This window comes from Pinus tabuliformis, chromosome 3_2 (assembly GCF_031772625.1).
Source record: "Pinus tabuliformis cultivar Carrire ecotype Pingquan chromosome 3_2, CPIR1, whole genome shotgun sequence".
Classification (NCBI taxonomy): domain Eukaryota; kingdom Viridiplantae; phylum Streptophyta; class Pinopsida; order Pinales; family Pinaceae; genus Pinus; species Pinus tabuliformis.
Window position 1 is genome coordinate 48,372,957 of NC_142302.1, and position 72,089 is coordinate 48,445,045.

The following is a 72,089-nucleotide window of genomic DNA, read 5'->3' on the forward strand; positions in this document are numbered from 1 at the left end:
TCGCGGAATGACACTGCCATTTGTAATTTCTCACCCATCGCACCCCACAGAAGGGAATTTTGCAATGCAACGCACCCTCACAGTGTATTTAGGTGAGATGCAACGCACCTAGCCAGTGGAGCAGTTGCAATGATCCTGTTTTGACCAATTTTGAGTAGTTTTTCATGGAGAACTTCTGGGAGAAGCTGTAATCTGTTGACCTTGTTCCTTTAGGGGTTAGAACAACACCTTTAGGGACTTAGGAGCCCTTGGTTTATGGACATTTCATGCTTGGGGTTGTAGGGCACAAAAATGTCTATAACACAAGTGCGTTGCATCTCACCTAAGTACACTGTGTGGGTGCGTTGCATTTCAAAAAGCCCTTTTATGGGGTGTGATGGGTGAGAAATGACAAATGGCAGTGTCATTCTACGAGGTGGAGAGGCAATGGAAGCTTCCAGAAACTTCTCTTCTGACACTTGCCTCTCTGAATTCGACCAAGGATGAGTAAGAGATCATCAATCTCCAAGTGGAAGCAAGAACTATCAGAGGGAAGACACTAATCAAAGCATAAGCTGACTCATCTCCCTTACAAATATATATATATGGATCCCTCATCCCAGAGATCCAGAGGCTGGAATTTGCATATTGTAAGGAATTGATGTTGGTTTCTTGAGACAAACATCAGATTGTTGGGTGATCTAAGCTTTGTATGAGGTGAAGAGGGGCTTCCTTGCTGAGAGGTTGATGCTGGGTCAGAACAACTGGTTGTAACTCCTCTTGGCTTTTTCTTGTTTATCAATAAAATCTATTCAAGTTTTCCTCCATACTCTTGTGTCATTTATGTTTGTTGCATTTGTATGGTCAATTTACATCTGATCCTAGATTGTTTATGATTATAGATCCATGTCTTTGTATAGTGCTATGCTACTTTGATCTTACAGGTACTCTGTGAAGCTGGGCGTGCAAGGGAACAAGTAACGAAAGACTATCAAAGAAGAGGGGAATCAAAGCAGGAGATTAGCGCAAGAGAGAGGTTGGTCTTATTTGTTCCTCTCTATCTATACTTTATAAAGGAAAAATGAAAGTAGCTTTACTTTGTTTGTTTCTAAGGTAGCTATCACACCTTAGTGGGATAAGCAGTTTTGAGTAGACACTTTTCCCTGTAACAATGTATTTAGCTATAGGATCCCAGAATACATGATCAGCTTGATGATTCTTGTAACTTTCTGGTTGTGCAAACTGATCTTCAATAACAGTGTATTCTTCCTCAATCACGAAAGAGATAGGAAGTGACACCCTCTCCTTGTGTTCTGACATAGAAACCTTTTGAAAAGAATGATCATGACCATGAAGGCTATATGATTGAATTTGACCTTGTAAACCTTCAATGTCTTTCTCATTGTCCTTAGCAACTTCATCCAAAAATTTCATCTTATCTTCTGTCTTGCACTGAAATGATTTTAGATAAGAAGACAAGGACAAAGAAAAATCTTCATCTATTTCTTCATTAATATGATCATTATTCCATTGTTTGAAACCTTGAATTGAAGGAAAGCTTGTCACCAAATCTGATCTATCTGTCCATTCCTCCAAAAACATAAACCAAAAGTCTTCAAATGACCTAATGGATTTGGCAGGAAAGCTTTCAATCCACCGTTTACATTTCCCTTGAAATGAATAATAGAACAACATAATGCAAACATCCTCATGTTTAACTCTAATAAGCTCGGTAAAATCACAAAAATCTGATATATGCTTCAAAGTTAAACTCAAATCTTCTCCATTGAATTTTGACCATTCCTTAGAAAATATGCATCCTTGGGAAAATGATTTGGGAAACCATGAATTCCTGAAAAATTTGTGCATGCATACCTTGAAATAAGAATGGTAGCATCTGGGTCCTTCATAACTCCAGTGGAATCACCATGAATCTATGAATTTCGAATTCTTCAACAATGGAGTTGCTAAGGTAGATTGCAACCTAGAAATATTTCTGAGCTCCTGCTACCTTTAGAAGTTCAGCTTCTTGATTTCGGGAATGATTAATCTTCAGACTCCCGACAGATGCACCAAAATGTTATCACCAAAATAGGACCCCGATAGGCTACTGATCAGACTATCTCGGTGTAACTATTTCAAACCAATCTTTTAGCTAAGGCTTAGCCTCCTCAGCCTGAGAGGGCTCTCTCAAAGGGTTAATGATTTAGATTAAAGATATGAATAGATGGCTAACTCTATGGTTTGTAATTGTATATGTTTATAGGTTGAAAGATGAAGGTTGGCTACCATTGGGCTATGGAGTCAAAGTATGTTTCAGTACCACATCAAGATCAGCTTAACATGAAGTCAGGGCATAGAGAGTTTTTATGAATCAACAAAACAAAGATACAATGCAAGGAAACATAGTTTATAAATACATGAAGGAAGTTAGAGCATGATTGATGAGTTATAAGTAACATGTATTCATACCACTGCAGGTAAGTGAAAGAGGAAAGCCATGAGACAATATGACATTAAAAACTCTCTTTGAATCCTGAATAGTGAAGCCAAAGCATTCTACCTAGCATGGAAGTCAAGGCATTATAGAGTTCAAGTGCGGAAATGAAAATACAAAACAGTGAAACATAGTTAGTTTATCTATGAAGGAAGTCAGAGCATCATTGATGAGTTTTGATTATCATAACTAAACACCATTGCAATGTAAGTATTGGAAGATTCCATCATAACAAGAACATACAATAACTCTTCATGAATCTTGAGTTGTCTAAGTATAAATCTGCATTAGGTTAAAAATATACACAGTATGCACATAGAGCAGCAACTGAGCCAAAAAGTCTCCAACCCTTTGCTAATTCGACCTCTTTCTCTATATAAAGCATTTAAAATTATGATTCCATCATCCCTCATCAAGATAATTCTAATTTTCCATCAGTGACACCTATTCTAACCATAAAACAAATAATTAATTAGAACTAGCTGTTAACTAGGAGTGCTAGTGACCTAATACAACTAGGAGTGTAACTCCTTATTATGATTACAACAACCTTATCTAAGCATTTAAAGCATTCTTTGACAGTTGAAACCTCATGAAGTCGAATTTGATGAAGCCTCCCACGTGGTCACCCAACTGCTAATGACAAACCCTAGAAATTAGGGAACATGTTTCCCTGTTTTTAGGTTTAGATCCTTGAAAATTGGCACGTGGGACAGAGCCCTTATCTCCTAATCCATGAAACATTTTACAACACTGAAGGAGGTTTTTGTAGCCCATGTTTTCTAGAATAAAAACCTCTCCTAGTTTTTAAAAAAATTCCTCCAGCTGTTCAAAAACTGTCCTTGAAAAACACATGTCAAACAGGAAAAATCCGTTTTCTGAAATTATGGTCTCAATGAAAGCTTAGTATCTCCCAACTGAAAAAAATTATGAATAAAGTGAAATATTTTATTGTAGCTATAGATCTTATGAAGAGAAACCTCCCTCAGAATTCCAAAATACGTCTTCCTGTAACCAGAAACTGATCTTGAAAAAGACTGCTAAAACCAGAAGACAAAGCTTGACTTTCGGCAGTTTTGTAGCACAAGTTTAACCATAAATTCCTCCCACCTAAGAACGAATTTGAAGGAAATTAAAGAGGTTTTTTTATTTCAGAATGTTAGGAAGAAAAGCCTCTTTCAGTTTGCAAAATTGAGTTCTCATATGCTCAGGAAAGCTTTTGGAAGTTCACTATTAAAAACAGTTTTTCTGCTGAAACAGGCTGCTTCAGGGGTTTCGTAGCGTGCTACGAAAACACTGATTTCGTAGCGCAAAACAGGATTTTTACACTATCTGCACTACAAAAACGTGGATTCGTAGCTATTTTCAAAATTTCTCCAAAATTATGTGAGATATGACTTCTAAACACATGGTGAGGCTTCTAGGACATGGAATGAGGCTGTCAAAATTTATTTGAAGATGGACATGAGACTCTAACCCTATGACTTAGACTCTAAAACATAAAAATGACTTCATCATGACTTGAATATGACTGATACAAGAATTGAGAAACCATGTAAGTTGTCCAAATTTTTTAAGGAAGTTTTACAGTGATAACAGGTCCACTAGTTTCAGGATAGCTGAGAGATGGGTCTCTTCCTATATAAGGAAAGCCTTCTGGAGGAAATTCATATCCTTTCTCATCATCCACGTGGGTAGTATGGGTAGTGAAAACTTCCGAATGACCCGAAGAAGAGGTTGGAATTTCACCTTCTAACTCCATAGATGGAAACAATTGGTGACGAGGAACCCGAGATGTACAAGGAGATAACTCCAAAGGAATACCAGGTCGATTGTACAGACCGTAAGGATGCTGAGGATATATCACAACAATATCGAACAATGGATTCGATGAATAGACAACAATCCTCTATGGACTCTCAAGAGTCTGCAGACTATCAAGGGTCTGAATAGGATTATCAGAGGTATCTGGATCAGATTCTTGAGATGACTAGGAATTTGATGGAGGCAGATGAGAAGACAAAGGTTGGATGCTCGGAATAATTCCAAGTTCAAAAAATTGATCCTAAAGTGACTGAGGAAGTTCCGGATGAACTCCTTGGGAGGACCCTTTAGTATCAGACAATGAAGGGGAACTATGAGATGAACTCAATGGTTCAACCATGATTGCTTCCTCTCAAATGAAAAAAAGGAAAAGAGATTCATTTAGGACTTTTAACAGTCTTGAAATTAACAGGGAATTTCTCAATATTGGTCCAAGAAGCAACTGCTTAGGTTCGTCATGTTTATTATGGGCAGTTATTTTTAGAAACAACAACTTTGTTGTTTCATCTTTTAAGAGTCGAGAAAAGGACTAAAAAGTTACTCTAGTCACTTTCAATGATTTACAGAGCTTGAAAGGACAAGTTGCTCGATAATTTTTTCAAATTTAGAGAGTCAGAAGAGATCGAAATGACTGATGAAGTGAATCTAGGTAAAATGAGTACCAAGTAACCATGAACTGCAATATAAACCTCAACAAATCAATTTACCGAGGACTTGATGTACATGTGGGAAATCTCCCCAAATGTTGTGTTCAGTGTATTATGTTTATAGGGTGGCAGAATCGGCTTCCTATGGATAAAGGTTTGCAACCTATGGGGGTCTCCCTTTATATACGTCATGGTATGGGCAGCACAAGTCCATGCTAGCATTGTCTAATGCCGAAGCGAACAACATCTGTTAAGTTTTAAAGATCTCTAACCTAGACCACTAAATATGAACTTTAATGTTTCAAATGCCCCTTAGATTAATTGATAGATTTTTAAGTTGATCTTGGAATTATGTTTCAATTTCAAGGCCTTAATGATATTACGTGTTCCTAAAATGCAAACTAGATGATGAAGTGAAATCTTTCAATTCGATGAAAGCTATCTATGTAGGGAAGAAGATCACTCAAATCATGCATCAAACAAAATGGAAAATTTCATCAATGACAATTTTCAAATGCTAAATTTAAAATATGAAATCTAATATTTCATACAAAATGTAATGCCAAAACAAACCTTAAAGAAAAATTTCCTTAAGATATAATGATGATTTTTTATGTTTTTCAAAATGCAACTAATGTAATCTAGTGCAAAATTAAAAGAAAATGATTGCCAACAAATATGAAAATCTTTTTCACGTCAATGATTTGAACGCAACTCAAAATGATTCGAAAACTATCAAAATAATTAACACTTTCACTTTCAATTTTCGAAACACAAAACTCAAAGAAAACACTTCTTTAGATTCAAATGAGACAATCAATTTGTAATCTATTGTTTGTCAAAGAGAACTTATGCAACTTCCACAATATCTACTAATGAAAACAACTTAAGACACAAGAACCAAAAGTGATCTGCAAAGGATTTTTGAACATGCAAAGACTCTTTAACACATGTAATTGATCTCTGATGACTTATGAAAAGACCAACGAGTGGACGAAGGTTGACCTAGAAGACCTACAAACCCTAAAATGCTAATAAAACTTTAAGCACACTCAAATAAAGTTAAAAGATGATTGCAATCAGACAATAATAGACTCAATGAAGATCACACTGGTAAATCACTAGGAGAAGGTAAACAAAACTAAAAATAAGAGAAAAATACTAAATTTATTAATCCTCTATAATCATCGCACCTGTTAAGAGGAAAGTAGAGATAGTCACTACTGTAAGCCACAAACTCATGATATCATCACGATTGTTAGGGTCAAAACTGCAATGGTCAAAGGAAACAAAATATAAACTCAAAATCTTCAAGAATAGCTCAAATTAACAACCTTTAGACATCTACCAAAAAGTGACACTCAGTATAGACAAGAAAAGAAGTCTAAAATGAATGGTTGATCCAACTCGTCAAAAGACAAGGTGAAGAAAAGGAATAAAAGGGTCGTAGGTTCCCTAATGGAGGTGCCATTTTATTGACAAGGTTAATCCTCTCTATGGACAGAGATGATCCCTCTAGCCCAATGAGTGGGTCTAGCAACTGAAGTGACAATCAACCAGACATCTTCCTAAGTTATAATTGAAAAGTAGAACGAAAGAGATGACCTACCTCATTCTGATTCTATTCTGATTTCTTTTGTTGAGGGCCCTGAACCACTTATGTCACGAACTTGTTCCTACTTCTTTCAGCACTTATGTAACTGCACAAGTGATCAAGAGACAACAAATAATGCCAAAACCAATAGCAAATCCAATAAAAACCTACTTAATTGGTCAAGGAATGCCAAGCTAATACATACATGAACATATATGTTTTGGGAAGATGAACCAGAATTTGTATATTATTTAAGGAATAAAGGGAAGCTTACAACCATAGCCTTGATGTTGAAAGGCTCTCCTTGTGTGGTAATCCAAGTCTAATCCAAGAAACTCTCCAAACACTCCTTCTCCAAGTCTAATGAATAGCCTCTAAGCACAAGCTCAACATAGGGGTGAAAATAGACATAGACCAACCATTTGGGAATGGGAGAGGAGGAATTTATAGGCAGGGAGAGGGATTTAGGACTCCTCCAAAGATAGGATTAGGCCCACATCTCAAGGAGGTAGCTTATAGGGATAAGGAAAATATGTCAAGTTAGGATGATTTGACCTCATCTATGCAAAACCACCTCTAGCTCGCCGCTCTGGAAGCTTCTAGATCATGAAGATTCTCATCCTCTTTGGGAAAATTACCTTTTTGGGATCATCATGGGTATGATAGGGAAAAAAGTGATTCCATCACATGTTAAACACTATGCAACAGGTGATCATCACAGTTTTAAGCTTCATAAGAGTGATGACCCTCATTTTAGGGTTTTAAGAGCTATTTCTTCAGGGAAAGCTCAAGACATTTTCCAAGCAAAGTTAAAGGAGGGATCTGAGTTGTATACATGGATGAGTATACTATATAATGATCATGTTTCAAGAACTTTGGGTTGTGTCACAGGGAAGTGAAGGAGGTGTGACAAAATACTGTGTAACACCATATTTGTATATTTTCTAGGAGGAAGGCAGGGCCTTCCCTCTCAAAATTGCGCAATGTTGTCCAGGCAAGGCAAAGTCCAAGCCAAGGTGGACCAGACCCATTGACAGGCGACAAAAACATGAGAAGTCTGAATGCATGGTGAAGCTAAGTGTAAATAATATTGAATGATCATGCATGCAAACAGTAAGTGCAGGACTCAAAAAATGGGAAAGAATGCATGTGTGTGAAGCAAGTTGCCGCAACAGCGACCATCAGTGCAAAAAATAGCGCCATGCATGCGACGACAGTGAGATGAAAATGAAAATTGAGAAGGTGTGTATACAATCTAACATACATGCAAATGATAGTAGATTCTCATTGAAATCAAGCAGGCAACACTTACACAAGCCGAAACACAAAAAGCGACAGAAACACAGTGCAAGACATGTAAAGTGGGCTTACCCCGAAACAGCTAAGCTGAAAGTTCTGAAGACCCCTAGATGTAATGTGGGATGTAAGAGCCGTAATATTGATGTGAGGAATGAGATCTACAATGCTTGGTTCATAAGTTTTCATAAAATCAAGAGTATGATGCGCATGCCACAAATCTAGGAAAAGAAACACTTAGTGGAAGGTTTCTAAAATGAGCCTTGCATGTAACCTCCAGCTGCTAAACATAGATCACTAAATCTAGGGATGCCTTTGCATGTTACCTTAGGAAAATCATTCCATGCATGCAAATCATTTTTTCTCAGTCCCAGAGGGAATCGGTCAACCTGAAGGCACATGCATCGGTCTGCGTGCCTGGGATGAAAATTTGCGCAGTTTTGAGGTTGAGCTGGGCTAGCTATCCCCGAGGGATCGTGCAATTTCTAGGGTCAGTAGGTGACTGCCTCCAAGAATTACATAATTTTTGGGCTCAACAGTAATGTTGGGTCAAATTGCGTAGTTTTCTGGAGGAATATTGCTTGACTGCTCTGCATAATTCTGGAGCTCAACAGGCTTCCAATATGATTTGCGCAATTTCTGGATGGAAGGTTGGTTCCCCTCCAAAATTGCACAATTTTTTGAGGGAAGCCTAACAAACTGATTTGCACAATTCTTAAGCTCAGCAGGCTCACCAGCTGATTTGTGCAATTTCTAGAGGGAAGGTTGGTTCCCCTCCACAATTATTCAATTTTCTGGGGGAGATGCTTGGCTACCACATGGTCTAAGTCTGGAAAGACAACTTATGAGAGGAGTGAATCAAACTGACATGCAAAGGCTGACAAGACACTGAGAAATGGCTAAAGCCTATATGCATGACAGTGTAAGACATACTGCTGAGGATGGTTGGTAGGGAGGCTCTAAAATGAAGCCAAGGCAAAATTTTGGAGCATATTTATAACCGCTACAACGCTTGGCGACACACTGGTAGAACTCCAGCTCTCTAAATGGAGATTGTTTGTGAAAATGAAGTCTAACACCTCCAAAAGTATTGTTCAGTTCTCTGTTCGTCTTAGTTTCCACACTTGATTGATTGTAAGATGTAGCATCTACCAAGCCCTTGGTCAATTGACACACATTCGAAGCCAAGTCAAAATAGCTATTTCTATTGGGGATGAGGGGTATATTGGTGCAAAATTCTTATGATCATCATTGTTTTACTTTCATCTCTGGTGTTACTCTACTACTAGTAGGCCTGAACAGTACACCGGCAGAGTCACGTAGGAACACAAGCATCGCTCCACTGCCAGCAAGCCTAGTCAGTACCCTGGCGGAGTTACTTGCTTCACCTCTCTACATGGGAAGCCTTTCTCTTCTTTCGCCTTATTAATTTTTCATATTTGAAATTTTCACACTTTCATTTTTCATTTTCCATTTTCGTAATTGTGCATAGCACTTATTCATTTCAGAGGAAGAAGAGGGATCCCAACTTATTGAGATCAGAAGAGGTTGTTCCTTCTAAGAATTAGTTTATATATATACCTCTAACATGCTTGTTATGGTTTTCCCCATCACCTTACTCTATTTGATTGATTTAACAAGGATTAACCCAAAAAAAACTGACTAGAGTAGGTGACACTAATTAGCATGCCAGCGTTGTGTTTTCACCAAGGTTTACTTCGAACAGTACGTATTTTCCATCGATGTATCATGGACTAAAGATAACAAGTTCTTAATACAGAGGCAAGATAATAGATAACCAAGTATTGATAACTGCACAACTCCTCTTGTACTTTACCTAACTTTTTTCAAGAGTCACACACATTTTCATGTGAAACTAACCTATGGACAGAAACAAGCATACAAACAACAAAATAGAAGTAAATACATAAGCAAAGTGAATAAACAAACAAGCAAACAAATAAACAAACATGCAAAGTAAGAAGAAAACATGTAGGAAAATAAACAAACCAAAACCAAACACTACTCCTACTCCTAAGCTAACAGTGCACGGGCCTGATCACGTGAAGTGATACTTCCAATGTAGTCACTGATAAATTGGTCCACCCATGTTGGTGAAGGCATGGTTCTCGAAAAAGATAGTTGTGTGAACCAGAAAATAAGAAAGATATAATAATGAAGACAAACACACTCTCAGTTTAAAATCATCCACAGAATGTGAGTGAAATTTCATGACATGCACTCTATGGACTTGCCATGGTTTCGTGCTGATGTTAAGTGTATGCATTCTCTTGACTGTGACATGCAAGAAAACGTGAGAAAGGTAGACTACTTACATTGTGCAAGTGTGCTTGCTATGTAATATTCCTCCAATGCATGAGTGATGAGATCGTGTAGCTCGAGTGGAGGAAGCATATGTGTGAGATTGATCTTCATTGCATACAAATGAGTGATGAGGAGCCTCAGGTGTTTCAACAATTTCTTGATCAGAAGTGAGACCAACCTCAGGACAGTGAGGGCCTGACATAACCATTAGCTCGGGCTAAAGTGCCTCGACATACTGGGGGGCTTAGACTTCATCGACAGATGGATCATCGTAGACTAGTGTCTTATACGAATTAACAAAAGTTGAATCAATATCATGGTCAGATTAAGAAGTAGAGATATCACGATAATCAAGATCAAAAAATTTAGGATGTTTGTCAGAATCGTCGTGGCTTGATGAATCACACAGAGGGGTAGATGAGAAGCAATAATGTTCACCCTTTGCATTTCCGTAAAAAGTAGATGAAAAATCAAGTGGATTTTCAATGAATGATTGGTCCTCTCCGTTGTTGGATGACAGGCTGACAGACGGTGTGTCTTGTGAATGATCAACAATGGGTGCATCCGTGAACGAAGATAACATGAAAAATCGATGGAAGGATCATCAAGAATGTCACGAAAAATCAGAGGAGGTACAAATAGATAAGGATGGTCCTCTGTTGTTGGTTGATGTTCAAGCCCCCATTCATACTCTTCATGAATGATAGTGCATGTTGGTTGTGCAACACCAACTCCGTTGATGGCTTGATCCTTGTTCACAACAAGTATAGAGTCCAGAATGGAAGAACGCAAGATAGTTTCATCTGAAGGATCATCCAAGTATGAAGACTAAGGCTGAGGTACAAAATGCATGTGATAACACAATGGATTCACAACCAATTTTGCGTGAAAATCGGAAGAAGCAATGTCATGAGGATGTGATGGTTGAACAAATGTGTATGCATGCTCTCCCACATCACTCTATGGTGGTGGACTTGTTTGATGAGGGGAAAAATAGTTGCTTGTGACAGTGATCATGTCCGCCCATGATTGCGCAGCTCCATCACCAAAGTATGCTGAGTGGGGCTTGATCTCGAACTTCTTCTTGGGATTGTCTGATTTGTTAAGATAGTGTTCGAATCTGTCGCAAAGATATGGAAATTTCATCTGGCTTTTCAGAGCTTGAAACTGCAACACATGGAAGCTTTCCCAAAATTCCAGAGGCAATTCATGCGGGGCCTTCCATTGTTATAATAGTTTTTGGTCAAAAGGTTCTTGATCAAAATGATGGAAAGTATATGTAGTGAGATCACATAACTGCTCAAGTGAGTGCACGCTATCGGGAGGCAGACTACAACACCACCATTGAGGGGTTTCACAAAGTTTGTATGATAGTAGCAGACTGACCTCTTCTACATAGAACTCGCCTACGTTATCAAGAAATGCATAGAAGTCTTCTAAGTACTCAGGCTAGGCTACTTCACCTTCACCATCATACATGAATTTGAACAAGAGATCAAAAACCTCCCTTGTGATGTTGAGAGGTTTGGCATGTGAACAACATCGTGGATGGATGAGTGTGATGGAATCCATGATAGATATGCAAAGGTTCAAAATAGGATGAGAGGACATAGCTTGTCATCTGGCCCTCCTGCTAGTGCCAGAAATGTTGACGGTGTTGGACCCACCAACATGTTAGGGGATCTCCCTAGTAAGAAGTCCCAACTAGACCTCAAACCATTTGGTGTAGGAGTCCCAGCAGTGGGTCATATGGTATCGCCTTGACCACGGTTGCGCATAGAGGAAAGTAAAATTTCCTTATTGGTAGCAAGGGTGTGACGTATGCAGCAAGTCAAGGAAGGTGCATGAACGGTTTTAACACACGGAGGGTGAGGTGAGTGTGCCTCTTGGAAACCTGTGAAATCATGGAGTTAAGAAGGGAACACATGAGAAAAGATGCATCACAACTTGGAAGGAAATTAAGCTAGCAATCCAAAGTGATGGTTAAACCAACAACACATTTCAGTAAGATTTGTACATATATATACAGAAAGAGTTTATACACACATGCATAAGCAAACATATACATATATCATTTAGAGTAAACAAGATATCTGAAATATAATATGACATATGCATGAAACATGCTGGATATGTTATATTAAGAAGTGAAATTTCTAGTCATACAATACAACCATGACCAACCACTAGTTCTGAGAGTGGAACGTTACAGTCACTATCGCATGCTCCTCCAAAAAGATATACTAGCTCTGCACAGTAGAGAAGCCAAGGCTCATTATAATACTCTCTAATATTTCTCTGAGATACTCCTATCGGAAGCTTGGCTAACCAAATGCCTCTACAATGAGTTATGAGGTACTATATATGTTAAAATTGGAAACTAGGGCCAAACTTCATGTGGATCATCTTATTCATGGTTGATAATATTTTCATTAGATTCCTCTCGTCAAGAGGTGTAGGATTGGTTTGAATATCATCCAATTCTGATAAGTATTTATGGAGATATGAATTTATTTTGATTATGGAATTATTATCAAGCTGACCTACAACTCATGTAGGCTCAGAAGCCCAACAGTTGCATCTATTCAAACATCAACAGTTGTGTATAAATATAGGAGGAATTTTCCTCATTTTCACTCACTCATCTCATCACATCTCTCTCTCTACTACGCATAAAAGAGTCTCTTCTCTACTACGCAGAAAAGGGTCTCTCTCTCACACATGTGAAGCCGGAAGCTGCTGAAACTGAAGATGCAACTGCAGATCCAAAATTTGACCAGTGTGGACCATCAAACCTCCTCTTCTAATCTATGCTATAGGTTCATCTTAACCTCCTCTGAAGGCTGCAACTTTTGGTGGTGGAATCAAGTCAATCCATCAGACAGTTTGCGAGATATCGATTGCCCTAGTTTGAAGGACCCTGTTGAAACTGAAGCTGCAACTACAGAAGTGAAGTTTGACCTATGTGGACCAAAAGATCTCCTCATCTAAATTGTGATGTAGGTTCATCTGAACCTCCTTTAAAGGCTGCAACTATTGGTGGTGGAATCAAGTCAATTCGATGGACGGTTTGCGAGATATTCACTGCCCTAGTTTGAAGGAAGCTGTTGAAATTGAAGCGGCAACTGCAGAAGTGAAGTTTGACCTAAGTGGACCAGAAGATATCCTCATCTAAACTACATTGTAGGTTCATCAAGGTCTCCTCTAAAGGCTGCAACTTTTTGTGGTGGAATCAAGTCAATCCAACGGACGGTTTGCAAGATATCGACTGCCCTAGTTTGAACGACACTACTGAAACTGAAGCTGCAACTGTAGAATTGAAGTTTGACCTATGTGGAATAGAAGATATCCTCATCTGAACTACGATGTAGGTTCATCTGAACCTCCTTTGAAGGCGACAACTTTTGGTAGTGGAATCAAGCCGATCCGAAGATCGGTTTGTGAGATATCAACTGCCCTAGTTTTGATGATGAAGCCGCTAATGCTGATGTTGTTCATCTAGGGTTTGCCACTGCTGATATAAATCAGATTTATTGTACTATTTCTCTCTGCTAAATTATTGAAGAGAAAAGAAGATTTGATCAAAGGGTTTCCCACACATTGTGGGGTTTGTCCCTGGCTAGCCGCCACATCTTGTGTCTCTTGTCTTGGCTTGTTTTTTGTCGATTGTTTAATGTTCTATCTACACTTTACTTTATGTACATGTGATTGCTAATTTGTAGAATATAATAAGAAAAAGAAGTAAACTATTATAAGAATAGAACATACCATAACTTAACATGGTATCAGAGCTGAGGTGAAGACAAAGCTCGAGCAAGAGCAAGAGCAATCACCAAAGAGAAGATTGGCAAGGCTATCCTAAAAGAACTATGGGGTCCTCAACACTCTTTCCTGCCGAAGACAAGCTCTGTGATAAAGCTGACTATCACGGATGGAAGATGTCTAACGATATAACCCTAGAAGATCAAGGAGTGTTATACCATGTAAGAGGCAATATTGTTGAGCCTCCATCAAATTCATCTGTTGTTGCCTGGAACAAATGGAAAAACAGAGAAGTCAAAATAGAGAAGATCATCTGGGACTCTATCAACAAGCACTTGGTGGCCTACATCTCTGAATTGTACACCTACAAGGAAATCTACAATAGATTAGTGAGTATATTTAAAGTTAATGAAGCAAATCAAGTTTTGTTTCTTAGAAATAAGCTGAGGGAAATCAAGAAGGATAAAGATGAGAGTATGCAAGCATACTTCTTAAGAATCACCAAGATCAAGAACGATCTCCTATCTATTGGGGAGACTATTACTGACAGAGAAATGGCACTCATGACTCTTGGAGGATTACCTTCCGAATGGTACATGTTCAAGACTACTCTTCTGAACAATAATATAATTCTTAGTTTTGAGGAATTAATGGCTAGGTGCATTTAAGAAGAAACAAGGGTATAAGAGAAAGAAATGCCCATGCCTAAAGGTCCTCCTGCTACCTTTTCTTCTCGTGCTAATAAAAGAAATAATTTCGAGACTAAATCAAAAGGAAAGGCTAGACCTAAGGGTGGAAGAAAAGGATGATGTTACATCTGCGATAACGTAGGTCACTATGCAAGGGAGTGCCCTGATAGAAAGGACTCACACCGAGACAATGACAAAATCCCTCTCATGGTAATCGAAGGGATGGAAACTTCAATAGCAAAGGTAAAAGGAATACTGGAAATCAAGGAAGAGGACAACCATTCAAGAAGGCTAGAAGTTCCAAGATGTATTAAATGCACTTGACCTCAAAAAGAACCTAGTGTCCATCTCGGCAATGGTAGACAAAGGCTACAAGGTAACCTTCAGCGATGGCAAGGTATGTATATGGAAAAATAATGTTAAAGATGCCTTTACTCTTGGGTTTCATGTTGATTCATTATATTAGGTCGATGGAAGTCCACTAGGTGTCATGCCTTATGACACATCTCTTCAATTCAAAATTTTGCATCGAAGGTTTGCCCCCCTTCATTATAAAGCTCTACTCGGTGTAAGACAAATGGTAACAGGGATGCCCAAATTCCAAGTAGAGAAAGAAGTTGTATGTCCAGGATGTGCCGAAGGAAAGCTCAAAAAGGAACCATTCCCCTCAAGCCATAGCAAGACCTCCGATATATTACAGTTGGTTCACTCAGGCATATTTGAGGCTGGCATTAAGAGGGAGACTACTACACCACATACTCCTGTGCAGAATGGTGTGGTGGAAAGGAAGAACTGTATGACTATGGAAGTTGTCTCTATGGTAGATGATGTAACAATGCCTGATGTGGAGGAACCCATGGATCCTATTTATCCACCTGAGCCTTCATGGCTTAGGGGGATACTTGATGACGTTGAAGGACATGCTTCACCCCAAGGAACCTTCTGTGAAAGTAAGAAAACTAACAAGTATCATGGATACCTGACCATCATGAGCATGATCATACAAAATGAGCCTTCATCATTCTCAGATGTCGTCAAGCATCAAGTATGGAAGGATGCTATGACCAAAGAATATGAGGCTATTATGGAGAATGATGTCTGGGAAGTAGTTCCCAGACCCCAGGACAAGACATTTGTCACTTCTAAACAACTTTACAAGATAAATCATGTAGCAGATGGAAGTACGGAAAATTATAAGGCTCATTTTGTTGCTTGTGGCTTCTCCCAGAAGGAAGGTATAGACTATGATGTGATATTTTCACCTGTTGCCAGATATATGACCATCCGTTGTATCATAGCCCTTATGGCTTCACAAGGATGGAACCTACATTAGATGGATGTCAAGACTGTGTTCTTGCACAGATCGATCAAAGAAGAGGTCTATGTGGAGCAACCCGAAGGATTTGAGATTTATGATTGAAAATCTCATGTATGCGGGTTGAAGAAGGCTCTCTATGGGCTGAAGCAAGCACCCCAAACTTGGTATGAGAGGATTGATAGCTACTTGATGAAGCTGGGATTCACTAAGAGTGAAGTCAATCCTAAAATTTACCTTAAGGTTGAAGATTACAAGCCTCTCATACTGGTGTTGTATGTGGATGACCTCTTTCTAACAAGTGCAGACCCTCTCATTCACAAATGTAAGAGGGACTTGGCTTCTGAATTTGAAATGAAGGACCTAGCACTATTTCCTAGGACTTGAAGTGTGGCAGGAGCTAGGGGAAATTTTCCTATCTCAAGGAAAATATGTGGTAAATATATTTTCAGTATGATGGAATACAAGCCTATGACTACCTCAAGTATCTTAACTTTTAGAAGTTATATGGTAGTGATGTCGGACTAGATCCAGGAAATGCCTTTGAGTTTCAGAAACTCATTCGCATTGATGTTCTTGGTGAACCTCCATACAAACATATGTTTTGCAGTTAACATTGTGAGCTCATATTTGGTTGAGCCTCATTAGATTGATGCCAAGAATCTTCTGACATATCTTCGTGGCACAATTACTAATGGGTTAAGATACACTACTGGAGATGTGAGACTACTTGGATATACTGATGTTGATTGGGAAGGCAGTGTGGTTGACCGTAAGAACACTTACGAATGCTATTTCACCTTAGGATCTGCTTCAATATCCTAGATAAGTAGGAACCAAAAATCGATGGCTTTGAGCACCACTGAAGCAAAGTATATTGTTGCTAGAATGACCTCCTATGAGGCAGTCTGGTTGTGAAATCTCTTCAGTGAGCCATTTGGATTTACATTGGATACCACTGTGATTCTCTGTAACAATCGGAAGTGGGATTCAATTATTGAGGAATCCCGTATTCATCGATTGCTCCAGTAGATAGACATCATCTAGGATATGGTAAGTTGATGAGCAAGGAGGCTCCATTGCATTAAGATTATGTACAGGTCGGTACACCTTGTCAAAGCCCCAAGGAAAGATCTAATCTGTGATTTTCCCAAATGACTTGGAGTCGTCAAGAAACCCTTGTACAAGGGTCTTGCATGTTGCATACATTGAGCTCTGGGAGCTTTGAGGGCTTGCGATTCTTACTGGAGCAACACACGACCACAAGGTGACTCACCCTCCCTTAGTGGTGCGCACTAGAACAAGATGATTCGCTTTCTTGTGGGACAAGATGATTCGCTCTCTTGTGGAAAAGGATGATTCACTCTCCTGTGTAGCAGGGTGATTAGTTCTCCTGTGAGGCCTGGATTGATGTTTTCTCCATGGCGATTGTAGTGGGATTGATGTGTTCTCTTGTGAGGCCTAGATTGATGTGTTCTCCACAGTGATTGTAGTAGGATTGATGTGTTCTCCTGTGAGGCCTAGATTGATGTGTTCTCCATGGAGATTGTAGCAGGATTGATATGTTCTCCTGTGAGGACAGGATTGACTAGTTCTCCTATCGAGGCATCCTACCCATGTAGTCTGGGACTCATGGGAAGTACCTCTCATCTGATCAATGAGCAGGGAAATAAAGTTAGGGACCATAGTAGTACCGATGGATGCATCGTTGTATCTACCATACTCCCTACACTAGGATGACCTCCATTGATCTGGGATCAATGATACTAGTCTGGGACCAGTGGTAGGAGTGGTACATTCTATGACACTGACTTCAGGTCGGTTGTTACTGGTCTGGGACTAGTGGTACGCACTCTGGGACTAACTTTGAGTCAGTGGAGGATGTTATTGGTCTGGGACTGGTTGTAGGAGTTGCACTCACTATGATGCTCACTTCAGGTTGGTTGATATTGGTCTGGGATCAGTGCTACATACTCTGAGACTGACTTTGAGTCGGTATGATACATCCTCAATCATTTCTTCTTCTTCATAATTTAGACAAAAGTAGAGCAGAACAGAACAAAGCAGAGCAAAGCATAATAGAGCAGAGACATACATATTAGTACAGGGTAGAACAAGACAAAGCAGAACAGGAAAAATAGAGCAGAGTAGGGCAAGCGTCAGGTCATACGGGGCAGTGCATTTGATGGATGAATAGTAGCGACCGATAGATAGATTGCAGATGAAGTTATCCCTAGTTGAGAGGGAGTGTTAAAATTGGAAACTAGGGCCAAAATTCATGTGGGTCATCTTATTCATGGTTGATAATATGTTCATTAGATTCCTCTCATCGAGAGGTGTAGGATTGGTCTAAATATCATCCGATTCCGATAAGTATTTATGGAGATATGAATTTATTTTGATTATGGAATTATTATCAAGCCAACCTACAACTCATGTAGGCTCAGAAGCCCAACAGTTGCATCTATTCAAAAGTTAACAGTTGTGTATAAATGCAAGAGGAGTTTTCCTCATTTTCACTCACTCATCTCATCACATCTCTCTCTCTACTACGTAGAAAAGAGTATCTTCTCTACTGCGCAGAAAAGGGTCTCTCTCTTACACATTTGAAGCCAGAAGCTGCTGAAACTGAAGCTGCAACTATAGATCCAAACTTTGACCAACGTGGACCATCAAACCTCCTCTTATAATCTATGTTGTAGGTTCATATGAACCTCCTCTGAAGGCTATAACTTTTGGTGGTGGAATCAAGTCAATCCAACAGACAGTTTGTGAGATATCGACTGCCCTAGTTTGAAGGGAGTTGCTGAAACTAAAGCTACAACTGCAAAATTGAAGTTTGACCTACGTGGACCAGAAGATATCCTCATATGAATTGTGATGTAGGTTCATCTGAACCTCCTCTGAAAGCTGCAACTTTTGGTGGTGGAATCAAGTCAATCCGACGGACGGTTTATGAGATAACAACTGCCCTAGTTTGAAGGAAGCTGCAACTACAGAAGTGAAGTTTGACCTGCGTGGACCAAAATATATCCTCATCTAAACTACACTATAGGTTCATCAGAACCTCCTCTGAAGGCTGCAAATTTTGGTGGTGGAATCAAGTCAATCCAGTGGACGGTTTGCGAGATATCGATTGCCCTAGTTTGAAAGAAGCTACTAAAACTGAAGTTGCAACTGCAGAATTGAAGTTTGACCTACGTGGACCAGAAGATCTCCTCATCTGAACTGCGGTGTAGGTTCATCTGAACCTCCTCTGAAGGCTACAACTTTTGGTTGTGGAATCAAGCTGATCCGACAGTCGGCTTGTGAGATATCGACTGCCCTAGTTTTGATGATGAAGCCACTAATGTTGATGTTGTTGATCTAGGGTTTGCTACTGCTGATATAAATCAGATTTATTGTACTACTTCTCTCTGCTGAATTAATGAAGATAAAAGAATATTTGATCAAAGGGTTTCCCCACACATTGTGGGGTTTGTCCCTATTTAGCTGCCACATATTGTGTCTCTTGTCTTTGCTTTTTTTCTGTCAATCGTTTAATGTTCTATCTGCACTTTACTTTATGTACATGTGATTGCTAATCTATGGAATATAATAAGAAAAATAAGTAAACTATTATAAGCATAGAACATACCATAACTTAAAAATATATAGCAAAGGGTGGGGTGACCCTTGACATTCCCCCTTTTTACTGTTCACCTACCCTCATGACCCTTCAACTACTCTATGACCATTTTTTGGTTTGAGGGGGCCTAACCCAGGTTCAACATTAGTTAGCTAAACAAATCCCTACACTATTGGCCCTTTCGGCGTAGCCTGTAGAGCGTGGACTGAAGTCTCACCTGAAGCAGTATGGGGGGATGCTGAAACCAAATTTCCACACCCTTGAGATGGTTGTGATGTTGGTTTTATTCTGGCTATACCTGCCCTTGTGCAGGTTGCGTAGCCCTCTATTCCACCCTTTAGTACCTTTCGTGAAAGGGTACAACTAGATTTCTTGTAGCCCTAACCTATGGCTTAGGGACTTTCACGCTGCTAGGGTAGCTAACTGTGATATCTCCCAAACTAGGCTAAGTGTCTTACTCATCTTGTTAACTAATCTTAGTTAGCTTTGCGTAAATAGATGTTCTTAATTGTGTTCACTTAACCAACACATTTACATACATTCACACATCATATAAGCATTATAAGTGAAATTCACACCCAATATAATAGATGCGTAAACCGGAAATAAAGATGCAAAAATTATAGATAGAATACTTCTCTTTATTGATAATTCTTGATGATTACAGACTCAACCTGCCCTGCCCACTCAGCTGGGAACTTCTAGGCCTCTGCGAACTTAGTTGCAGAGCCTGTACCTACACTACAACCCAAGACTTAGACTTCTACTCTAACACTATGACTCAATCCTTCATTGATTATTCTCTCATTAATTAGTGATTATTACTACTTAGAGCTTAGCTCTATTTATACAATCCCATGGTCCGCAGACCATGGGTAGATCCTTTAAAGCCAACATTACATTTCCAAAATGAGGGTGGACAATCCTATGAATCTTTGACATCTACACGCTCCGTGACCACAAAATGCGGAGTTTTTACACTTGGATTTCAAAATTTGACCAAAATATGGGCTTTTAGCCCCAAAAATACCCTTGGGGGTTCCTGCACCCAACAGGCCCCCAACACAAACATCGTGACTCACCCTTGAGTCACTCTGCACGCGTGGAGATCTTAGCACGAAGACCTCCCAGCTCCATTTGGATCACTGCAACTTTGGCAGCACACTGAGCAGCTGCCTGCTGGACTTCTTCCACTCACTGTTCGATGACTGCCACTGAGCTGCTACCCTGAATCTTCTACTAAGTTGCCTATATTGTCGCGAGCTTCCCTTCAATGGAAGCTATGATCGTATATGCTTCATCTATCCATGGTTGTAGGTGTTCTTTTATGACCGCTTTTTTGTGTCGAGCGACATCCACCTGCTCCTTAAGCACCTTTGCCTCCTACATCCATGCAAGCCTTTATGTAAGGGCGACCATCTGCGCAGTCCCTTTGACCTCGTCATACCTTTGTTGTGGCTTGCATGCCTCTGTCTCTAGGCACTCTACATTCAGGTCCTCTTGGAGAGTGGTCAAGACCTTGAATTCCTATTCAAAAAGTTACATACAATTTGCTACTGCACTGTCAATCGTCGCTATCGTTGTTATAAATGTAGTGGTACATTGTTCCCTAACTTTCGGTGGAGTTGAAGGTTGAATCCTCAACTGCAATTTTGTGATCTGCAGGTTCAACTCCAGCTGAACCCTGGCCATCTCTGTTCGAGCATCACGTACCCCTGTAGCCAACTTACGGATGCGATCCTCCACCAGTTCTTCTGCCTGAATGTACAACTATAGGACCATTCAGCAGGCTTCCTCCACTACCTGCATGATATTCTTGTTCTATTTTGTTGCCTTGTCACGTTGCAAGCCCAACTGCTTGATGTTGATGTGCTGCTCGCTCATCACCTACAGAGCATGATTCTCCTTGGCCCTAAGTTCCATGGTGACTCCATCATGTAAGAGGTAGAGTGTCTCCCAAGGGAGAGGCCATATTTAATCCTACCCCTTTCAGACTACTAACCGTGGGCCCATCGGCCTCATTTTTTTTGGCATTATGATGCATGTGTTGTACTTGATGGAAACCCTCTTGTAGCAGAACAACTCACTTGGATATGTTAACTAGATGAATCTACAGAAGAGATATCAGATGTGACAGAATGCAAGGCAGTTCAAAGGAATCAGTTCAGAAGTAATGGCAGGGCGGTTCAAAGGAATCAATTCAAAAGTAATGTACAATGACAACTCTCTCAGATGATAGTTCACAGTGTAGTAGGTTAAAAACAAATAATTACAGATCAGAATGAAGAAAGAGAGATATACGCAGGTTCACCTTGACCAAGTTATGTATACACACAGGTTCACTGACCACAAGTAGTGTATACATACACACGCACTTTCATAGAAAGAAAAGCGCATATACCTTGGAAAACTAAGTTTTTGATCTGAGGTATTTGGTCCATGGTATTTTGATCCATGGTATTGGTCTAAGGTAACTGGTCTGAGGTATTTACCCTAGGTATTTGGTCCAAGGTATTGGTCCTAAGTGGTTTTGGTCCATGGTATTGAGAAAGGCCTAAAACTATAAAAGGAGGAGAAGATCATTAGGCCAGGTGTGTAAGTATTGAATATTTGATGAAGAGTGAGATCCAGTATGCAGGTTATCAGCTTATGGTGCTTTATTTGATCTAAACCAAGGATGAACCTTAGCGGTTGATGGAGGATAATATCTATGATGGATCAGGATCTTAAGGCTTGAAATGAATTATATTTATATGGTTTGATCATGTTTATTCTAGATCTGAATACTAATGCATGTATTGTTCTGTAAATGTTATGATTTGGGTATGACTGAAGTCTGGAATCGCTGCAAAATTATGAAATAATATTTACAAACATATACGTTGGTTGGCTTTGATAAAAGCGCGTATACACTAGTTCAACACATCTAAGTAGCGTATACATTATGTAATATGATATTTGAAGTTACAAGTGGATCTGACTATTGTTGTAGAATTATGGGTTCTGTTGTGTGTTCTGGTTACTGCAGTTTGATGACAGTATACTGAATGATCATATTGATTGATTGGGATTTGCTTCAGTAACGATGGGCTTTTAGTGATTCAATTATGGGTGATTCAGATATTTATGATTGAGTTTCAATGATTGGTTAATGCAGATGTATTTTATGGTTGTAGTGCAATGGTGATTGACTTTAAGCTTCAATTTTGATAATGGGTCCAGTATGAAAATTAGATGAAATGAGGCCTTCATGTGTACTGTTGTGTACTAGGAGAATCCAATCTGAAAATTTATGAAACGTGGTCCTTGGAGGAAGAAAGAAGGTTGTAGCCTTCTATAGGTTGCAGCCTATGTACTAGTAAACATTCAGTTAGTAAAAGAGTGAGGGGGTTGTAGCTCCCTTCCAGTAGAAGCTGGAGAACGAGAGAAGGTAGTAACCTTCTGCAAGTAGAACCTTGCATACTAGTATGAGTCTACACCAATACAGTGTTGTAAACATATTTTCTTATTATTAAAAGAAGACAGAGATGACAACAATAGGTGGTTTTCGCCCACATTGGGTTTCCACCTTAAATCTTGGTGTTCATGTGTGTTGCTTATGTGTGATGGTTCATTCTGTTATTAACTACACATGGTTATTGTTTAATGTTTAATAAAGTATTGATGCAAAGATTAAAGATCAACATATGATTAATTAACTGAATCATTAGTTTGTTGGATATATGCTTGTTTCCTTAAACATAGTTGCGTGTACACGTGGGTTACCTTCATTGAAGTAGCGTATATAAATTTGAGTATGAAAACAAAAGGTTATTGACTTGACTAATACTAATTCACCCCCCCTCCTCTTAGTATTATTTCTAACAATTGGTATCAGAGCAGGTCCTTTGGTAGAAGCTTGATCGGTTGAAGGATATCCGTAGAACAATGGGAAAGAAGCTAAAGAAGAAAGCACCTCAGAAGAAGAAGACAACTCAAAGGAACTATGACAGTGGGAGAGTCGATTGGCTATTATGTGGGAGAAACTCTTCAGATTTAGAATCACCTCAAAATGAACAAACAAAATAACTATCATGTATGAATTTGTTATCCTCTGGTGATACATTTCTCTATCCATTTGAAGATGATGAAAGTGACAGTGAAACAAGTGAATTTTCTCTTGTGGGTGAAAAAGAAAGATATCAAATAGATGTAGAATTCAAAATTCTCACAGACAAAATTAAAGATCAACAAGATCTATTGGACAAAAGGGAGTGTGCCTCCAAAGAAGAAGCTACCAAACTAAAATCTCAACTGGAGGAAGGAAAAAAAGTAAGGAAGAAGTACAAGGGAAAGGAAGATCAATGTCAGAAGTTGTAAGATGAAGTGACATCATTAAGAAAGGAAGTAAATAAAAGGAGCACAACAATCAAGAAACTTAAAGATAGATCCAGTTACTATGAAGGTCTTGAAGCTAAGATCCTCTCTCTAAAAGAAGATATTGAAAAATCAAATAAGCAGAATGAAGAACTACTCCAAGCTCTTGAAGAACAAGAAAACAAATTTCTTGAATTAAGGCAACAAATGGAAGAAGGAAGAAAAGCTGAAGAAATCATGAAGAAACACTATCTTTGAAAAGGAAGAGCAATACCAGGTTGAGGTAAATATCCTAAAAGGTAAATTAGAAGAACACGATAAGTTTTTACGATTTCAAGATAGTACTAAGATTTTAGATGATATTCTTAGTAGTCAAAGGTCTCCTGCCATCAAAACTGGTCTTGGTTTTCATGAATCTGTTGAAGGTGAATCTAGCTCACAAAGTGAGGCAAGGAACTCTAATGCAAAATCTGAAATGCTCAACAAGGAGATGGCAATCCCATCAACAACCAAGGAAAGAAATTATTCAAAGAAAAACTTTTACTCCTAACTATGGAAGTGATAGTCGGTTATTTCCTCAAATGAATAATATTGAATGTTTTATATGTCATAATCTTGGACATGTTGCAATGAGATGCGGAAGTAGAATGGTTCAAGATCATCAAACAGAAAGATCATCAGCTTCCAAGTACTTTAAGGGATATTGTTTTTCTTGCAATATGTTTATTCACAAACCATTGACTGCTATAGAAGAAATATGAAACATGTAAGATGTTATGCATGTAACAAGTTTGGACATATAGCAAAGGAATGCAGGAGAAAATTTAGGGCACCATACCAAAAGGAGAAAACATCATCACACTCGAAGATATGGAAGACGAAGAAAGTACAGTCAAAAAAATGTGGCTTGGCACAGTGTACAGACATGACAGGCTCAGGGGAAGCTAGAAGTATGAAACTTCAATATTCTAAATCTCATACACAAGTTTCATGAAGACAAGTCATGCATATACGCGAGTTCTAAGCTACACAGTCGCGTATATGTAGTTTGAGAAAAATGTTGTGGGACAGTCTCAGAGAAACTGATGTGATATGATTCAGATAATTATCAATTATCTTTTCTGTCGTAGATGACTACAGTCTGTGGATGTTATTTAGAAGTGTTTTTATCCTCAAAAGTTTTTGATAACTTGATGTATATCTAATTGATGATGATGCCTTGATAATTCTTACTGATATATGCAATGATCAGATCTGACAGTGAACAGGTGGAACAGGTTCAAGGAGAGAACATGCTATGCTTCTAATAAAGCATTGTTGGCATTATGGTTTGAAGTCTTTGGTACCTAATCAATGGTGATGAGGCTTATGCTGCTAAAGTGTTTTGATACATCTTGCTATGTGATGGTTATGAGTTGCTCATGATGAAATCTCAGATGATACTTGTATTGATTTGGGTTACATAATTGTTATTCAGATCAGATTTATGGATGATTGTGGATGACTTTTTGATGATGTATACAGTATGTTGCTTACATGATAAGGACAAGGAGAAGTACAAAGCTTAAGTACACAACTTCATTATTTGATGATAAGCACTCATTTCATTTACGCCAGTGTCATCATGCCTTCAAAAATGCATTTGGTGTAGTTATTATTCAAGATTCTTATAGTTCTCACATCGTTGAGGATTATTGTTGTTGATGGTATCAAGAAATATGTACAAATGACCATGCACTCATGATTTTCTAGATACATAATTGATGGACACACATTATTTTGGATACATGGATGATTACTTAAGTTGCATATTGATAAATATTGTTGGCTGGCTAAGAGAATGGTGTTATTGCAGGTCGCATGAAGACATAGCTATTTGAAGATATGGCTTACTTAATCACATAATGATGATGAGTTATTACCTTATGATGATAGGTTGATACTCACATATGTTGACTATCATGGTTGATGCTTATGAGATGTCAGATATTCCCTGGTGATGATACATGGTTGATATATTGAAGGTTCTTATCATGCAATTATTGATAATGATGTTATGATCATAGATGGTGTCTATGGTGTTTTCACATACATATGGTATGATGTGAATGATTTTGTGCTACCGCTTGGAGATATGACATATGCTTAGTTGATTCATGGAAGGTTATGATAAGGTTCTTTCTACTAAGGAAACAAAACAAGTTGACCTTGATGAGATCAAGAGGATGAGTTGATATATATATATATGTAGACATACCTTGTCACAATTTGATGATATTTGTATTGTCATATCTTGGGAACTAATGATGGACATATACATGTTGGTAGTCTGAATGTTATTGACAGATGCTTATAAAGTAGATCATACATGGTGTATGATAGTTGCTGATGACTATCATGGTCTTGTTTAGATATTTGGTCTCTGTTATAAATGTCATGTATATCATTCGATGTAAAAGTCATATAAAGACCCATGATGTAATAATTTGTCTCTGTCTGTTGTAGTCTTTTGATGAGTCCCTGATGTAATTTGTAACCCCACTATGCATGGGAAGGATGATGTAATAATTTATATATTTCAGTCATGTATATCCCCACTTGGTTGGGAGGATGAGTCAAATTTGGTATATCCCCACTTGGTTGGGATATTGGTATATGTATGAGTCAATGGTGATAGGAAGGTCAAAGTCACTTAGTTGAGTTATAGAGTCATGTTATTCTTTTGGAAAATATGTGTAGATTATGCTTGTGCTCAGGGGGATCATGGATGATATAGTGCATCTCAGCATGTACAAAGGGGGAGTTTAATCAGAAAATTCAACATGTGCTTAGGGGGAGCATGATCAATGTTTATATTTAGTTGTTCCAATATGAAAGTCTTCTTTTTGGTCAACCCTTTGCCCTTGATATCAAAGGGGAAGAATATCTTGGTCCACCCTTTGCCCTTGATTTCAAAGGGGGGGAGTCTTTTGGTGTTGCTTGTTGCCATCAAGTCTAAAGGGGGATATTGTTGACATTATGATGCATGTGTTGTACTTGATGGCAACCCTCTTGTAGCAGAACAACTCACTTGTATATGGTAACTAGATGAATCTATAGAAGAGATATTAGATGTGACAGAATGCATGACAGTTGTGACAAAATGCAGGGCAGTTCAAAGTAATCAGTTCAGAAGTAATGGCAGGTCAGTTCAAGTTTTCAACGGAATCAGTTCAGAAGTAATGTATAATGGAAACTCTCTCAGATGACAATTCATAGTGTAGTAGGTTAACAACAAAGAATTACAGACCAACATGAAGAAATAGAGGTATACACAGGTTCACCTTGACCAAGCTGCATATACACGTAGGTTCACTGACCACAAGTAGCATATATGTACACACATACTTTCACAGAAAGAAAAGTGTGTATACCTTGGAAAACTAAGTTTTTGGTGCAAGGTATTTGGTCCATGGTATTTTGATCCATGGTATTGGTCCAAGGTATCTAGTCTGAGGTATTGACCCTAGGTATCTAGTCCAAGGTATTGGTCCTAAGTGGTTTTGGTCCATGGTATTGAGAAAGGCCTAAAATTATAAAATTAGGAGAAGATCATTAGGTCAGGTGTGCAAGTATTGAATGTTTGATGAAGAATGAGATCTAGTATGTAGGTTTTGTTTGATCTGAACCAAGGATGAACCTTAGCAGTTGATGGAGGATAACATCTAATGATGGATCGAGATCTTAAGGTTTTAAATGAATTATCTTTATATGGTTTGATCATGTTTATTCTAGATCTGAATATTGATGCATATATTATTCTATAAATGTTATGATCTAGGTATGACTGAAGTCTGGAATAGTTGCAAAATTATGAACTAATATTTACAAACATATACGCTGGTTGGATTTGATAAAAGTGCGTATACATGCTATTTCAACACATCTAAGTAGCGTATACATTATGTAATATGATATTTGAAGTTACAGCTGGATCTAATTGTTGTAGAATTCTGGGTTCTATTGTGTGTTCTGGTGACTGTAGCTTGATGACAATACACTGAATGACCAAATTGATTGATTGGGATTTGCTTCAGTAACGATGGGCTCTTAGTGATTCAGTTATGGGTGATTCAGAGATTTATGATTGAGTTTCAATGATTGTTTAATGCAGATGTATTTGATGGTTGTAGTGCAGTGGTGATTGATTTTGAGCTTTAATGTCGATAATGGATCCAGTATGAAAATTAGATGAAATGAGGCCTCCATGTGTATTGTTGTGTACTAGGAGCATCCAGTCTGAAATTTTATGAAATGTGATCCTTGGAGGAAGAAAGAAGGTCATAGCCTTCTATAGGTTGCAGCCTACGTACTAGTAAACATTCAGCTAGTACAAGAGTTATGGGGTTGTAGCTCCCTTCCAGTAGAAGTTGGAGAACGAGAGAAGGTAGTAACCTTCTGTAGGTAGAAGCCTACGTACTGGTATGAATCTACACCAGTAAAATGTTGTAAATATATTTTCTTATTATTAAAATAAGACAGAGACGACAGCAGTAGGTGGCTTTCACCCACATTGGGTTTCCACCTTAAATCTTAGTGTTCATGTGTGTTTCTTATGTGTGATGGTTCATTCTGTTATTAACTACGCATGATTACTATTTAATGTTTAATAAAGTATTGATGCACAGATTAAAGATCAACATATGATGAATTAACTGAATCATTAGTTTGTTGGACATACACTTGTTTCCTTAAACACAATTGCGTGTACACACGGGTTACCTTCATTGAAGTAGCACATATAAATTTTAGTATGAAAACAAAAGGTTATTGACTTGACTAATACTAATTCACCCCCCCCTCTCAGTATTATTTCCAACAAATTTCTATAGTGAGTGCCCCATCAGGTAGCAGTACCGCGTTGGTCACCCTTGTGTGAAACATCTCCTCGGCAACTGAAGTGTCGATCGCGAGGCTAGTGGACATTGTGCCAGCCTGTGGAGTGCGAGCCTGCAACTCCTGCAGCTCTATCCAGAGAGCCCCTAATACCAACTATTGTTGTTCTTTGAACTGTTGAAGGGCTACCGCAGTGACATCCCTCACTGTTTCTCCGACGTCATGCAAATCCCCCTTAGTGAGGGTGATTGGGTCGAAGGATGTCTTTAATGCCTTGGTTTTATTTCATGGCACTGCCTTCTCTTGCGGTCATTGATGCTTGAGTTGGGTGGATGCCATCTGTGGGTCTGCGCCACCTTGTTCTGTTGGCTCCTATGTTTTTACATCAGTCCCAGGCAAAGGCAACTTTTGTCCTTCATGCTCTTCTCCTCTTATCTTCTGTTGTCCATCCAGTTTCGCAGCGTCGCGTGCTACCTGGGCCTTAGCCTTCGCTTCCTCTTTTTTGTGATTCTCAACCAACTGTGTTATTCTAAGCTTTGTTTCTTCCTTCTTGCGCTATGCGGCGGACTTGTTCATTTCCACCGCGGAGCCTGCCAGAGCCCACCACTCTAGTGGCCAAGACTCGAGGACTGCAAATATAACATCATCAATTGCCAGATATGGTAAGTTATGCCATGTCTTCATGGGGTCTGTTAGCGCTTGAATCTGCCTCAGGCTGAATGAAGGCAAGGTTCAAGGCAACATCAAACCAAGCTAAGTCTCGTAGCTAGCCCTACGAGAGTAGGAGAGGGCTCTCTCTGAGTCACACTCAGTGAATGGATAAGAAAAATGGTCTGAGATGACTTACAATACGATGTTTACCTTAGTCTAGTAAGTGAAAAATGATTTTGGAAAAGATTTTCGAAGTGACTGAACTTCTGAGATGTATATGGGACTGGCGCTTAGCAAAGAACAGAGAATTGAGAATGAAGGCACAGATTATTCCGTGAGGCAAGGTAGGCGGGTAGCGTAGCAGTTTCAACTTAAGGTGACACGGTATGGAAATATGGCCGAAGATAGTGAAAAGGGCATGGTCGCATGAATCCTTTTCAACAGAAGAATAACACTGCACATGAAATTTTCCCAAAGGCAGAGCAATATAAATTGAATTCTACCTAATCTCACTTAGAAAATTTCACTGAAATGAAACATGAAATTAATTATGAAACATAACAAGATACATATGGAACATAAGAACACATTTTCTACACTCACAACCACAAGAATCTCATGAAATAGAGCCGCTGCCTTTCATTAACTCTCTGTCAAAAATACACAGTGTAGAAACAGAGTTTCTTTCCCACAGTCTCTCAGAAGTTACAAGCCAGCCAACCCTTTGCAAATAACTTTGCTTACAATATATAGAAACTGTAGAGAAGAGATGGAACGCATAGGGGTTGGGAAGTTACTCAAATAATTTCGAAAAGGAGATGGAGAGCCAACCATTAGCTACAGGTGCAACGCTCTCAAGCATGACATTTGGTTGTGGTGACCCTTTGCATTCTTTTCCACTTGGATAGATGCCCACCTGGAGAGAAAACTCTTTAAAAGCTACCTTTGGTGCCAAAAAACCGAAGAGTGGATGACCGGGCCCACTTGGAGAAGTCGCGACCTGAAATTTCGCAAAATGGGAGTAAACTGGGCAAAATTTCCTCTGTGCACTGTGCGCTTTTCTTTGTGCGTTGTGCTACTTTGGGGCCTGTTTTGGGGCAGTTTTAGGTGTCCAAAATGTGCCCAAGTTGACTTTTTGGAAATATTGGCCTATCTACTTTCCAACCCAGCTGGAATTTTTAAATTTGAAGCTCATTTGCCCCTCCAAAACTTCATTCTCCCAAGACTGCTTTCCGTGTGTCAAAAAAGTGGCAGAGAGGCCATTTTTGGCTGTTTTTTGACCTTTAGGAGACCCAAAACTTGTCAAAATTTCTAGCCCGGAAACCAGTAGCTGTATTTTCGATGCTGAATCCAAATATGCAAGCCATTTCTCATTTGGAGTTCTAGAATTTTAGCGTCGCGCAGGGTGCGCGGTGCACAGGGAGAAAAACCCTGTTTTTTGACCAAAAATTTTCCAAAAACACAAAATTGCCCCAAATTTTTTGAAATTTGGGTTGGGGGCTCTCTATGGAGTGCCATGCTAAGCCAAGGAAGCCTCAGCCAAGATTCTAACCCTGTCTTTCTCTTTTTCCCGTTTTTCCCTTCTTGTGGCTTTCCTCAATTTTGCTTTCAAACTCCTTATTCGGGCTCTCAAACTCAAGTTCTGTGCCCTATAATGATGAGCCATGTGTCTCAGAAGTGTGTTTTCTTCATCATCCTTGTTCAACATGTTGTCTAGGTGCATGTTAACTCTCTCGAGAACAGACTCACGATCATCAATAACCTGTTGCTCCAATGAAGTGAATTCAATCCTCCTCTGCTGGGAAGTTAGGCAATCCTCACAGATGTTCTGCAGCTCCATGATCACATTCTATTATTCCAGATGTTTTTTCCTCTGCTCCAAATACCTAATGTTCCATTTGGCCATCTCCAACTTGACTGTCAAGGAGTGAATCTCTGTCTCTTGCTCCTGGAAGATCTCTTTCAATTGTGCACTTTGCGGACGTGTAACTGTATCATCATCATCATGAAGGAGAATGAATTCGGTCTCTCGTTTACCTGGTGGCACACCTGAAGGCCCCTCCTCATGCTTGGGCTTCTTGCCCTTGTCCTGTACCTATATTTCCGATGTAGGAAGTGAGGCCCCTTCCACCCTGGGTGGAGATAACACTCGCTTTGCTGCTGCAAACAAAGGCCTAGTGCCTTTCGGATAGCCTCTCTGATATGTGATGGAAAATGGCACCACAGTGGTCTCATGGTGCTCATGCTGATGAGAAGGACCACCTATCTCATGCTTTGCCTCTGATACTACCTGTGGAGCGCTGAAGAAGTCATGGGAGATGAAGTCCTCCCAAGTAATGCCCTGCAATCCCAACTGATGATCCACCAAAATCTGGATAAGAGCGAAGTGATATACACTGTTGAGTTGTTGCCGAGGGGTCTTGTGCTGCATGAACTTTTTCATTTTCTCTATGTTCCCACAGATGAAAAATGGGAGGTTCATCATACGCACCCTGGTAAAGTGCATGAGCAACCTGATGTGATAGGCATAAAGGCGAGAAAACCTCCCCTCAAAACTGAAGTATTTCATGATCAATTTCATGAGCGGAGCATACTCATCTCTCAAAAACTTGAATGGGAAAGCTCTAGTGAGCTGACTCAAACAACTGGCCTTAATGTAAGGCTCATAAAGTTCCCTCTCCACCTTCATCTTCTTGTGCCACTGTTCTCCAACGTTTGGTATGCTTGTTGCTACTGATATGGTTTCGGGTGTCAATGTGAAAGTGACCCCTGCCAAGATAGACTGACCTCCATGTAGGTGAAGTGCAAAAAGACGGGCCAACTCATGATGAATTCTGACATTTGCCACCCTCTAACAAAATTCGAAACATGCTAAGTGCTGGGAACAAGACATAGTGAGAGGGCATGCCTACAACTTAGTGAGGGTGTTTGGTTCATCCTTGACATGTCTGCCACTCCTAGGTCTCTGGGGAGCCTGTTCTCCTGAAGTTGTGTCACTGTGTGTATCCCCCTCATAATCTGATGAATTTTTTGATGCCATCACTGCTGCTTGTACCCTCAGTTTAGTGTTTCCCCTTGAATTCAATGACACTGATGAATCTTCTGAAAATCTGTTACCAAGGGGACAATAAAACAGGGGAGTGTTAGACAGGAATGATGAAAAGGGGAATAGGGGTTTAAAGGGGAAATTTATCAGGGATTTGGGAGTGTTTGGGGTGTGTTTTTGATGGGGTAGGGTTTAAGGAACTTTTGAGCTATATGAGTAAAGGGGACAAAGGGATATGATTGCAATGTAGCTAGGGTAACTATTAGGGGAAAATGCTCCCGGGAAATCAGCTGATCAAGGTAAAAAAAAAAAACGTTTTTGGTCTCATGGTCACCAAAATCATATGTTTCTTTAAGCTTAGGATCAATGGTGAAAAGATTTATGGGCACTTTTGCAATTTTAAGAGCCAATTCCAAAAATTTTGGGCAATTCGGTGCATTCTTAGGCTCACAGGCCTGTGTGCCGCGTGCTTTTCCCAGTGCGCCGTGCGTCGGGTATGTGTCGCACCAGTGTAAAGTTAACACTGTGGCCGGGCTCCCAGTGCGCCGCACGCCCTGAGTGCGCTGCGCCACCATGTGTGTGTGCCACGCATTGTAAAGGTCGCCCAAATTCGCTTGAAAGACAGGGGAGAGTGTTTGAGGGCGGTTTCTTTAGGAGACAAGGTGGAATGGGGGTGGAAATATTGAGGAGTGAGGGGACAAGGGGAAGGGAGCAAAACCTTGGTGGCATCATCGCAAACTTGCAACCCCATCCATTGTTTTTCATGGTGAATTTTTCATGGTTGGCCATTGTGCTTTGGATATCATTCAGCCTCTTCACAAATACCATATTCTTGACAAACCTTGATGAGCAGGTGATGTTACAAGGTTTACCTTTCAATTTGATCGCTTTTTCCAAGTTTTGAAGTGGTTTGGCACCGTTTTGGGCTACTGGACTGTGTGCGCCACGTGCAATACCTAGTGTGCCACACGCCTTGTATACGCCGCACCCGTGTAATCTTTCAACGGCGGGTTGGTTGCGTGTGCGTTGCGCTCCTGCCTGTGTGTACCGTGCTTCCCAAATCACCTCCCAACTCACTCAAACGCTCACCATATCAACTTCACACCTTTGCAAATGTCTTCTCCAAGTCATTTAGCAACACAATACCTTTGCTTTGGGTCAAAACATGTATATATAGGCTTGAGAGAAACTAGTTTGATTTTTTCTTCCTTGAAAACCCACTTTCTAATGTTTTTGTTTTGCACTTTTTATTGACTTTTAAAACACTCTGTTTTTCCTTTTTTCTTTGAAATTTTGGCTCTCATGATAAAATTTTCGACGTTTCTTTGTGGGAACTATGTGACTGGGCCTTTGGCTTTGAAATCCATGTCTGCATATGAAAATGTCAACTGGTGATTTTTTGGAAAATTTTGTCATAGCTGACCTTGTTTGGCTTTTCTTCAAAACAGAATTTTGAAGAAGAGTCGATGTCTATTGCGGTGACGATGAAGCTTTCTGCACTGTAGGTATATAAGATCTCCCTCTGGCCTGTATAACTTGTTTCTGGACATGTTTTTTCAAAGACCTTATTGATGATTTCCTAGACCCAACAACAAAAATGACTTTGTCCTGTCATATGACCAGACCTTGACTATCATGAACTTCAATGGTTATGGACCAAGACATGAACCAGCAGGGGCCAGACATGAGGGGAAATGAGTAGCATGACTTTCTCTGTCAGATCATGGCATGTCCCTAGCGAAATGCAGCTTCGTGGATGGAGCGGGACACTTAAAATTGAAATGCACAAAGAGATTTGATCTCTGACGGAGGGCTGACTATACCGACTCTAACAGGGTCCTTCCACGCTCTGATAAAGACATGGTGGAAATCCTCTTTGAACTCTACAAAGCTCTGGAAACTGGCATATATTGTGGGTGACAACTGTAACTTGCGATTGATCCCCATCTGGATACTCATCTCCATCAAGACCCAAAAGATCTTGCTTTCATTTATGCGTTGGGCATCCTTGGTCACCTAGAGTGAAGCATACTTCGCTACCTCTGGAAGGTTCAACATGACTGAAGGGAATTGGCTATCTTCTGGCAGCTCACATGCCACCAGTACAATCAATAGCAAGAGCCACGCATAGCGAAATGTCTTGCCCTACTCCTGTGCCTCGTGATAGTTCACAAGGAACTTGTTGCATAGATAATTCACCCATTTGAACTGGACTCCTTCAGCACATTGGGCTACTAGTGAAATCACAGGCACGGGCACCTCATCCACACGACACTTCCTCATCACCTTCCCTACTAAAATTTGCATCACTACCTTGATTGTAGGGTCGTTAATACTGGAGATGGCATATCCTTGATTCTTCTTCTCCAACTTGAATCTCTTCTTCATAGCTTCTGCAAGGGCCAACTCGCCACCTTTTCCTTCTATTATATTGGCTAGATCCTCCCCTGAGTAAGGCAACCATGTGATCCAATGAATCAAGTGGTCTATGATGGGAATGGAATCCTCCGGCCACAAACACCCTTCATGCACCAAGTAGAGCAACTGCCTAATGATGAAGACGGTCATTGGGGCACGATGGTAATGCGACACTGAGAGCAGGTTGAATAACCTGACTTTCTCTACACCCTTGAGCCATATCTACTTCTCCAATTCAATCGTTCTAGTAGTTGTGTCAATCCGCTGGCGCATTAGCTGCTTAGTCACTAAGTTTAGGAATTTATCATCCCAATCTTCAAATTTCAGTACAATAACTCACCCCAAGTGAGGCCCCTAAAAAACAATGTCATCTAGGAGCAATGGAGTTTGCAGGGAGCTATTTCTCTCGTCTATGTCCTTCAACACCTTAGCTTTACCCTTGTGTGAAGGAACATATTCTGGTAACTAGGTAATAGGGTCTGCACCCTGGGTTTCGACTTCCATTTCCAAATCCTCCTCATCCAACAGGATTTCTTCAAATTCTTCCTCTTCTGCCTCCAGATTAATGGCCTTCCCCTTTTCCTGTATGGTGAGCTTGGTCCTATGTGGGTTTCTTGGTGAGACAAGCACCGAGATCATAGCCTGCTTATCCTGATTAAGTCTCGGTGTTCTGGGTGATTTAGGGACCTCAACTATGACTCTGGAGCTCTCTAGGGATTCTACTACAACAATTTCCTGCGCGACCTCCCCGAGTGTCGACATCATTCTAATCAGGAGGTCCTACATTTCTTTTGGCAATCTCTCAAATGTTGAACTTACTCTCAAAGCCTCAAAACTTGTAAGGTCCATACACACCTGATAGCGCAACAACTGAATTTTCAAAATACCAAGTGTTTTTCACTGAACAACCACCTATGGTTTATAGGGATTTTTGAATTCAAATATGACCGTTCCCCCCACATTCAGCCCATTAATGCTAGATTGGCGGCAGATTTCCAAGAATAGAATCCATAAAGTTTTCCTTAAATGCCTGCTACCCACTTTATTTGGCCTCAAACCAACCATCAAATCATGAATAGTGACTTTAATAGTCACTTTCCGACAGACCTACATGATAGCGTAGCTGTCTTCACGCTATTGTGGACCCTATGACACTTCACTGCCTCACGCAGTCCTGACATCACGCAGCTTTCCAACCCATGCAATTTAGTTTATAGTCTCATTCCTCCTTTCAAATTCCTGGAGCGCTAAGACTATGCTACTTTCATTTAGTCACATGGCTGGATCGCCGGTGTATGGCTTCAAGCAATTGCCATTCACCTTTCCTAGGAAGGGTTCTCCATTTAACATAACCAACTCGATTGCGCCACCGTCGGTAATCTCCTTAATGACATAGGGCCCTAACTAGTGCATCCTGAACTTTCCTAGGAATTTATCAAACTTACTATAATACAACAAAACCAAATCATTTACCTTGAATGTGCATAGCTTGATGTGTCCATCATGTGATGCCTTTTCACACTACTTTTGGACCTGCTAGTGAAATCTAGCCAAAAATCTTTCTTCCTCCAGTTCATCCAGTTGCACAAGCCTCTCTTCCAGGGCTCCGTGATCCGTCATACCTATGAGGACTACTATGCGTAGACTAGGCATGATGTATTCCATAAGAATTACGGCTTCCACACCATAGACAAGCCTAAAAGGGGTTTGTCCCGCCAGCTTTTTGCATGTTGTCCAATAAGCCCACAATAGTGCAAGTATGCATAGGTCCCAATCACTTCGCTGAAAATTTCAAACCTTGGTTAGCATGTTTTTAAGCACTTTGTTGAATGCCTCCACTACCTCGTTAGCCTGTGGGTGATAAGGTGTGCTCTTCTGGTGATACACTTGAAATTCCTCCATTAGTGCGATGATCGTCTCATTCAGGAAGTTTGCTTAAAAAAAAAACGTTTTTGGTCTCATGGTCACCAAAATCATATGTTTCTTTAAGCTTAGGATCAGTGGTGAAAAGATTTATGGGCACTTTTGCAATTTTAAGAGCCAATTCCAAAAATTTTGGGCAATTCGGTGCATTCTTAGGCTCACAGGCCTGTGTGCCGCGTGCTTTTCCCAGTGCGTCGTGCGTCGGGTATGTGTCGCACCAGTGTAAAGTTAACACTGTGGCCGGGCTCCCAGTGCGCCGCACGCCCTGAGTGCGCTGCGCCACCATGTGTGTGTGCCACGCATTGTAAAGGTCGCCCAAATTCGCTTGAAAGACAGGGGAGAGTGTTTGAGGGCGGTTTCTTTAGGAGACAAGGTGGAATGGGGGTGGAAATATTGAGGAGTGAGGGGACAAGGGGAAGGGAGCAAAACCTTGGTGGCATCATCGCAAACTTGCAACCCCATCCATTGTTTTTCATGGTGAATTTTTCATGGTTGGCCATTGTGCTTTGGATATCATTCAGCCTCTTCACAAATACCATATTCTTGACAAAACTTGATGAGCAGGTGATGTTACAAGGTTTACCTTTCAATTTGATCGCTTTTTCCAAGTTTTGAAGTGGTTTGGCACCGTTTTGGGCTACTGGACTGTGTGCGCCACGTGCAATACCTAGTGTGCCACACGCCTTGTATACGCCGCACCCGTGTAATCTTTCAACGGCGGGTTGGCTGCGTGTGCGTCGCGCTCCTGCCTGTGTGTACCGTGCTTCCCAAATCACCTCCCAACTCACTCAAACGCTCACCATATCAACTTCACACCTTTGCAAATGTCTTCTCCAAGTCATTTAGCAACACAATACCTTTGCTTTGGGTCAAAACATGTATATATAGGCTTGAGAGAAACTAGTTTGATTTTTTCTTCCTTGAAAACCCACTTTCTAATGTTTTTGTTTTGCACTTTTTATTGACTTTTAAAACACTCTGTTTTTCCTTTTTTCTTTGAAATTTTGGCTCTCATGATAAAATTTTCGACGTTTCTTTGTGGGAACTATGTGACTGGGCCTTTGGCTTTGAAATCCATGTCTGCATATGAAAATGTCAACTGGTGATTTTTTGGAAAATTTTGTCATAGCTGACCTTGTTTGGCTTTTCTTCAAAACAGAATTTTGAAGAAGAGTCGATGTCTATTGCGGTGACGATGAAGCTTTCTGCACTGTAGGTATATAAGATCTCCCTCTGGCCTGTATAACTTGTTTCTGGACATGTTTTTTCAAAGACCTTATTGATGATTTCCTAGACCCAACAACAAAAATGACTTTGTCCTGTCATATGACCAGACCTTGACTATCATGAACTTCAATGGTTATGGACCAAGACATGAACCAGCAGGGGCCAGACATGAGGGGAAATGAGTAGCATGACTTTCTCTGTCAGATCATGGCATGTCCCTAGCGAAATGCAGCTTCGTGGATGGAGCGGGACACTTAAAATTGAAATGCACAAAGAGATTTGATCTCTGACGGAGGGCTGACTATACCGACTCTAACAGGATCCTTCCACGCTCTGATAAAGACATGGTGGAAATCCTCTTTGAACTCTACAAAGCTCTGGAAACTGGCATATATTGTGGGTGACAACTGTAACTTGCGATTGATCCCCATCTGGATACTCATCTCCATCAAGACCCAAAAGATCTTGCTTTCATTTATGCGTTGGGCATCCTTGGTCACCTAGAGTGAAGCATACTTCGCTACCTCTGGAAGGTTCAACATGACTGAAGGGAATTGGCTATCTTTTGGCAGCTCACATGCCACCAGTACAATCAATAGCAGGAGCCACGCATAGCGAAATGTCTTGCCCTACTCCTGTGCCTCGTGATAGTTCACAAGGAACTTGTTGCATAGATAATTCACCCATTTGAACTGGACTCCTTCAGCACATTGGGCTACTAGTGAGATCACAGGCACGGGCACCTCATCCACACGACACTTCCTCATCACCTTCCCTACTAAAATTTGCATCACTACCTTGATTGTAGGGTCGTTAATACTGGAGATGGCATATCCTTGATTCTTCTTCTCCAACTTGAATCTCTTCTTCATAGCTTCTGCAAGGGCCAACTCGCCACCTTTTCCTTCTATTATATTGGCTAGATCCTCCCCTGAGTAAGGCAACCATGTGATCCAATGAATCAAGTGGTCTATGATGGGAATGGAATCCTCCGGCCACAAACACCCTTCATGCACCAAGTAGAGCAACTGCCTAATGATGAAGACGGTCATTGGGGCACGATGGTAATGCGACACTGAGAGCAGGTTGAATAACCTGACTTTCTCTACACCCTTGAGCCATATCTACTTCTCCAATTCAATCGTTCTAGTAGTTGTGTCAATCCGCTGGCGCATTAGCTGCTTAGTCACTAAGTTTAGGAATTTATCATCCCAATCTTCAAATTTCAGTACAATAACTCACCCCAAGTGCGGCCCCTAAAAAACAATGTCATCTAGGAGCAATGGAGTTTGCAGGGAGCTATTTCTTTCGTCTATGTCCTTCAACACCTTAGCTTTACCCTTGTGTGAAGGAACATATTCTGGTAACTGGGTAATAGGGTCTGCACCCTGGGTTTCGACTTCCATTTCCAAATCCTCCTCATCCAACAGGATTTCTTCAAATTCTTCCTCTTCTGCATCCAGATTAATGGCCTTCCCCTTTTCCTGTATGGTGAGCTTGGTCCTATGTGGGTTTCTTGGTGAGACAAGCACCGAGATCATAGCCTGCTTATCCTGATTAAGTCTCGGTGTTCTGGGTGATTTAGGGACCTCAACTATGACTCTGGAGCTCTCTAGGGATTCTACTACAACAATTTCCTGCGCGACCTCCCCGGGTGTCGACATCATTCTAATCAGGAGGTCCTACATTTCTTTTGGCAATCTCTCAAATGTTGAACTTACTCTCAAAGCCTCAAAACTTGTAAGGTCCATACACACCTGATAGCGCAACAACTGAATTTTCAAAATACCAAGTGTTTTTCACTGAACAACCACCTATGGTTTATAGGGATTTTTGAATTCAAATATGACCGTTCCCCCCACATTCAGCCCATTAATGCTAGATTGGCGGCAGATTTCCAAGAATAGAATCCATAAAGTTTTCCTTAAATGCCTTCTACCCACTTTATTTGGCCTCAAACCAACCATCAAATCATGAATAGTGACTTTAATAGTCACTTTCCGACAGACCTACATGATAGCGTAGCTGTCTTCACGCTATTGTGGACCCTATGACACTTCACTGCCTCACGCAGTCCTGACATCACGCAGCTTTCCAACCCATGCAATTTAGTTTATAGTCTCATTCCTCCTTTCAAATTCCTGGAGCGCTAAGACTATGCTACTTTCATTTAGTCACATGGCTGGATCGCCGGTGTATGGCTTCAAGCAATTGCCATTCACCTTTCCTAGGAAGGGTTCTCCATTTAACATAACCAACTCGATTGCGCCACCGTCGGTAATCTCCTTAATGACATAGGGCCCTAACTAGTGCATCCTGAACTTTCCTAGGAATTTATCAAACTTACTATAATACAACAAAACCAAATCATTTACCTTGAATGTGCATAGCTTGATGTGTCCATCATGTGATGCCTTTTCACACTACTTTTGGACCTGCTAGTGAAATCTAGCCAAAAATCTTTCTTCCTCCAGTTCATCCAGTTGCACAAGCCTCTCTTCCAGGGCTCCGTGATCCGTCATACCTATGAGGACTACTATGCGTAGACTAGGCATGATGTATTCCATAAGAATTACGGCTTCCACACCATAGACAAGCCTAAAAGGGGTTTGTCCCGCCAGCTTTTTGCATGTTGTCCAATAAGCCCACAATAGTGCAAGTATGCATAGGTCCCAATCACTTCGCTGAAAATTTCAAACCTTGGTTAGCATGTTTTTAAGCACTTTGTTGAATGCCTCCACTACCTCGTTAGCCTGTGGGTGATAAGGTGTGCTCTTCTGGTGATACACTTGAAATTCCTCCATTAGTGCGATGATCGTCTCATTCAGGAAGTGCGTACCATGCTCACTCATCAAGATCTTTGGACATCCAAATTGTGTTAGTACAAGCTCAAATAGAAACTTCACGATAGTCGTATCTGTGCAATCCTTAACCGACTGCACTTCTACCCAACGAGTCAAGTACTCCATTGTAGTGATAATGTACCTCGCGCCTATTTTCCTTTATGGCTAAATGGGTCCTACAAAATATATTGCCCATTTTTTGAAGGGTTGCAACGTTATTTGTCGATTCAAAGGCATTTCATCCCTCTACGATGGCCTGCCTATTCTTTGACATACATCACATGGCTTGCAATATGCTTTTGAATCCTAATGAAGGGTTGGCCACCACAACCTGGTTCGTAGAATATTTTTTGTGGTTACTCTCCCTGCATAATGTCCTCCCACGGTGCCCCCATGAGCATCTGCAAGGATGCTACTTCGTTCAAACTCAGGTACATACCTTCACAATATCTCATTAGTCCCCAGCTTGTATAGATGCCCAACAATGACAGAAAATCTACCACGCGCACCACTAATTCCTTCTTTTGTTGGATATATTATCCTTCTAGTGCAGATCTTATTGTTAGTAAGTGTATTATATCCTTGAAATGACCATCTACGACATGCACAACAAAGACTTTCGTGTCAGGTAATCCTTCCTCCAAGTTAGTAGGTTCCTCCCCTATTTCGATGCGTGACAGATGGTTTGGTCCCGCTTTCAATCGTCCAGGCTTCAAAACAAATTAAAAATTGTATTCTTGGAACAATAAGAGCTATCTGCAAATTTCCCCCCCTCAAAATAGGCTTATTGGCCAAGTAACATCACCGTGGAGTGGTCCATATACATCTTAAAGTGGCCTCCTAGCAAGTAGTGTTGATACTTCTGGAGTGCATACACCATAGCTAGCCCCTCGCGTTTAGTGGTAGAGTAGTTCTTCTCTGCTTTAGATAATCTGTGGCTTGCGAAGGCGATAGAGTGGTCCAAGCCTTCTCTGCCATCTTGTGTTAGTATTTCCCCCAATGCTATACATGATGCGTCGACATGTACATGAAACTCTTTCTTCCAGTTTGGGAAGACTAGAATCGACACAGTAACCATCTTTTCTTTCAATATATCCAAGCTTTTATTACATTCATTGTTCCAGCAGAACATGACATCCTTATTCAACAATTTTTCCATCAGCGCAATTCTGGGCATAGCCTTTGATAAACTTTATGTAATATCCTGTATGTCCTAGAGTATCCTACAACTGTTTCACACTCCTCGGTGCTTCCAAGTTCAGAATCACCGCAATCTTCGCAGTGTCTACCATAAACCCTTGTCTGCAAACCACATGCCCCAATAGGTTCCCAAAAGGAATGAAAAATACACACTTCTTGAGGCTAAGCACGATCTGGTATCTTCGACAGGTATCCAACATCAAGCACAAACTTGCTACATGATGCTTAACCAACCCAAATACAGTCTAGTCATCAAAATATACCTCTAGGAACTTATGAACAAATTCCTTGAATGCTGCAACAACCACGCGTGAAAAGATAGCAGGCGAATTCTTCAACCCAAATGGCATTACAGTATATTGAAAGCAATCCCGCTCAGTCGTGAAGGTTTTCTTGCTCCTATCTTCTGGCATGATTTTGATTTGGTGGTACCCAGAGAACCTATTAGTGAAATAATATGCTTCCTTGCGACCTACATTGTCCAACACTTCATCCATGAACATAGTCAAGAAAGGATCATCCACACAAGCATTATTCAGCTTTCTAAGATCCACGCATATCCTTATTTCATCCTTCTGCTTATTCTCTTACACCACCATTGGGCTTACAAAATTAGACTCTTCCATAGGCTTAATGATGCCTACTACTAGCATTTTGTCTAGCTCTAAGTGGACATTCTCCTTGTATTTCAGATTTAGGTGTTAAGGCCTTTGCTTAACTAGCTTAGCGTTGGGCTTTAACATCATCTTCATCATTCCTAGATCTCTAATTATCCCTTTCAAATCCATAAAATTGGTAGGGAATAAGTCCTGATATTCACAGAGAAATTCAACAACATTATCCACTGTCACGTCGTCCCAGTAGTCTCCAATCTTCACGAATTTAGGTTCTGCCTCCATACCAATGTTCACTTGCTTAGTTTTCACTGGCGCGGTTATATCAGGGTTCTCAATCTGTGGTCCTTGAACCTTGCGGTGTCCTTCTCTTTCTGGAATGTTAATCTTCCGCGGATCCTTATCCTCCTCTTTAGTAGTTACATTATAACACTCCAACACGTGACTCAGCTGAGTAGCCCATTCAGGCTGAATCAGATCTAAAGGATCCACGGTATGACAGAACAGGTGCACCCACTTAGGCTGTGGCTTTTCTCCATAGGCTTGCGTCCATTTGGCTAGATGCGCACGTGGACCATCCTCCCCATCATACTTTTCTATCAGTCGCATCTTAGGTTTCCCAAATCATGCTCTCATCATCCTCCTACATTTGCGCCAATCATCAAAGCTTACCTTGTGCATACCCCACCATCTTGCGGGCGTAGCACGCAGTGACCAATCCAAGGCCTGGAAGCACTACTTTTCTGGCACCTCCCACTCAAATGCATCCAAAAATGTATCTACCTCAGTTAGACCATCATACGTAGGCAGATTTATTACCTCTAATGACACACAATGTAACAAACAGGTCATCATGTTGCAATTTAGCGTGGTTACTTCGTGTAACCTGTAGGTTTTAACCCCGTACAGAAATTACTTGCATACAAATTCTAAAACACAGAAAATAAACAATATGAGAGCATAACACATAAAACACATATGCGCAGATATTTTCCCCTGGATCCCAAAACCGGGACTACCAGCTTGATTTTTCATTATATTCCTTTCAATGTTACAATACATATTTATACATGTCGAAGCATCCAATACCATGGACCGAAAACCATCGCGTCTAAAACCATGGACGGAAAACCATAGACAGGTCCGCCCAACCTAATATAGAGTCCAAAACATAGGATAGTCATGGAAAGAATATAAAACAACCCAACATTCTCCCACTTGTTGTTTTCTTTCCACAGGGGGCCACGGGAGAGCTTAGTCATTTTTCCAGCCCTGAAACACCCATTGTTTCTCTACACTAGGAGAACTTCTCAGAGCTCACAGGTTTTGTCAATTCATCTGTAGTATTCTTCAAAGTGTCCACCTTTACCAGCAACACCATTTTGTCTTTTATCATATCCCTCACAAAGTGATACTAAACATCAATGTGCTTTGTCTTTGAATGATAAGCAGGGTTCTTTGCCAAGAAAATTGCACTTTGGCTGTCACAGTCTATACTTATAGCTCCCTATACTAACCCCATAATTGAACACAATCTCTGCAACCAAACTGCTCCTTTGCTTGCATGAGTGGTTGCCATGTATTCTGCCTCTGTAGTTGATAGTGCCACTACAGATTGCTTCTTACTCATCCAACTGACTGCACCTCCAAATAGGTTAAACACATACCCACTTGTAGAACTTCTCTGATCCAAATCTCTAGCCCAGTCTGCCTCAACAAAGCCACGAATATCCAAAACTCTATCCAATCTTGGTCTTCCTTGGTAGCACAAACCATAATTACTAGTGCCATGCAAATACCTGAAAACCCGCTTCACTATTTTCCAATGCTCCTTCCCTGGTTTTGACATAAACCTACTCAATACTCCCACTGCATGTGCAATGTCTGGTCTAGTACAAACCATTGCATACATCAGGCTACTGACTGCACTTGCATATGGCACACGGGACATATCCTCTTCCTCTTCCTATGTCTTGGGACACTGTTCGACAGATAACTTTACACCTATAGGATTAGGAACCTTCACTGATTTAGTATCATGAATATTAAACCTCTGCAGTATTGCCTTGACATACTTCCTCTGGTTTAACTAGAGCTTCCTCTTTGCTTGATCTCTTTTAATTTTCATGCCCAAAATATAGTTTGCAGCACCAAGATCTTTCATGTCAAATTTGGAGGACAATTGGGTCTTCAAATCCTGGATAATTTCTTTGTCATTTCCAACCAACAACATATCATCCACATACAAGACTAGATAAGTAACACAGTCACCAATTAATTTAAAAAACACACAGTGATCTGCTTTGCTTCTGGTGAAGCCAAGTCCCTGTATAAATGTATCAAATTTCTGATACCACATCCTTGGTGACTGTTTTAACTGATACAGAGACTTCTTTAACTTGCATAATAGTTCTTTCTTACCCTTCACCGCAAAGCGTTTAGGTTGCTTCATGTAGATCTCCTCTTCTAGATCCTCATGAAGAAATGTTGTCTTCACATCCATCTATTCTACCTCAAAATCAAAAGCAGCAACAACAAATAAAAGTAATATAATAAAAGTTACCTTGGCAACAGGAGAAAAAATATCACCAAAATCAATTCCCGACACCTGGGAAGAACCTTTTGCTACCAACCGAGCTTTGTATTTCTCCACCTTTCCTTCTGCATTTGTCTTCTTCTTGAACACCCATTTGCTACCAATGGGTTTCCTTCTAGCTGGCAACTCCACCAGATCCCAAGCCTCATTTTTGTGCAAAGATACCATTTCATCAACCATGGCCTCCTTCTAGTGTTTTCCATCCCTTGAATCTACTTCTTCCTTCATAGTTCTAGGATCATCATCAATAATAGATAAATCAAAATTTGAACAAAAAGAAGATGGACTATAACTTTCTAGCTACCTTATTTCTTGAACTGATCTTCTTACACTTGGAGTTTGTGGCTCTTCATCTTCTGATTCCTCCTCTGTTGTAGAGTCTGATTCTTCCTCCTTTAGCTCAAACTCTATCTTCTCAGGTTCCTTTGGTTGGACTTCATGTTTAATAACATCTTTCACCTATTTGAACACCACATCTTGGCTGTACACAACCTTCCTTATCGCTGGGTTTCAAAGCTTATAACCCTTTAAACCATCCTTATACACAATAAAGATGCACTTTTCAGATTTACTATCCAACTTGGTTAATTTCTCCTTTGGAACATGTACATATGCATCACATCCAAATACCCTTAGATGTGAAAGAGATGGTTTCTTACCAATCCATACCTCTTGTGGAGTCTTATCCTCCAACACTGATGAAGGTGATCTGTTGACCAGGTAACATGCCGTCTCCACCATCTCTGCCCAGAATTCTTGTCCTAACCTAGCACCACTGGGCATGCTTCTTGCCCTTCCCATCAACATCTTGTTCATTCTTTCTGAAACTCCATTTTGCTGAGGTGTATATTGAGTAGTCTTCTTCCATGCTATACCACACTTCTTACATAATTCTTCAAATTCCTTACTGAAAAACTCTCCACCGTTATCTGTCCTCAACACCTTTATCCTCTTCTCTGTCTGGTTTTCCACCAAAGCCTTAAATTCTTTAAACCTGTCAAAGACTTCAGATTTCTTCTTAAGGAAATATATCCATGTATTCCTTGAGAAGTCATATATAAATGATACATAGTACATAGATTTACCCAGTGATGGAACCTTCACAGGTCCAAACACATCACTATGCACAAGCTCTAATGTCTGTTTCGCCCTCTTACCACCAAAGGGGAAACTCACCCAATTCTGCTTCCCATATACACAATTTTCACAGAAATCAAAATCTAGAGAGCTATTACTCATACCTTCTACCATACCTTTACCATGAAGTATTCGAAGGCCCTTCTCTCTATTATAGCTCCAAATCTCACTCTTATGGTTTGTGATGTTGTACTCATGGCCTAGGGCAACCCCTCCTTCTAGACCTGGTCCTAAAATTTTAAAAACAGTGTTTTATCCCTTATACGTGACATTGCCCTGAGTTAAAAGCATGTATACGTGGGTCTATGTATACCCAACCCGCGTAAAACACTTAAAAAAATATAAAATTCCTTATTTTTCAGGCGGAGATCGCGGGTTTTACCTGCTGATCACCTGTTAGTGCCCGTGGCCCAACTGTTCCCAACCAACTCCAAACTAAAAAACTACTTTGGTAGAGGTATAAAAAGACCTCAAAGGGAAGGCCTAAAGAAGGAGAGAAGAGAGAGAAAGGTTATTATGCTGAGATTTTTCCCTTGACCAGGTCTGAAGTCCCTTGTGCCTTCTACACTTCCCCCATTTGTACAGGAATCGCTTTTTTCCTTGTGTGTTGATGTTCATCCATTACTTGTGACATCATGGAGAGATTCATGGAAGGAGTTTGTTAGAGGCTTGAGGCTGGAACGGATCTGGAAGGAAGCTTTGCTTGGAGCCTGCTGAAGGTGACTCAAGTGAAAATATTCCTTTTTATGTACTTTATTTGTCTATAATAAAAGAAACACATGTCTTGGTTCCCGAAATGAATCCTCTTTATGTTAATGATATTCATGTTTAGAATTCATATGTAAATGGTTGTTTGGATTTCATAACTAACTACCTTTATTTATAACATGAAGATGGTTTCTTTATAAGGTTTTTTCCATATACTACTGTGTTCTTTGGAATTGGTTGTTTTGCAGGACAAAAGAAAAGAAGGGAACTCCAAGAAGGGTTTGGACCCTAAGGGCCTTCTCAAACGTAGGACCTAAGGTACGTACCCTTTACAATAGAATTTTCTTATAATAGCATAATGGCTATGTGAATGTGTGCTTCTTTGAATACACAACTTTCAGTCTGCTAGGGTTTCAACCCAAAAAGCCCTAGGGGAACATTTCCCTCCATCACTCTCCAATATGTCCAAGCCTTCGATGCCACAACATGGTCTTCTCTCTAGAGACCACTAGATTTTCTGCTCCACTTTCAGGAACCACAAAACTATTGCACCCATCAACAACAATGCTACCTTGTAGCTTGTATAGAGTTCCAGTCCGAACTCCTCACATCAATACCAGTGCTTCTCGAACCATCTTGCAGATATCCTTCTCAAACACTATTTTTACACCTGCATCATCCAGCTTGCTTACAAAAATCAAATTTCTGGCTAATGCAGGAATATGCAGAACACCTGGAAGAGTTCTAACCCTTCCAACTTGAAACTTTAACTTTACTTTTCCGCGACCAAAGATTCTAGCCTTCCTATCTTCCCCCAAGAAGACATCACCACCATCGTATTTATCATACTCGTAGAACAACTCTCTATGGGGAGTGAAGTGAAAGGATGCACCTGAGTCAATCAACCATGCCTCATGATCTACATGTGCACTTGAAGAAGCCAAGTACACATCCCCACCTTCATCGGAGGTGGTTTTTGCCTCTGCAGAAGAAGCATCATCGGATCCCTTTCCTTGATTAGGAGCTTTAGATTTAAATTCCCTTTTGTAGTACCCTTCCTTTCCACATTTCCAGCTCACCACATTTACAGGTTTTCTTGGATATTTAGATCTCCCACTCGATGAATTATTTTTGTTTCTATTCTGGGACTATCCTCGTACAGATAAGGCATCACCATTCTAGCTCTCCATATTTTTCCATCTCATCTCCTTTGTTAGCAAGGATGAGACTATTTCATCAAACTGCAAGGCAGTTGCATTGTTACCTATTGCAATAACCAAACTATCCCACGAATCTAGTAGAGAACACAACAAATTGATGCACTTATCTTCATCTAAAATTTTAATATCAACAGATAATAACTGACTTACCACTGTATTAAATGTGTGCAGATGCTCTGTCACCAAGTCTCCATCTTTCGTCCTCAGGTTATACAGTTTTCTCCGTAGGAACAATTTATTCACTAGAGACTTAGATTGGTACAAAGTCCCTAACTTGTCCCACAAAGCCTTCACCGTAGCTTCCCCTGATACATTCGGCAATACTGAATCTAAGACACACAATCGTATTGTGCTCTTAGCCTTCCGATCCAACTTCTTCCATTCTTATCAGACACTCCCGTTAGTTTAGTACCTGGATCTACCACGATCCACTGATCTTTATCCACTAATAGATCCTCCATCTTGAGTTTCCAAAACTCAAAACTCTGACCATTAAATTTCTTGATCTCTATCTTTCCACTGCTCACCATCTTCTTTCACCACCAAAATTGATCCCGCAGATCTCCCACTAAATAGGGTCTACCACAGGCCCAAGTGAAACCCTTCAGCAACAAAGGCGTCCCCTTGAAGCCAAAACAACTCTGATACCAAATGTAGGTTTCAACCCATACAGAAATTACCTACATATGAATTCTAAAACATAGAAAATAAAAAATGCAAGAGCATAACACATAAAACACATATACACAGAGATTTTCCCTTGGATCCCCAAACTGAAACTACCAGCTTGATTTTTTATTATATTCTATTCAATGTTACAATACATATTTATACATTCCAAAGCATCCAATACCATGGACTGAAAACCATAGGTAGGTCCGCCCAACCTAATATAGGGTCCACCCAACATAACCAATTCTGCCAGCATTCTATTTCTTTGTCGAAACCGAAGTGCGGGAACTCTCACGCTCCCATGTAATATGTCCATCCGTGGTGGGATTCACCCAATATTGGTCTTGTGTTGTTATTTTATAGATGTAGTCCAGATCATCATCACTCTCATAGTCACGGACTGCTTTTGTATAGCGTGATCCTTCAACAGGATCCAAGGGTATTATTACGCGCAGTGATTTCTTCTCAAAGATCATTTTTCACTTCTTCAGATTGATTATCCCATTCATATTAGTAGCCTAGTAAATTCCCAGGAGTGCAGGGTAGGGAATACTATCATCCACAATCTCTATTACTTCAAAATCTTCCAGCATTCATATTAGTAGCCTAGTAAATTCCCAGGAGTGCAGGGTAGGGAATACTATCATCCACAATCTCTATTACTTCAAAATCTTCCAGCGGACTCGCTCCCTCAATATCCACGGTCACTCCTTGCAGCCGCCCCATGGGTATGATTTTTTGTTGATTCACCATCGTTAGATGAATCAGAGAACATTGCAGTGTAGGTCTCCCCATTCTCTCCCATGTCTATTTTAGTAGAACATTCACATTTGACCGCAAGTCCAAAATGACTTGGTCCATTTCGTATTCTCCGATCTACGTGGTGAGCCTCATTTCACGCCCCGTCCTTGTTTTATGCTTGCCAATATTTCGTACTGCGTGCGGTTCACCTAGCGTGGTTCCAGCACATCTATTGATGATTTATTGTAGCCCTTTCATGGCCTTACTGTCACGCAATAGCTTCATATAGGTTTCAAGAAAGTTGTGAGTGTTATCACCTAGATTGAACCTCAGGCTGAAGGAAGGCAATGCCAGAGTAACCACAAACCACGCTTAGCCAATTAGCTAGCCCTACTAGGCCGGGAGAGGGCTCTCTCTGTAAGGATCTCAACCAAGATGAATGGATCAGGAAAAGGATTTTAGGCTAGGTATATCAGCATGTAGTTTTGATTGGATTTTGAAGAGGTTTTGCTAGATCAGGAGGAGCTAGACAGTTTACGGCTAGGAAATTAGGTCAAAATTACAGGGCGTTCAATGGGGAAAGGTAGGCATAAGGTTTAGCACTCTGGGGCTTTGATAGGTGAGGTGTTTAAGACTGGTGAGAGGCTAGGAAGAGCATGTGATTAGCATGGATCCTTCCCAAACTGTAGAAAACATGAAATGGTGAATATTTTCCCAAAGCAGAGCAGTGATGTAACGAATTCTGCCTATAAACTTGAAAGAATTCACTTAGAAGAAATGAGATGATTAAAGAAATACACAAAACATACTAACATATGATCACAAGAGAATAAACTATACTAAAACTTCATACCACATGGATCGCATAAAAATAGATGCAATTCTTATTAATCTCCTGCTAAACTGCTACAAAATGATGTACAATCAAGGTCTGAGCATCCAGCTGAGTCCAACCCTTTACAATGAGAAAGAAGAAGAAGATATAGGCTTTATTTCAACCTTCTCCCGTCCTCAAGGGTTGAATCCCTAAGATGAGGAGCTAATCTAACCAACTCTGAACAAGAAACTGGAATATAGGCATCTTAACAGCTTGCCTCTAAAAGTGAAAAACTGATTCATTTGAGCTCAAATTGACTTTTAATCTAATGAATCTACCCTCTACTACTAATTATCCATAATATTTACAAGCCAAATCATCATTTACCATAGTAAAACATCCTCCATGAGAGAAAATCCATGAACACAGTAAAAACACAGAAAAATATCCATCATGTGCCAAATTTGCCCTACCCGCAGTGCAACTAGCCCAACGTGCAGTGCCACTTTCAGATCCCTTCTGGAGTCCTTCCCGACATCCACATTGAGCTCATGATAGCTCATTGGAAAGGTATTCAAGATTACTTTCCAAAACACCTATAATTTCTTCATTTTAAGCCCATTTTCCCCTCAAAAGTTGATTCTCCCAACACTGCTTCTGTGTATCCAAAAAGTGGCAGAAAGGTCATTTTTGAGGTGTTTTTTGACCTTTTGGTGGACCAGTTCTGCCCCAAAACTTAGCAATTGCATAGGGTGCATGCGCTCATAACTCTAAATCGAAAAATGAAAGCCATTTGTCCATTGGATTCCCCTAGGAAAAGCGTAGTGCCACGTTGAGCCACATTTTATGTGTGTACAATTTCCAAAATTTGCAAAAAACAAAATCTCCTCCAAACCTAACAAAAATTGATGAGAAACACCATCATCAAGTATCTTTATGAGACAAGGAAGCTTCAGCAAGCAACTTAAGCCTATCCTCCTCTTTTTTTCCCTTTATAGCCCGCCTTAGCCTTGCTTTCCACTGTTTGACCCTTATATTACAAGTTTTGTTCTGGGTCCTATAGTGCTACCCCATGTGCCTGATGATCTGGTTGTCCCTATTGGCCCTTTTCAGTAGATTTTATAAGTTCAAATTGACTCTTTCAAGCCAAATTTCTCTATCACCCTCAATTTCCTTCTCAATTGGAGTCAAAGTGTCTGGTGCTTCTTCCTCTTGCATTGCTGATTTACCCTTGTCACTTTGTCTCTTTGCCTTGAGAAGTTCTAGCTCCATGAGGAATTGCTTATCACTCAGCTGCTTGTTATCTTGTTCTAGATATGTGATGACATACTTGGCTCTCGCCAAGTTGTCCATCAATGCTTGGATTTGAGCCTCTTTATCCTGTATGATGATGTTTTCTTTTGTTGCTTCATCCTGAGCCTCTAAGTCAATTGTCTCTATGCCATGATAAATATAATGCTATTCTAGCTCATCATGCTCAGTCAAATAAAATTCTCTTTCTTCCTCCTCATCATCAAGATCTTCCACCTACATCTTTTTCTTTCCCTTTGTGCAGTTGTTGCACATGTTCCTGTTGTGTTGATGAAGAAGGCAAAGCCCCTTCCACATCCTACGGAGCAAGAATTTGCTTACAAGTTAATGAATAAGGCAAGGTCCCTTCCAAATCCTATGGAACAAACACTTTTCTATCAGCTGCAAACATTCTCTTTGTACCCCTCTGATATTTCATGTAGGTCCCGAGCACCTCAGTAGCTCTAGTCTCTTTGAAACATAACTTGTCGGATGAAGGATGAAGGGGTATAGAATGTTATGGAGTGCTATAGGGAAGGGGTTTAGGGTTTTAGTGATAAGTGGTGGGAAAAATAGAGGGGATTATGGTTTCTAGAATGTAATTGAGAGAGAAACTAGGGTTTCACATTTTTCATGGTAAATTCCTTCAAACAATTCAATTGCAACTTCAATGATGAGGTATAGGGAGGGCACTTGCTTGTTTGAGAGATGAGAGGGCTCTTTTGGAAGTTTTTATGAAGTTTTGAGGCTTTATGGTCTTTTTTTATCAACGCATAGTGCCAACTACAGATGTACAGTGCCACCTCTCAATGTGTAGCGCAGTATAATTTTGCACTGCTAAAACCTCCAGACACGCGTGCCCAGCTCAGACGCGCTGCACCACCCCCTGAACAAACGTCACCATTTCAATAACACTTTTGAATACCTTCCCAATTTCCAACTTGAGTGTAGGATAGCACATTGGAAATATTGTCGAGTCTACTTTCTAGAACATCTTGCATTTTTCAATTTGGATCTCATTTGCCCTATCAAAAGCTCAATCTCCCAAGACTGGTCAAAATGTGCAGAATGAGGCTGCCAAAATGTAGAGTGTTGTTTCAGTCAAATTTTGGAGGTCTTCCTCAACTCCAAATTGAGCTCATGATAGCTCATTGGAAATCTCTCTATGTCTATTTATTATTTGACTCATCAAGCAAGTCATTTGGTCACTCCAGCTAGGAGAAAGCTTGATGTTCTCAAGGTCACTCTAGAAGTGCATCAACTCTCCTGAGGTAAACGATGTTTTGGACATTTCTCCCAAACCATGAGACATATGTAAATAATGAAGGAGGTTTTTCTTCTTGGGTCTATGGTGGACAAGATCCTTTCTCACGTTTGTCAAATTCATCATTTCTTGTTCAAAAACATCATTTGAATAAAACCTATCCCGATGTGTGGAACAGGGGATTTGTAGAAATGAAGGGAAATGAAGGGGATGAGGGGCTTCTAATTTCTTTAGAAACTTTTAGGAAGTAGGGAGGGATGTTAGGAAGCAGGGGAAAGTGGAATTTCAAGGATTGTGTGAGGGGAAGGGGCCCAAAAGGGAAAAACATAGGCCTAACCTAGAAAAGTGTCAAATTGTAGCAATAGTCTAGGGTTTGTGGGAAAATGATGAATTTGAGGGATATGAGTGATGGGAACTATTTAAGAAGGTATATTAAGGATAGGGGAAAGTGTATGAGCATCAGGATACAATTTTTGTTGATGACTTGACCATCCAATTACCTTCAAAACCATAGGAGAAGGAAATAAGCCTTACCTAAGCACAACTGAAGCACAAACAAGGTGTAAAATGACCCATTGGAACTTAAAATAATGATGACAACTCTTTGAATGACGGTACACTCAGCCGAATGGTGACATGGATCAATATTTGGAAAACTTTGGAAGGAGTGAAAACAATCCTAGACCTAATACCTAGTGACCAAATTTTACTTGAAGACTCACTGAAATGACCAAATTTGACTTTAACACCCTAAGACCACTTTGTAAGAGCATGTTTGATCACTGGTGGAAGGCTACAAAGATTGAAACTAACATTGGATCCATTGGGGATGGTAGCTCCTTGGAGGTGCCAAGAACACCATAGACCAAGTAGCGTTATCCATTGGGCATGGAGTAAAAAAAACTCAATTTGAAATACATGACTGAATACTGATGACTCAAAGACACAAACTGACTTTTACTCAACTAAAAACTAACTCAATACTAAAACACAACTGACAAACTGGAAAAGATGCTCAAAATGGAGCTTATTCAATAAAACCTACTCTAACTATTCCATTCATCACCTGATCAAGTGAAATGAAACAACCAATGCAACCAAGTAAGCATTCTGGCTACTATTTGAATTGTCTGCAAGTGCTTGTTTATGAGCAGGAAGAGAGAACTACTGAAATGCAACTCCCATGAAAACTTGTAAACAGATCCAAATTTTCCCAGATTGAATATTATGGATCCTCTATCTGACTCCAAAAATACTGCATGAGGATCTTGAAATTCATGCGCACTGGGACTTAGCTCATCCAACAGATTACTTTGCTTCTCCTCATACCATGAATGCAAACTTTCATATGAGTTTTGTGACGAGACTCCTGCTGAAAATGACAAAGAAACCAACTGTCGGATCAAGTTTGTATCAATACTATTTTCAAGCTCAAAGTTAGCTAATGGAGAAGGACTTTGACTATAGATATCATCCAACACAATAGCTATTGGATCATGAAAAACTTGAAAAGACTGTTGCAACCCATTTTCTATTGGTTCCAATGAGATTGCATGATTTTCTATAGGTTGCTCATCCTTTATTGAAGATATACTATGCAAATTTCCCTTCAAATACTAAAATGATTCAAAACATAATGGTATAGAACCATCTTGCATCATTTGATCAAATGTTCCAGCTTCCAAGTCTTCGTCTGCAACCTGATATTCAATGGCATTCAGGGGTTGCAAATCTAGATATGAGAAGTCTTGAACAAGGATTTCATTTCCCTCTAGATGGTCCAGATCAAAACTTATCGACGGTTGACTTATGATTGCATGAAAGTTGTCTCTGTTGAACTGAAATGAAGTAAACCAAAGAGGAAAAGATCCTTCACTTACTTCAAATTTTTTTTCACTTTCCTCCTCACTTCCACAGCTGATATGCATCGGCTGACCACCAAGTTGCTGAAAGTGAACTTCCTCCTTCCACAAACCAGCTGTTGTTTTGTCTGCAAGACTAGCTTTTGTTTGGAGAACATAATCATCATCATACTAATCAAACTTAGGAAAATCATTAGTATAAAACACATCATCAAGCATATATATCAAATCAACAGATCTCTCTTATGCAAGTTGATCTATAAAACAATCATTATCAAATCTATGACAACTAGGATAAGAAAGGAAATGTTTTGGATCAGCCACTTGTTTTTCTTCAATCAGCAGGCCATGGTCTTGAACATCATACTCATTCCTTGTGGTGATCTTTTGCATCATCTCTTCCACTACACTTACCAAAATGTTGAGCTTTACCTCTAAAGATGTCGATTCCTTTGGATCTATGTTCTTCCTCTCTTCTTTCTTCAACTTTGCCCTTCTGATTAGCAGATTAGCCTCTACATCTACTGCATTTTTCTACATCTCTTCAAGTGTTGCAAGGTTCCTTTCTCTCATCATAAACTCTATTTCTGGATCAAAGGCTTCCAAATAATGCAAGAGAGCTGAATCAAGAGGAGGTCTTATAATAAGAGGCATCGAACAATATTCTTGGTTAAATCTGGCATAAAATTGTTGTACTATCTCCCCTGGCTATCTTTTTAGCTGGTTATACTCTTCTAGAATAAAGAAAGGGTTCTTTCTAACCACCCACTTGTCAATGAAAAATTTGAAAAACTATTGGAAAACTGAGCTGCTTGCATCAGGCAGGGTTTTGAACCAACTCTTAACTTTGCCTTGCAAAGACAGAGCAAAAAGCCTAATACTGACATCCTCTTCATCAACTTAAAAAAGGTCAAGAAAAGACTCAAAATTCAGTACATATCTCTCAGCAGTGATGTTGTCACATTCACCATCAAATCTTGGTAGATATAGGTAATGATTTTTAGTGAAAGCATGGGATATAGGAGGTAAAATCAGAGGCTTGTATCTATCTGGGATTTTACAAGGTATAGGAGTATATACAAAAGCTGTAGAATTATTTTTGATCTCTTGAGGCTCATTAGTTTGAAGATGGTCATCATAAGATTCGGAAGAAGGGTCTTGATCAAGTTCAATGGCATGCGAATATTTTGTATTCGCAATCTTCAAATGGAGGGAATCACATGTAGGTCTAGGATATTTTCTCAAATATAGTATACTTTGTAAAGCCTTCTTGACATTTTCGGGAAAAGAGAAGAACCAATTTATAACAAAGAACGTAATGCCTTGGGTAAAATTCCAACTTGAATACCTGATCTTTCCATATTGTCCTTTCATGTTTCTACTGGTCAAGTTCATCCTCCAGTGGAGTCCTTGGATCTAATCTCGAAACTGATTTGGAGTCGCCAGGTGAATGATTTTAGCCTTCTGGTGTCTGATCATTGTCCACCATCAACAATCAGATCTGATCTTGATACATTTTGCTGAGGAACATAAAACTACACTCCCCAATATGGTCGCCACCATGTTATCACCTGGATTGAACCTTAGGCTGAAGGAAGGCAATGCCAGGGTAACCACAAACCACGCTTAGCCAAGTAGCTAGCCCCACTAGGCCAGGAGAGGGCTCTCTCTGTAAGGATCTCAACCAAGATGACTAGATCAGGAAAAGGATTTTAGGCTAGGTATAGTAGCACGAATTTTTGATTGGATTTTGAAGGGGTTTTGTTGGATCAGGAGGAGCTGGACAGTTTAGGGCTAGGGAATTAGGTCAAAATTGCAGGGTGTTCAATGGGGAAAGTTAGGCATAAGGTTTATCACTCTAGGGCTTTGATGGGCAAGGTTTTTATGACTGGTGAGAGGCTAGGAAGAGCATGTGATTATCATGGATCCTTCCCAAACTGTAGAAAACATGAAATGGTGAATATTTTCCCAAAGCAGAGCAATGATGTAATGAATTCTGCCTATCAACTTGAAATCATTCACTTAGAAGCAATGACATGATTAACGAAATACACAAAACATACTAACATATGATCACAAGAGAAGAAACTATACTAAAACTTCATACCACATTGATCCCATAAAAATAGTTGCAATTCTTATTAATCTCCTGCTTAACTGCTACAAAATGATGTACAATCAAGGTTTGAGCATCCAGCTGAGTCCAACCCTTTACAATGAGAAAGAAGAAGAAGATATAGGCTTTTTTTCAACCTCCTCACATCCTTAGGGGTCATATCCCTAAGATGAAGAGCTAATCTAACCAACCCTGAACAAGAAACTGGAATATAGGCATCTTAACAACTTGCCTCTAAAAGTGAAAAACCGATTCGTTTGAGCTCAAATTGACTTTTAATGTAATGAACCTACCCTCTACTACTAATTATCCATCATATTTACAAGCCAAGTCATTATTTCCCATAGTAAAACATCCTCCATGATAGAAAATCCATAAACACAGTCAAAACACAGAAAAATAACCATCCTATGCCAAATTTTCCCTATGCACAGTGCCACTGGCCCAATGTGCAATGCCACTTTCAGGTCCCTTTTGGAGTCCTTCCCGGCATCCAAATTGATCTCATGATATCTCATTGGAAAAGTCTTCAATTATAATTTCCAAAACACCTATAATTTCTTCATTTTAAGCTCATTTTACCCCTAAAACGTTGATTCTCCCAAGACTGCGTCTGTGTGTCCAGAAAGTCGCAGAAAGGTCATTTCTAGGGTGTTTTTTGACCTTTTGGTGTACCATCTCTGCCCCAAAAACATAGAAAATGCATAGGGTGCATGTATTGATCACTTTGAATCCAAAAATGCAAGCCATGTTTCCATTTGATGCCCATAGTAAAATCACAGTGCCAGTGGCATTGCGCGTTGAGCCATATTTTTTGTGTGTGCAATTTGCAAAATTTGCAAAAAACAAAATCTCCTCCAAACCTGACCAAAATTGGTGAAAAGCACCATCATCAAGCATATTTATGAGCCAAGGAAGATTCATCAAACAACCTAAACCTATCCTCCTTTTTTTTCCCCTTTAGAGCCCGCCTTAGCCTTGCTTTCATCTAATTGACCCTTATATTGCAAATTTTGTTCAGAGTCCTGTAGTGGTAGGCCATGTGCCTGATGATATAGTTGTCCCTATTGGCCCTTTGCAGCAGCTTTTCTAAGTGAAAATTAACTCTTTCAAGCCAAATTTCTCTATCACCCTCAATTTCCTTCTCAATTGGAGTCAAAGTGACCGGTGCTTCTTCCTCTTGCATTGTTGATTTACCCTTGTCACTTTGTCTCCTTTTCTTGAGAAGTTCCAGCTCCATGAGGACCTGCTTATCACTCAGGTGCTTGTCCTCTTGTTCCAAATATGTGATGACATACTTGGCTCTCGCCAAGTTGTCCATCAATGCTTGGATTTCAGCCTCTTTCTCATGTATGATGATGTTTTCTTTTGTTGCTTCATCTTGAGCCTCTAAGTCAATTGTCTCTATGCCATGATGAATATAATGCTATTTTGGCTCATAATGCTCCTTCAAATCCAATTCTCTTTCTTCCTCCTGATCATCAATACCTTCCACCTACATCTTTTCTTTCCTTTTGCGCAATTGTTGCACCTGTTCTTGTTGTGTTGATGAAGAAGGAAAAGCCCCTTCCACATCCTGTGGTGCAAGCATTTGCCTATGAGCTGATGAAGAAGGCAAGGTCCCTTCCACATCCTATGGAGAAAACACCCACCTATCAGCTACAAACAATCTTCTGTTGGAAATAATACTGAGAGGGGGGGGGTGAATCAGTATTATTAAGTTCTTTTCAATATATCTTCCTTATTTATACTTTGAATCATTCTTCAGATATTGATCGTTACTTTGTATGTCAGTACCATAAAATAATGGGCATGAACAAGATAAATAGATAGTCACACCAAAGAACACCAGATATAAGGTGGAAACCCAATGTGGGTGAAAACCACCTGCTGCAATATGTCTCTATCTTCTTTCAATTAGAAACTTCTTTTACAATGAGTTTGTACTGGTGCAGTCATTTACCAGTACGCAGGGTGCAACCTACAGAGAGCTACAACTCTCTCTCATTTTCAATTTTTCCTGGAAGGGAGCTACAACCCCCTACTTCATTCGCGTTTCATTAATTTTCAGACTGGATCCAAGAAGATCAAATGATCATAAAGTATAAATGATTCTTCAGAAATACCCAAACCTCAGATCAATACATGTTTTCTTTATACATCAGATCACCCATGCACCAACCCAAGCACTAGCTATAAATAAATATCTGATCTGGTCACCTTTTAATCAGAGGTTGTATATGCCAGAATCATACCATAATGCAGAGGACATACATGTTATAGAGAACCCAGAGGCTAGACACAAGACAAACCCAATATCCGGACCCAGAGACCTTTGGCGAATCAACAGAAGACGCTATATCAGAGTTAAGGAATGACTGCCACTTCCCTATGGTTGGCTGCTCTCAACTGTACTACAATACCCCCGAAGCGATGCGGATCTGCCGTCCTGCACGCATTCTTCTTGAATTCGGTTCAGTAGATTGCTCCTTGACAGATCATAAGAATGCCGATCTATTCTCCCTTAAGATCTTCAATTCATAATCAATACATTGCCACCGGATCCCCTTTCTCTTTATATAATCACACATTTGATAAAACCATGAATCGAAACCATAGGATCCGAAAACCTGAGGCGCAACTGTTTTTGACCGATCTTCTTAAGAATAAGCTTAAGCGGGAAAACGATGAAAATGGTCCAAACCACAAAAGGCGGACTTTTAACTTAATGCATCCAAACTAATAATATATCGGGTCCAATCCTTATTGCTATCGGCGCCTGCCCATCTCATGGTTTATTCCTGACATCCGATCCGATGGATCAGATGCGACATGCCCCATAACCAGCCTTTATTTATATATCGGGTCCGCTCCTCATCACTAACAATACATGCCCGACGTCTGATCCGATGGATCGGATGCGGTATGCCCCATTAACCAGCCTTTATTAATATATCGGGTCCGCTCCTTTCATCACTATCGGAGATTTTGAAGTGGGAGGTTATTATAAGATGGGCGCACACCGCAGATGCGATTTAATATGAAATGCTTTTAATTCCTTCATCGGGTCTGACCCCTCTTATCGCAATCGGAGGATTGGGGTGGGTGACCATTTATGTATTCCGATATAGTGCGGACGCGATATTTTTATAAACCATGTTTTGATGCCTTCATCGGGTCCGCTCCCAATCGGAGGTTTCACCGAAGTCCGACGCGCATATATGCCGAACTGTGGATGCGATATTATTATATATTTCCTTTAATGCTCCCATCGGGTCCACTACCTCTTTATCGCAATCAGCATTCAGGGCTTTTAAGCATCGGACGCGATATTATTATACGTCAAGTTTAACTCCACCATCGGGTCCGCTGAGTTATCGCAATCGGAGGATTTGAGGTGGGAGACCCTTTATGTATTGCGATATTGCGGATGCGATCTTGTTATAAACCATGATTGATGCCTTCATCGAGTCCACTCCCAATCGGAGGTTTCAACGAAGTCACTTAGCTAGACCCCCGACGCGCATGGATGTGATATGCCATCGGGTCCATATGTGCCGAAACATATTTAACTTGTGTTGTTTCCGCCAAAAAGGAAAAAGGCCTTTGATTATTGTAAAAGAATATATATATGGGTTTTACGCATCCAACCAACTCCCAATAATATAAATGCATGCATATATGGGTTTTAGGCGCCCAAATACCTTCGATAACATTAATACATGTGTATATGGCCTTTCTTCTCTCCTCTTGGCTCTTTTTGTCCCCATCATGGTGTATATAAGAGAAATGACTGTCTAAGAGAGGGTTGCCATCAAGTTGAACATATGTTCATAATGCCATAATGCCAACAATCTCCCCCTTTGGACTTGATGGCAACAACACCATCCAAAAAGCACTCTCCCCCTTTGACATCAAGGGAAAAGGGCGGATATCTGCTTCTCCTAACTATTTCTCCCCCTGAGAGCTTTCTCCTCCTGATTTCTCCCCTCTGACTTTAGGACAGAAAGTCGAGCTATTCTGGCTATATATAAAATAGGAACCGCACTATACTGCCTACATATAATATAATTCAGCATCTTTATTGCCATGGATAGATACAGTTCATTTACCCAACATGTTCCTCCTTCTGTAATACTATAATGCCAACAATGAATTATGCTCCCCCTGAACCTTGTACGCGTACAAGCACCAATCTGAGAATTAACAGCAGGATGATGCGTCGACAACCCCCAGCTTCTGCCTGAGGTATTCAAAAGTCTCCCTGGGCAATGGTTTGGTAAATATATTAGCCACTTGTTCCTTAGAAGAAATGTATTCCAACTTGACCTTTTGTTCAAGCACTTGTTCTCTGAGAAAATGATACTTGATCGGTATGTGCTTGGTTTTTGAATGCATGACTGGGTTCTTTGAAATGCTGATTGCACTTGTATTATCACATAAGATGGGGATAGGTGGAGTACAAGTGATTTGGAAATCCTGTAAAGTCTGCATCATCCAAAGAAGTTGGGTGCAACAAGATGCAGCAGCCACATATTCTACTTCAGCTGTAGATAAAGCAATCGAACTTTGTTTCTTGCTGAACCACGATACTAATCTGGAACCCATAAAGAAAGCACCACCACTTGTGCTTTTCCTGTCATCCACACTTCCAGCCCAATCTGCATCTGTGTAAGCATGAAGTGTGAGATCTGTATCTCTAGGATACCATAAGCCAAAGTTTTGAGTTCCTTGAAGATATTTGAAGATTCTCTTTACTGCCTGAAGATGAGTTTCCTTTGGATTTGCCTGAAATCTTCCAACTATTCCAACTGCATGCATGATGTCTGGTCGGGTACCTGTCAAATAAAGTAGAATTCCAATCATAGATCTGTATGTTGGTTGATGAACTGCAACCGATTCATCATTCGCACTAAGACTGCATCCTGTAACCATGGGAGTACATACTGATTTTGAATCTTCCATGCCATACTTCTTCAAAATCTGCTTGAGGTACTCGGTTTGAGACAAGAAGATACCGTCTTTATTTTGTTGGATTTGCAATCCAAGAAAGTATGTCAGTTCACCTAGCAGGGACATTTCGAATTCTTTCTGCATTACCGAGGCAAAGTTTTGACTCATAGTTTCTTCATTGCTGCCAAAAATAATATCATCTACATACACAACAAGTATTAGCAACTTGTCATTTTCAATTTTTATATAAAGATTGCTATCTGCTGATCCTTTTGAAAAACCTTGTTGATGAAGATATTTGTCCAAATGGTAGTACCAAGCCCTTGGAGCTTGTTTAAGACCATAGAGAGCCTTTTTCAGTCTACATACAAGGTTTGGATCATTCCCAAGAATGAACCCATCTGGCTGCTCAATGTATACTTCTTCTTCTAAATCTCCATTCAGAAAAGTTGATTTCACATCCATTTGAAATACTTTGAATTTTTGAACGCTTGAGAGAGCAAGGAACATTCAGATAGCTTCAAGTCTAGCAATAGGAGCAAAAGTTTCTTCAAAGTCTATTCCTTCTTGCTGAGCATATCCCTTACAAACTAGTCTTGCCTTGTTTCTAACTACTTCCCCATTTTCATTCAACTTATTTTTGAAGATCCATTTTCTCCCTATGACATTCTTATCTTTTGGTCTAGGAACTAATTCCCAAGTGTTGTTCTTTTCGATCTGCTCAAGTTCTTCATCCATAGCCTTGACCCAACATTCATCTCTGCATGCTTCTTTTACATTTTGTGGCTCAGTGGAGGAGAGCAATGCCAAGTAGCTTGAGGCTTCTGCTGTTCTTCTTCTTGTTTGTACACCTGCCTCTTTCTGCCCCAAAATCTGAGATTCTGGATGATTCTTTTGAACATGCCTGGATGGAGTCTTTTCTTCTATCCTTATCTGTTCCTCTGGAGCCTCTTGAGGTTCTTCTTCTTCATTATCAGTCTGATTTAAGGGTAGTCTTCATCCTCTTTGATATCTTCATGATTTAATTGCCTAGGAATGTATCCTTTTTCATCAACCACTACATCAATGCTGTCAACAATTCTTCCAAGTATTTTATTTGTAACACTTATATGCTTTGCTATAAGGAGAATAACCAAGGAGAATTCCTTCATCTACTCTAGGCTCAAGTTTGCCAAGCTGTTCATTAGTATTCTTAATATAGCATTTGCTTCCAAAAAATTTAAAATGCTTTACCGAAGGAGTCTTACCATACCAGAGCTCACGAGGAGTTTGAGTGTTGTTTACTCGGACATTTGTTTTTTTGAGAATAACAACCGCAGCATATGCAGCTTCACCCCAGAAGGTTGCAGGAGTTCTAGATTCATCAAGCATGGCACGAGCCATTTGTTGGACTGTTCTGTTCATCATTTCCACCACTCCATTTTGCTGAGGAGTCCTTGCTGTAGAGAATTCCCTTTTTATTCCATGCTCTTCACAGAAATCAAAAAACTCATTTGAGGTAAATTCCCCACCTCTGTCAGACCTCAGACACTTAATCTTGTGATCTGATTCATTTTTGACCAAGGCTTTGAAGGATTTGAATTTTTCAAATGCTTCTTCTTTGTGTTTCATAAGTCCTAACCAAACAAACCTAGAGAAGTCGTCAATGAATAATATAAGGTATTCCTCTCCTCGAGGTGTCCTTGACCTAAATGGACCACATACATCTGTATGAATAAGTTCGAGAGGTTTGCTAGTTGATCCTTCCTTCTCAGGGAAGTTAGTCCTGGTTTGTTTACCAAACTGACATGATTTTCATATTGTATTCTCTGGAATTTTGATATCTGGAAGATCACGAACTACCTGATACCAAGGATAATTTTAGGGGTGAATGTTATCCCTTTGGCGAAATTAAGGGGTTTTAAATTTTTAGTGGGCGAATATTTTGTATCATAGTACATTTTTACAAATCACCTCAAATAGCCCACCTTATTTTAAGGGAGAGGGTAAAAAAGGTAATTTTAGCCCTTGAAATTAGGACTTACAACCTTCCATTCGCCCATTTTCAAGAATAGGTTTTATTTAAGTGAATCCATTCGCCCATTTTCAAGAATAGGTTTTATTTAAGTGAATCCTATGGACCAAATACCATATTTATAAAAGAGGTATGGTAAATTAATAAAAATATAAATAAATGAGAGGTATGGTAAATAAATAAAACATTTTTTATATTTACTCCATAAGTCACCATATATACATGTAACGGTGTAAACAAATAAAAATATAAGTAAAGTGAAGGTATGGTAAATAAATAAAACGTCTTTTATACTTACTCAAACGGTATGGTAAATAAATAAAAATATAAATAAACTAGATGTATCGTAAATAAATAAAACCTCTTTTTATATTTAGTCCATAACCCTCGTTCTATTTATGAAGGCTCAAGAAAGAGGTTTTATTTAAGTGAATCCTATGGGCCAAATACCATATTTGTAAAAGAGGTATGGTAAATTAATAAAAATATAAATAAACGAGAGGTATGGTAAACAAATAAAACATTTTTTTATATTTACTCCATAAGTCACCTTATATTTACGAACACTCAAAAACTGGGTTATATTTAGGTGAAACCTATGGCCAAAATACTATGGGACAAATACCATGGACTAGATTGTTATTAATACCATGCAAAAAACCATTATTAACCCTAATATTAGAATTAATAAAAATAAAAATGGCACATGGTATTGACCCATGGTATTCACCAAAATGGCACATGGTATGGTATTGACCCATGGTATTCACCTGGAATGTAGCCTATTTAAATGGGGGAACTAAACCGACATGTAGCCTATGCTAAGATTCACTAGGACTTTACAAAGTTTTATTATTTAGTGAAAGACTCGAGAAGATCTTACAAGATTTTATAATTCAGCAAATATTCGCCATGCCTGGTGAGAGATTGGCCAAAAAATTATATATACATATTATATTATTGATAAAATTGCCTTCCATTTTTCCTATATACCATGGAGATTCACCCATTTATTATATTTATAAATTTAGGGGGGGTTCTTAAAATTTTCCCTGCCTGATACTTGCATTCTTTCCTTATTTGTGAAAAACTTAGATGCCCCAACCTCCGGTGCCATAACCAGTTCTCATCATCCTTGCTCATATAGCATTGTTGTTGTCCTTCTTCAAATATGTATATATTGTTTGGAGTTCTTTTGCCTTTGATCACTGTTTCACCTGTATCAAGATCACGAACACGACATCCATTTGATCTAAATATTACCTCGGTTCCTTGATCACACATCTAACTGACACTTAGAAGATTATGTTTCAATCCATCAACGTACAAAACATTTCCTGCTTTGACCTTTTCTTTCAATTGAGCAATACCTTTCCCTTTTATGGCAGTAGGAGTATCATTCCCAAATGAAACTTTCTTTCCTTTTTCTAAAGCAGTGTATGATTCAAGTTTTTCTTTATCACCTGTCATATGCTTCGAACATCCATTGTCGATGTACCATTGATTTTCCTGTCCTTCTACATAAAATTCTATCCCACATCTTTCTGGTCGAGGTTCCTTTATTCTCCATGTTCTGGTGCTTGAATCTTGTTCCTTTGTTTGCCGAAACCTACTCCTGCATTTAGAGTCTTCATGACCAAAGTTATTACAGATAGAGCATTCAATTTCATTTTCAAGAGCCGAGAAGTTGTTATAGGTCCTTTTTGTAATCCCAGTCATACTTCTTTGCTTTCGAGCTTCTCTAGTCATGATTGTTTTGTAGGCAACACATTGAGCTGCTTTGTGACCAAAGTTATGGCAAGAGAAACATTGGCCATTGAAGAAACTTCTGCAATTATCAAATTTACCAGTCATATGATTGTGATTTCTATTTTCATCCATTCTTGAGGTAAATTGGGATCTTGGCTGATTGTAGCTTTTGTTCGTCCTTAAAGTGAATTGTCCCTGATTTGTCTGGTACTCTTTGTTTATTCTTGATGAAGTTTGTCCCTGTTTTACCTGGTGATCTCTGTTTGGCTTTTTCTCATATCTTCTTGCAGCATCGAGATAACTCTTCGAGGTGGATGCTTGAGATATTTCTCCATTATACCCCAGACTTGTCTTAATTAGAGGAGAGCGCTGTACATTGATGATCTCATCCAGAGTTTCAGATCCTTTAACAAATTTAAGATTGAGAGCCTTTGTTTTCTCAATTTCTTTTCGAAGCCCAACAATTTCACATTCTAACTTTTCAAGAGATTGTTCCTTTTCATCAAGTTGGATTTGCAGAGTCTCAATGATCACATCCTTTTCTTCTAAGCATGTCTTGAGTCTAGACATCTCCTCATAATAGCTATATATATCTAGAGCATCCATGTAATCATCATCTTCAAAAGCCATTAAAAGTTTATAGGGATTACCTCGTTCATCTTCATTGCTATTTGATAGACCATCACTGTCTTCATGGGTGTAATAGCTCTTCTTATTTGCATTATGTTTCTTGTTCCATCTAACAGGTTCTTTTCCCTTGTCAATCTTATCCTTATGAGGACATTTGGCAGCATAGTGACCTACTCTTCCACAAGCAAAACATTTGAAGGGTAACTTACCTCTGAATCTGTCAGTGCCTCGTTGAAGATTTCTGACAAAATTTGATTCTTCTTCTTCTTCTGACACATGACTTGATTCAAGGTACTCTCCTTTTCCTGAAGCCTTGAAGACAACTTCTCTCCTATCTGAAGGACCTCCTTTTCTCATTTCATAAGAAATTAGAATTCCATGCAGCTGTGACATCGTGAGAATTCGTAGATTCTCCTTTTCTTCTATGACGGACACTTTAGATTCAAACTTGGTGGACAAGGATCTTAGAACTTTTTCAACCACAATAGCCTCTTTTATTTCTTCACCCAAGTTTTTCATGCAGTTAACAATCTCATCTACCCTAAGGAAATAGTTAGCCACACTTTCATCATTATACATTCAGAGATTCTCATACTGAATCCTGAGGGTTTGAAGTTTAGCACGCTTTACCTATTCATCTCCTTCGTAGCTCAAGACAATCTTGTCCCATATTTCTTTTGCGGATTTATATTACATAACCTTTACGAATTCTGATTGAGATAAGCATCCCAACAGAGTATTGACTGCTTTAGCATTTGTTTCATATTTCTTTTTCTCTGTTGGATCTGTAGGAGTAGCTGAACGAAAAGTGTAGCCTGTCTCTATGATATCCCAAACTTCCGTACCAAGAGATTGAAGATAGGCAGTAACTCTTACCTTCCAATAATTGAAGTTTGTCCCATCAAAAATCGGTGGCCTGATTGATGCTTCCATCTCGTAGATGCTCATAATGAACGATCTTCCTTCAAGCGATCAAGCTTCTCTGAAGGACCTGCTCTGATACCAATTTATGGAAATAATACTAAGAGGGGGGGTGAATCAGTATTATTAAGTTCTTTTCATTATATCTTCCTTATTTATACTTTGAATCACTTCAGATATTGATCGTTACTTTGTATGTCAGTACCATAAAATAATGAGCATGAACAAGATAAATAGATAGTCACACCAAAGAACACCAGATATAAGGTGTAAACCCAATGTGGGTGAAAACCACCTGCTGCAATATGTCTCTATATTCTTTCAATTAGAAACTTCTTTTACAATGAGTTTGTACTGGTGCAGTCATTTACCAGTACGCAGGCTGCAACCTGCAGAGAGCTACAACTCTCTCTCTCGTTTTCAGTTTTTCCTGGAAGGGAGCTACAACTCCCTACTTCGTTCACGTTTCATTAATTTTCAGACTGGATCCAAGAAGATCAAATGATCATAAAGTATAAATGATTCTTCAAAAATACCCAAACCTCAGATCAATACATGTTTTCTTTATATAGCAGATCACCCACGCGCCAACCCAAGCACTAGCTATAAATAAATATCTGATCTGGTCACCTTTTAATCAGAGGTTGTATATGCCAGAATCATACCATAATGCAGAGGACATACATGTTATAGAGCACCCAGAGGCTAGAAACAAGACAAACCCAATATCTGGACCCAGATACCTTTGGCGAATCAACAGAAGACGTTATATCAGAGTTAAGGAATGACTGCTACTTCCCTGTGGTTGGCTGCTCTCAACTATACTACAATACCCCCGAAGCGATGCGGATCTGCCGTCCTGTGCGCATTCTTCTTGAATTCGGTTCAGTAGATTGCTCCTTGATAGATCATAAGAATGCCGATCTATTCTCCCTTAAGATCTTCAATTCATAATCGATACATTGCCACCGGATCCCCTTTCTCTTTATATAATCACGCATTTGATAAAACCATGAATCGAAACCATAGGATCTGAAAACCTGAGGTGCAATTGTTTTTGACCGATCTTCTTAAGAATAGGCTTAAGCGGGAAAATGATGAAAATGGTCCAAACCACAAAAGGCGGACTTTTAACTTAATGCATCCAAACTAATAATATATCAGTTCCAATCCTTATTGCTATCGGCGCCTGCCCATCTCATGGTTTATTCCTGACGTTCGATCCGATGGATCGGATGCAACATGCCCCATTAACCAGCCTTTATTTATATATCGGGTCCGCTCCTCATCGCTAACAATACATGCCCGACGTCCGATCCGATGGATCAGATGTGGTATGCCCCATTAACCAACCTTTATTAATATATCGGGTCCACTCCTTTCATCGTTATCGGCGATTTGAAGTGGGAGGCTATTATAAGATGGGCGAACACCGAGGATGCGATTTAATATGAAATGCTTTTAATTCCTTCATCGGGTCCGACCCCTCTTATCGCAATCGGAGGATTAGGGTGGGAGACCCTTTATGTATTCCGATATACTGCGGACGTGATATTTTTATAAACCATGTTTTGATGCCTTCATCGGGTCCGCTCCCAATCGGAGGTTTCACCGAAGTTCGCCGCGCATATATGTCGAACTGCGGATGCGATATTATTATATATTGCCTTTAATGCTCCCATCGGGTCCACCACCTCTTTATCGCAATCAGCATTCAGGGCTTTTAAGCATCGGACGCGATACTATTATACGTCAAGTTTAATTCCACCATCGGGTCCACTGAGTTATCGCAGTCGGAGGATTTGAGGTGGGCGACCCTTTATGTATTGCGATACTGTGGATGCGATCTTGTTATAAACCATGATTGATGCCTTCATCGGGTCCGCTCCCAATCAGAGGTTTCAACGAAGTCACTTAGCCGGACCCCCGACGCGCATGGATGTGATATGCCATCGGGTCCATATGTGCCGAAACATATTTAACTTGTGTTGTTTCCGCCAAAAAGGAAAAAGGCCTTTGATTATTGTAAAAGCATATATATATGGGTTTTACGCACCCAACCAACTCCCGATAATATAAATGCATTCATATATGGGTTTTAGGCACCCAAATACCTCCGATAACATTAATACATGTGTATATGGCCTTTCTTCTCTAATACATGTGTATATTGCCTTTCTTCTCTCCTCTTGGCTCTTCTTGTCCCCATCATGGTGTATATAAGAGAAATGACCGTCTAAGAGAGGGTTGCCATCAACTTCAACATATGTTCATAATGCCATAATGCCAACATCTTCTTGTGCCCCTCTGATATGTCATGCAGGTCTCGAGAACCTCAATAGCTCTAGTCTCTTTAGTCTTCTCATCTGTCCATGTTTGCAAATTTTGAGGTTGTGCAGTCCTAGAAAAGGGATGAAGGGAATGAGTAAGAGTGATTTAGGAGTGGGGGGATGGGAAATGACCTTGTGAGGTATTTTGGTGGGCTAGAAAATGGTGGGGAGGGTATGAATCATGAAAATGGGGGAGAGGAGCTTAGATCCTTTTTTAAAACATAACTTGTGGGATGAAGGATGAAGGGGTATAGAATGTTATGGAGTGATATAGAGAAGGGGTTTAGGGTTTTAGTGACAGGTGGTGGGAAAAATAGAGGGGATTAGGGTTTCAAGAATGTAATTGAGGGAGAAACTGGGGTTTCACATTTGTCATGGTAAATTCATTCAAACACTTCAATTGCAACTTCAATGATGAGGCATAGTGAGGGAACTTACTTGTTTGAGAGATGAGAGGGCCCTTTTGGAAGTTTTTATGAAGTTTAGAGGCTTTCTAGTCCTTGCTAATCAATGCACAGTGCCAACTACATATGCGCAGTTCCACCTCTCAATGCCCAACGTGGTGTAATTTTGCACTGATGAAACCTCTAGGCGTGCAGCACCCAACTTAGACGTGTTGTGCCACCCCTTGAACGCGTAGCACCACTTCAATCAAACTTTTGACTACCTTCCCGATGTCCAAACTGAGTTCAGGATAGCTCGTTGGAAATACTATCGAGTCTAATTTCTAGAACATCTTGTATTTTTCAATTTGGATCTCATTTTCCCTGTCAAAAGCTCAATCTCCCAAGACTAGTCAAAATGTGGAGAATGAGGCTGCATAAATGTAGTGTTGCTTCAGTCAACGTTTGGAGGTCTTCCTCAACTCCAAATTGAGATCATGATAGCTCATTGGAAATATCTCTGGGTTTTTTTATCATTTGACTCATCAAGAAAGTCATTTGGTCACTCTAGCTAGGAGAAAGCTTGATGTTCTCAAGGTCACTCTAGAAGTGCATCAACTCTCGTGAGGCAAATGATGTTTTGGACATTTCTCCCAAACCGTGAGACCTGTGTAAAGACTGAAGGAGGTTTTCCTTCTTGGGTGTATGGTGGACAAAATCCTTTCTCACTTTTGTCAAATTCATCTTTTCTTGCTCAGAAACATCATTTGAATAAAACCTATCCCGATGTGAGGAACAAGGGATTTGTATAAATGAAAGGAAATGAAGGGGATGAGGGGCTTCTAATTTCTTTAGAAAATTTTCGAAAATATGGAGGGATGTTAGGAAGTAGGAGAAAGTGGAATTTAAAGGATTGAGTGAGGGGAAGAGGTCCAAAAGGGAAAAACACAGGCCTAACCTAGAAAAGTGTCAAATTGTAGAAATTAGCTAGGGTTTGTGGGAAAATGATGAATTTGAGGGATATCAATGATGGGAACTATTTAAGAAGGTATATTAAGGATAGGGGAAGGTGTATAAGCATCAGGATACAATTTTTGATGATGATTTAACCATCCAAGAAAAATTACCTTCAAAACCCTAGGAGAGGGAAATGAACCTTACCTAAGTACAACTGAAGCACAAACAAGGTGTAAAATGACCTAGAACTTAAAATAATGATGAAAACTCTTTGAATGATGGTACACTTAGCAGAGTGGTGACATGGACCAATATTTGGAAAAATTTGGAAGGAGTGAAAATAATCCTAGACCTAATACCTAGTGACCAAATTTTACTTGAAGACTCACTGAAATGACAAAATTTGACTTTGACACCCTAAGACCACTTTGTAAGAGCATGTTTGATCGTTGGTGAAAGGCTGCAAATACGGACACTAACATTGGCTCCATTGGGGATGGTAGCTCCCTGGAGGTGCCAAGAACACCATAGACCAAGTAGCCTTATCCATTGGGCATGGAGTAAAAAAAACTCAATTTGAAATACATGACTGGATACTGATGACTCAAAGACACAAACTGAATTTTACTCAACTAAAAACTGACTCAATACTAAAACACAACTGACAAACTAGAAAATATGCTCAAAATGGAGCTTATTCAATAAAACCTACTCTAACTGTTCCATTCATCACTTGATCAAGTGAAATGAAACAACCAATGCAACCAAGTAAGCATTCTGGATGTTGTTTGAATTGTTTGCAAGTGTTTGTTTATGAGAAAGGAGGGAGCACTACTGAAATGAAACTCCCATGAAAACTTGTAAACAAATCCAAATTTTCCCAGATTGAATAATATGAATTCTCTATCTGACTCCAAAAAGACTACATGAGGATATTGAAATTCATGCGCACTGGGACTTAGCTCATTCAATGAATTACTTTTCTTCTCCTCATACCATGAATGCAAACTTTCATTTGAG